This window comes from Prosopis cineraria, unplaced genomic scaffold, assembly GCF_029017545.1.
Source record: "Prosopis cineraria cultivar Desert tree isolate PC_DT_omini unplaced genomic scaffold, ASM2901754v1 PC13, whole genome shotgun sequence".
NCBI classification, from domain to species: domain Eukaryota; kingdom Viridiplantae; phylum Streptophyta; class Magnoliopsida; order Fabales; family Fabaceae; genus Prosopis; species Prosopis cineraria.
In genome coordinates, this window is record NW_026555344.1 from 12,145,458 (window position 1) to 12,217,546 (window position 72,089).

Here is a 72,089-nt window from a genome sequence, read left to right on the forward strand (position 1 = left end):
CCAGGCTTTGGCATTTATTGTTTCTTCTTGTTTCAAATTGTAAGAAAAACATTTGGAAGCCAAGATGTTGTGATATAGGATAAAAGAACAAATTGACTCATAAATTATATGTTTCTTTTCAACTTTTAAAAATGATGTAATTTGATCCATACTGTTAACTGTGACTATTAGTTGACTAAAAATAAATCTCAATAATTATAAAACATGACGAACAAAATTTTCTTGGTCATTTTTGTTATTTTTTGGGTCATTGTCTGTAATTTTTATATTTTTACCATAACTTTTTGGTTTTTTTGTAACTTGTGAGGTCCTTTTTATTTTTTAGTTAACTAATTATCACAATTAATTTTTGTTAATAATAAAATTAAATTACACTATTTTTAAAAGTTGAAGGGAAATATTAGACAAAAAAAAATAAAAACAGAAAATAGTTAAAATATTACACCTAAATGAATGAGGTCAAACGTATACAACAAAGGAAAACAATCCCTCTGTCTAACGGCAAGGGAACATTATTGGGATCCTGAATTATGTGGTTGTGTGCATGTGGCGTGCGTGTTTCGAGTTTCATCCCCAAATAATGGTCCTGGACTTGCCCTCTTTATAACGGTATGGTAACCTGCAAACATGCATAGTTGCATATAGTTGACTGTATTTTTTGGTGAGTAATAGAAATTTATTTATTCAATGAATGTTTCATATGTATGGCACAATAACAATCATTTAGTTTAATTAAACTACTGCTAAAAATTTTATTAGATAATACTTCAAAATATAAAAAGGTTATATTTTTGGTAGGAACAACATACATGTGACAAGTGTTCATCATGAACGTTGTTTTGAATTTTTGAAAGGTAATATTTTGATAATTTTAAAATATTAATAAAATCTTATGACTGTAATCAAGACACCCATTAAACAAGTAGATTTAGACTACTCATCCAATTCAAATCTATTGACTCTGTCCAAGAAACAATTAATTTGGAGCTTTTGCGTCTATTAAATGTAGTGAAACACGCCGACCTTGAATTCTCGTCAACTTCTAAACTTGGCTTGCGTGATGGGTAGCTGCAATATCAACAGTATGTGACATTAATGTATAGATTTTAACTTTTTTTTAATCAAGTCTAACTTTTAACTATTTTGATTGTTATGACTTTAATACCATGTTATAAAAATATTTTATTCTCAAAAAAGTTAATTGTTTTACGTTGCATAAAATCCTTTATTATGTACCAAGTTTTGGGTTTTTCTTATACCTTTTATGTTCGTAGGGTTTTGTTGCTTTAACATAATTCTAGATGAGCTAATTTACGGTCAACCTTTCAGACCCAAAAAAAAAAAAAAAATTACGGTCAGCCTCCAATGAAAGCAGGATCAAAACTTGGAATTGGGCCATTTGCTCACAATGAGGATAGTTGAGCTAAAAGAAGGAGCTAGTTTCCCATAATGTAATAAACCAATATTCAAATACTCATATTTAATGTCCGACCGTGTCTTGAATAGGATCATACCTGTGCTCAATAAAAAACCTTGGAACATGATTACAAGTTTAATCGAATTACCATGCACTTCATTTGGGAATGTGTTATAGAAAAAAAAACTTATATGCTTAATTAACCTTATATATTTAATGTGTTTGTTTTCAATTAAATTAAGATATATGATTATAGATTATTTATTCTATAACAAATTTTGTTACTAATTTTATTAATATGTTAACATCCACTTGTCACATTTTGATTGAATATAAGTCTATTAAGTATATAAAGCTAAGTATATAAGTCTTACTATGTGTTTATATTCAATAATCTAAAGCTGAATGAGGCTTTTTTTTTTGGCCAGAGCTGAATCAAGGTTTCTACAATATTCCTTTTCCCCTTAAGAAAAGAAATTTCTTCAAGAAACTTTGTATATAGAAAAGGTGTTTGAATGATATTTTAACAGGTTCCATCTCTTTCTCTTTATATTTGTTTAAAATTAAAAAATAAGTAATTTCAGATAATATAGAGATTTTATAAAAATCAGACATTATTTTATGTTTGGTTACAATAATTAAAAAGAGTGATTATTGATAAGTGAATATTTTATAATTAAATGGGTATAGATTTTAATTTGAATTTGATTATATTTATTAAGATTTCATAACTATTTAATTGATATTATATATTTTTCCCTCATCACTTAATTATAAGAGAAAAAGGAATTTTAATACAAAATCCACTCATATCTTTTTATCTATATCTTTTTATCTCTATATTTTGCAGAGAAAAGAATAAAACAAATAGAAGGAAAGAAGGAAAGAGAAATAAATAAATAAATAAATAAATAAATAAATAAATAAATATATATATATATATCAAAGTCCACATTGACAAGGAAGAAAAAGAAGAAGCCTTCACTTTAACTATAAATACTCCCTCCATCAAGAGGAAAGACATCCAATCACTTATCTGAGTACTTCAAGAATTCTCTCTGAGATATTTGGAGCTCGTAGAAGTATTCTGAAGGCTGAAAGCGAGATCATTGAAGAGTTTCACAAATTATAATTATTTCTCTTCTACTCCTTAATTTTCTCTGTGATCATTTTTCATGATTGGAGATTTTAGAACGGTTTTATTTCATTTTATTATGTGTTTCTAAATTACCCAGTTGGGATAAGGATGTAGCCCAATTAGGGAGCTAGTTTTCTATTTCCTTTGTTTTGACTCTTTGCATTTATATTATGAATATTTTTTTTTTCCCAATTATATTTATTTCTCTTGTTCTTCATATTGATTTAATGACTGCCACCATTTAATCAAATCTATGGGTAATCTTGATAGACTGGGAGGTGAAGAGAGAACTTAGATCTAGAGAAATAAACATAAATAACTAGGCTAGGGATAGTTCTAGAAATTTATGGTGACTTAAACTATAGCTTCACGGTTTAATTAGTTGTTTGGGTATCGTGGGAACGAATTCAACACTAATTAAAAAGGGACTAATAATTCGGGAGAATATTAGGACATTTTAGGAATAGTTGCCATTATAATTGATCCGAGTCAACTCAAAGGGTAGAAACTAGCAACCTATAGAGTGAATCCTAAATCCCGACGCTTCAAGTGATTGCATTTTTATCATCATTATTTTCTTGATTTATTTTTATTCCTTATATTTTATCAAAATTATCCATTTTATCTATTTTTCTTGAACTATTAATTATTTAAATTAGTAAAAGTGTAACTTCCCTGTGGGTTCGACACCTGGAATACTCCAGGTAATTTATTACTGCGATCTCATACACTTGCGAGAGCGATCAATTATTAGACAGTTATTTTTGAATTTTATGATATTTTTTTATTTTGTTTTATAATTTATTATTTAATTAGTTTAAATTTTATGATATCTTTGCTTATCCAACCTTTTTAAACTATTCTCTCTCATCTATCATATCAAATTATTTTTAGACTCAAAGTAACCTCTTAAAATAATTAGAAATTTGCATCTTTTTTTTTCAAATTTGATTATTTTTACAAGTTTAAATAAATATCATAAAAATTTACAAAAATTTTTTAAAAAATAAGTTTTTTTATAAAATAAGCTTGAACTAACCGCCCTAAATTTCCTTCCATCAAGCATGCATGGACCAAGGCAGACGATAAGCTTAAAGACAAAATCCATAATCTGTTAAAAAGTATAAAAATGCATCAGTTTGATAGAAAATGTTGGAAGTCATATGTCAAACTGTAAACTCATGATAAGAGTGATAAGAGTATAAACTTGGATCATAAAGTTATAAAAGTTTATCTTTATTAATAAATAGCTATTGAAAATATATGATTACTTTGATAGACTATCATACTCAATATAAAAAATTTTAAAATAGAACAACTTACTTTTTTATATTTTTTTATTAATATTAGTTTTTACATTTTGAGTTTTATTTTCCTTTGAATTAGGTCCTAAAGCTTTTATGAAGCAAGTTTTACACAATATTTACCTATCTTATTTAATCAAGTTTACGTCTAGTCTGAGCATATGAGTAAGTTAACACAATTTTATAAATTAAAAACATAAAAATGATAAACTCGTGAGTTTAATTAAATTTGTATCTAATCTGAGTATGAATAAGTTGATAAAATTTTGTAAGTTAAAAACATCAAAATGATAAAAGCAGACAGTTGATTGGAGAGTTTCACAACAATGGTCATCAACCTCCCTGCAATTCTATATATTGTTGTTGGATTTGAGATCCATCCTTGATGGGTCAGAATATTCAAGGAGAACCGCTGACTGAATTAAATAATAATAAATTAATGAGTAATTAATTTAATATCCATCAAAATTAGCTTTGATTGATGAGTAAAAAAGATCAAATTTGAATTGACCTTATCCGAATCCCAAATATCCTAATTATAATTAATGGAGATATTAAAAGTTGTTGGATGATTCTCCTCCAGTCAGTTACAATCACTTTTCCACTACTATTTCGAAAGGTGGTTGCACATGGAATAATAACTTGCACCGTAAATATCTTAATCATCCCTATCATAAACAGGAATGGCCACCAATCCATAAGTCAGAACACATAGAGTGAAACACATTCTTCTCTCTCCTGTCTGATCATTTGAGGTGCATCTGTTGTACAAAAATTATAATAGGATCCAGTAGTCAATTCATAGCATGAATGCATTCGGCAAATTGCTGTCAACTCCTATTGATTATCACTGTTAAAAAAAATAAAATAATACTCCTTATGTCTTAGATTATAAGATATTTTTAGATAAAATCTCATATATCAATAAACCTTATTAAATATACTTAACAACCTTATCTTTTCAAAATAAAAATAACTTTTAAAAATATCTATAATTTAATATATTAATAAGAGAAGAGATGAAAATTAATTATAAGAGAAAGAGTAATATTGAAATTGATATATTTAATGAAACATTAATATACCCAAAATGTTTTATATTTTAAAATGAAAAAACTCTTTTAAAAGTGTCTTATAATTTAAAATGAATAAAGTATTAATTATTTTTGTCTATATATAACAATTTTTAACTGGTTTATATTCTAGCATAATATATTTTCCAAGTAAATATATAATAGTTTTAAATCATTATATATTGGAGGTCAATCACTGGACAGATATTTATCCAAACACACGTTATCGATTTGTGGAGATTATCTATACTCCCACAACAGACACCATACATGTTTGCCTTGTCAAGTCTGGCAAAGGAATACGTTTCCTTTCTACATTAGAACTACGACCTCTCAGTACTTCTATTTATCTGACTCCTCTCCCTTCTTAATCACTGTTAATCCTTGAGGCAAGAATTCCACGACTTCAGATAACTTCAGCAGGTGACTCCAAATTTATTATATTTTGTTTTTTTTTTTAAATTGAAATTTATGTTCTCTAGCGTGTTGTGTTTGCATGTATTCATGTTCAACCTTATATGTATTTTATCTTAGCTATATAACTCGCATCCATGCTTGCTCACCAAATTAAAAGGTATTAGCGTGTCCACATGTTCTAGGCCTGAAACCAATAACTCAGAACCCACGATGACCAAGTCTTTGTCTCACCGTTAGCTGTATCTCTGATACGTAAATATTAGATAGGATTATCACATCATACTATAACGTAGCTGATACTGTATATCTTGGGTATTATCGTCGTATTCAAAGATTGTGTTACTCAACTAGATTGTATGTACACAGCCATCATTGAATACACCGAAACCTACTCATTAGAGGGTGTGTTTGATTAGGGTGCTTTGGAGGGGAGAATATTAGTCCCTTTCCTTCATTGGGTTGATTAAAAAAAAAATGAAGTGGAAGGGAGGGGAGCTTAAAAATTGGAAAGAAGAGAGAAAATTAAACATGACTAAATTGCTTCCATGTTATTTTGAAAATTTAAAATTATTTATAATGTTAAAAAGTTGACTTTTTTCCCTTCTCTCTTATAAGAAAATAAGTTTTATTACTAGGATAAAATTTAATAAATAATTCATTTTTGTATAAAAATAGAAAAATTAATAAATTATAATATATTAATTATAAATAAAATAGAAAATTTTTAATAATGGTGAAATTATTAACTTACTATTAGCTAGTTTATTCCTCTAGATAATTCAATTTAATATTAAATTTTTTAAAATTTGATTATCTAAATGTACTCTGAACAGTTAACATTTAATATTAATTTTTTTATAATTTTTATTTTGATAAATATAATATTAAAAATAACATGAACTTTATCAAAAATATTATAAATTACAATTTTTAAATGTAAACACTAAGAAAAAAATATGAATAATTAACTTATAAAAATTATAAAAAAATTTAACATTAAATGTGGGCCATCTCAATTAAATCTTAACTATTTAGCTTGGTGATCAAGCAGGATTTTTTTAAAAATTTTTATAATTTTTTATAATTACCTAATATAGGTTGCCTAGATCCTGTGTCCCTCGGGGAAGGGCTAGTGAAGGATTTTGACTCCCTCCCCTCCCCTCCTCTCCTTTAATAAGGGATTATTAATTGTTTCTTTATTTCAGTTTTCTATTCTCTCATTGATTATTTTCTGGATCTAAAACTAAAGAGTTGAGGTTCATTTTATCTTTGAACTTTACCCTTAGGGTCTGCAGACACTTTGAACTCAATTGACAATCATTTTTGTCACCTAAAGGTCGAAATGTTGTGCTTCATCACCTCACCATTAATGCATCATGACATCCATTTCTAATTGAGGGGATCTCACCATCCTTTATATTTTTTATAATAAAATATTGGGCAAGGGTCACTTTTGCGCCTAAGTTTACTTTTGGGGGAAAAAGTAACCTTAAGGAAAAAGTTTAGGAGCAAAAGTGACTCTCAATTCGTTATTTTATTATAAAAATATATAAAATGGTGGGACTCAGTCCAACAAAAAGAAAATGTGTTAATTAAGTACATTAACAATGAGGTGATGAGGTAGTGCATTTTGAATATTCAGGACAGAAATGACACAATATTGAGTTCATGATACCTGTGGACTCTAGAAAAAAAGTTCTTGGGCAAAAATGACTCATAACCCTAAATTTAATGTTGGCTTCAAGGGCCCATACACTTGCTTTCTTATTTGTCCTGCTATGGATTGATGGAACAAGTCATTTCCATGATAGAGTTCCTCAAACAAGCATGTAAGCAATTCTCAAATTAAATTCATTTATCTAATCATGCAAGCATCTATAGGTACATAGATGACATCTATGATCGTGTGTGGCGCTATGACCGAGTTTCTAAAGTGGCAGATTGGCACCCATTCAATAGATACGTAAATATTGATCGTGGAAGCACAAATGATTATTATAAATTACCATCACAAGTTATGATATCTGCAGCCCAATCATTGAATCGCTCATTTTCTTTAGACTTCGATACTAGTTTTGTTTGGGGTGGTGCATTTGAAAAGTCATGTCTACTTTCACTTTGCTGAAATTGGGTAGCTTCTCCAAGGGCAAAAAAGAGTAATCAATATTACAGTTAACGATGAAACCATCCTCAAAGAGCCTTTAGCTCTTGAATACTTGAAACCACAGACAGTTGCTGCTTTTACAAATCAAAGTGATTTCCGTTTCAGCATAAGTGCAACATCAGAATCTGACGTTCCTCCAATCCTCAATGCCTTCGAGATTTACAAATTCATATGACCACTAACTTCCCCAACAAACCAAATAGATGGTATGTATGCGCTACTCTTTAATTCCTTGTTCGCACAATTTCCTTTATATTCTATAATTTCTGTGTGTATGAGAATGTGTTTGACTTTGACTCCTGAGGCCCTATTTACTATTGGCAATAATAGTGGATGCCATTCTGGATATCAAGAACACGTACAAAATCTCCAAAGTAGATTGGCAAGGTGACTCATGTGTTCCCAATGAATATGCATGGGAGGGACTTAGCTGCAGATATGGCATCAATGAGTCCAACGCAAGAATCACCTCATTGTGAGATTTGGCTCCTTTAACTATAAAGTAAAGAGGTTAGATCTAATAGAGCAACTTGGTGAAAATGGTTGAAGTTATGAACGTTCCCTTGTAGTAATATAAGAACTGCGTGATTAGTTCCACTCATTCTAAATGCTTTAATGTTTAATTCTCAAATGCAAAATTGACTTGACTCAAGATCAATTTGCGGTTATGTCAAGTGGATTTAAAATTAATTAACTCAGCTTTGAGAAAACTTTATAATCACCTGTCTTATAAGCATCTGTTGATCATTATTGCAAGAAGAAACTTGAGCACGAGCAGGTTAACAGGACACACAGCTACTTCATTTTCACAATTTACCGACTTAGAGTCCCTGTAAGTATATAGTAATTAATTTAAGCACAGGAAAAAAAAAATCGTTAATTAATACAAGAATACATGCATACATATATATATATATCGTCTAAAATATTTCTTTGCTTTCTTTTAGGGATTTGTCTGGTAATGATTTATCAAGATCAATACAAGAAGTTCTAGCTGAATTGACAAAGTTGAGAGTTCTGTAAGTATTGATTAGTTAAATGGACTAGGATTCGCTGCTAGCTAGAGTATATATATCCTGCAAACAACTTCAAAGATCACCAAGTGATTATATTTCATAATTTTTTTCCACAGTATTTTAAGTGGCAACAAGCTTACCGGCTCAATTCCCAAAGCTCTTGAGGACAAACCAGATCTGCAAATGAGGTTTCTCATCTTAATCTATCCTATTTGCTTAGTTGTGTGATTGACTTTCTTTTTAGTTGTTCCTTATGGGAATTAACCTAAAATTAATTGATCAATATCAATTTAATGTGATTAAATTGGATGTGTTTCAATGGTGCTCGAGCCAATTTTATTTCTCTTGACTTAGGTTTTCAGGCAACAGCCCAAAATAAAACTCAACACAATTACTAAGTCATTTGCAATGCTAACTTAATTACTTTGAGTTATCTTTCAGTTTAGATGACAACCCCGGCCTCTGTTCGAGAAATTCATGCAAAAAGCATAAGTTCGTTATTCTAGTTATTGTAGCTGTTTTAGCTTTGACTGTCATTATCTTGGTTATTTCCCTAGGAATATGGCTCTTCAAATTTAAGAAAAAGAAAGGTACGCAACTCCTTATTTTTATTACTATTTGCTCATGTAACTTCTTCCTTAGAAAGTATTGAATGAAATGAAAAAAATAAAATAAAATAAAATAAAATAACAATTTTACTGATGAAAATTATTTTTGTCTTTGAATTAAAAATAATAAAATACAATACTTTTCAATATTATAAGCATAATGGATATATATACACAAATACACATTCCAAACGAAAGAAAGAATCTTCTCTTCCATGATAGGCCAAAACAAAGAAGCCCTCGGGCAAGCCCAAGGTTAGGTCCGAGCAAGTATTGGAAATCTTGAACAAGCCATAGCAAGTGTTTAAAACTTACAAGGCCCGGTTAGGCGTTGGTAACTTAGGGCAAATCCATAGCAAGTGTTTACAAGGTCCAATCAAGTATTGGTAGCCTCAAACAAGTGTATGGCAAGTTCATGCAACGTCTGGGTAAGTTTGGGAAGGTCCGTGGCAGGTCTAGACTAGTCCACAAGCAAGTCCTAGCATATCAAAACTTGTCATGAGAAGGTCCTTGCACATTCAAACTTACCACGGACAAGTCCTGACATGTGTAGACTAGTTTCAATATTTTTTTTCTATGTTATATCTTGATAATTTGAAAATTAATTAGGAAGTCCTTAGTTTTGCCAATTACTTATAATTCTTAGTACATCCTAGGAAGTATTTACGTCTTGCTTGTTTAAAATATTAATATATAATGTTAATGACTTAAATATCCTGATTTTCGGTTTAGAAGGTTTAATTATAAAGCATATTTTCAGAAATTAATAAAAAACTGGGGAAAAACCAACTTCCTACAACCTCCTTGATCAATAATAGTTGGGTCTAACAAAAAGAGTTAGTTCCTTGCAACTTGACAAACTAAGATTTAAATCTTCGTTAGAAGAAGTATTCACATTTGGTACCCAACCATGCTTTAAATATGTTGTCGCCAATATAAGAGGGCATACGTTAGCAATAAAAAAAATCTTTCTAACTCTTTTTTGGAAAGTTCTTATTCCCCTGCCTATATCCGTCATGCTAAGCAGCCCCTGGGATGTCATTCTTGTCATGGAAATACATTATATATTCTCGTTTGCGCTATAATAACTGTCTGTAAAGTAATTATCTCAATTTATTAGTCACAACCCTTTGACATAGTATAGAAAATATCAAAGTGCTAATGTTCACATTTTTAATGTTATTTTGTGCAATCTTCATCTTCGCAATTCATGACACACACCTGACGTGAAGTTCTAATAATCGTTATTAACATTTGCAGTGGATTCTACTGTTTCAACAAAGCAAGAAGCATCGGCATATTCAAGAAATCGTGCCTTTTCTTACTCCGAAATTCTTGAGATTACTGATAACTTTCAAAACTTGATTGGACAAGGGGAATTTGGAAAAGTTTATTTGGGAACTCTTAAGAATAATACTCAAGTTGCAGTCAAGTTACTTTCTCAATCATCAATGCAAGGTCATAGCGAATTTCAATCGGAGGTGAACTCGAAATCTAAAAGTGAAATTATTTTTGCATTCTCATGGATGCCTTGTTCTGTGAGACATTTATTTGTTCCATGTAATTAAGTCTCATATAGATGATAAAATTAAGTATAATCTTGCAGGTAGAACTTTTGATGGTTGTTCATCATAGACACTTAGTTTCTCTGATAGGGTACTGTGAAGAAAGTGGTGTTAGGGCATTAATTTATGAGTATATGGCTAATGGCGACCTCCACCAACACTTAGCAGTTATGAAAATCTTCCTTGTAAGAGGTTCTAATTATTTGCCCTTTTGGGTTGGAGCTTCTACAAGCTTGATTATATTAGACATTCTAAATCGGTAACAGCTAATAATCAATAATTAACATCAGTATATATCAAAATCTATAAAAGCTGCATTGCTTATAATACACAAATAAAAAGTTAAGTTAATGCGTTAATATTTTACGGTAGAGAAGCTTTACATGCATAAATTTCAACGCTCCAGTGTTTTGCATACGTATAAGTAGACTCATTCGCTTCAATACATATATTTTATTTAAATATGGGTACAATTGAAAGTTTTTTCTACTTTTAGACAAATTAGTAATCCATTAATTTCCTCATTGATAACCTTTTGAAGGTGTATATAAAAAATAAATCTAAATACTTTAGTTATACAGGTAACAACGCGGGTGCTTTGAAATGGAAGGACAGGCTTTAAATTGCAGTGGACGCAGCACATGGTAAACAAAACTAATTTTGGTAACCTTTTGTATTTATTAGATTGGCCAAAATGAAAGCTTTTATGAGATGTATGATGGGATTCTTTGAAGTCGTGAAGGAAAATTTACATATTTTAAATTTAAATAAATTATCACTACTACAAAATATATATTTTACATCCCTCAATCTATATCACTTTTTGTAAAAGTGACATAAAAAATAGAGGTGATGGTAATTTTGTAAATAAGTGTTAAATATGTAATGTATGATTTTCTAAGTTATATGAAAATACATAAATAACATTTTGATAAAAAATAATTTTTAAAGAACTTAAAAAATGAAACTTTAATTTCATTCTTTCTTACAAATTAATATTTATTCATAGGGTAAACTGGATTTTGGAGTCACTCTTCTATTTAGATAAGAATCGATAACAATAATAAATAATTTGTTTTGTTATACATGTGTGTATATAATAAATGGAGTTGGAGGATTGGATTATTTGCATAATGGTTGTAAGCCAGCGATCATGCATAGAGACCTAAAAGCTTCCAACATTTTGCTGGATAAAACTATGGAAGCTAAGATTGCAGACTTTGGATTGTCTAGTGCTTTTGCAAATGATATTGATAGTCATGTCTCAACTCGTCCTGTTAAAACATTTGGATACCTTGATCCTGAGTAAGTATTTTTATTTATAGCATACATACATATGTGTGCGTGTATGCATTCTCTAACATTAAGAAAGCCTAAAAAATTAATTTGAAGCTTATTAACAAGAAAATGGGATGGCCGATCTCATACTCACTTCATGCAAATATTTCCATAATAAAATTAAACCATCCAGATTGTATTATGTTCTATTTTTTGGAAAATATTTCAACATTTTTTTAATAGTGCAAAATGGAAACTAAAATTATTCTTCTAATTGCTACTTTCTAAAGAAAGAATATTTAACATGCAAAATTAATTTGGATGGTCCAAATGCCATATCCAGGATGCGATGACCACTAAATTAGGAGGCAAACTGAGATATCCAATACAAAAAGCATATGGAATGAACACAATTGAATTAATTGGAAGACATATTAAACTCATTTTGCAGTTTAGTTCATCAATTTTTTTTAATAGCATGACATTATAGGTATTATTCATCAGCCTCAAACTAAAGTTTTATTTTGCAGCAAATCTTAATTATAACTTGTTTTTTAGATAATGTTTTCTATCTGTTTAATCTATACCAAGCAATGCATGGGACAAAATTCTGGTTGAGAAGACAATTCTTCCCGAACAAAGCTTATGGAGAACCTTTTATTTTATTTTTAGGACTCACCTATAGTTTTCTTCTCTTTAATTTTTACAGATTTCAAAATTCAGGAAACCTTACGAAAAGGAGTGATATTTATAGTTTTGGAATAATTCTGTTAGAGCTAATGACTGGAAAACCAGCAGCAAATAGACAACCAGACCATACCTTTAGTCTCCTTCTTCAATGGGTCACTATTAGACTTGGAAGCAAGGATATTCAGTCTATCATTGATCCAGAGTTACAAGGACAATATAGTTCTGATTCTGCTCCGAAATTTCTAGAGATAGCCATATCATGCACTGCACCATCTGCAATTCAAAGGCCTGATATAAGTCAAGTAGTGGTTGAACTAAGGGAATGTCTGGCAATGGAAATAAGCTTGGAAAAGATCACTAGCCACAACACCAATGATTCAAGCAGTTCCATGGATATGATCACCTCGAAATTTGATTCGGGCTTTAGTACTCTGTCTGGTAGATAGATAATTTGCTTATAATTTGAATCCAATCTCTCTGAAGTGATAGATCTATCTAGTACCACTATTTCAAATTAGTTTGGATAAGCTTCTTTCTGTTGAATACAAGGCGTGTTGTATGTTGAACAATATATAGGTGGTACTTTCATGTGTATGGAGATGCAAAACATAAGACACAATTGGTTCCAAGAATCTTATGGTGCACTTGAATTAACAAGGATTTGGATTTAAATTAAATTTCTCATTTAGATGTACAAAAATTTATGAATCCATTTCTTATTATAATTTCTTTGTAATTTTAAATTCCTTATAAGTTCCAGTCATTTGAAATTTTAATTACTTTAAACATTTTGTTCTTTTTGTATTTTCACTATGAACACCTCTATGACTTTCGTATAATTTCTCATCTCTTGTTGATTAAAAAATAAAAATAAATTCGTTAATGTTCCTAGTTTTTCATTTTTTTTTTAATCTCAACATATTTCATTACCCAAAAAAGGATTTTAAATATATGGGTATTAAATATGCAATTTGAAATGAAATATTTAAAATCTAAAATCCAAATTAGGTCCATTAATCCTGACGCTACCTTCAGGAATGGAATGAAGTCCTACATGATTCCATATTATTTCAAAGCATTTGGTTGCAAGTATAGGGTCTCCATATAGGAATTTTCGTACATGAATTTGCCTATCGTCATTCCCTTCAAAAAAAAATCTAGAGAATGACTATAATCAATGTTGCTGACACAAGCACCAATCCAATAATCATATTCTCATAAATAGTTTACTGGATATGCATTTTTTGACATTTTGAAGTAGTCACGGATAGATTTTTTAATAGTAGTGATTATTAGGAAATAATGTTGGATATTTTCTTCTAAAACCATTTATGTATTATAATTGCTAGCAGACCCCACATTTAATAAAAAAAAAAGAATTCAAATATATAGCAGTTATTTAATTTGAAAACAATTGCAATGTAATTGGAACTATATAGTTGAAAATATAAAATGGTTATACGAGATAACCACTATATAGTTCTAAATTCATAGAAGTTGTTTTCAAATAATTGCCATATAGTTTGCTGAATAACATGTCAAAATGACTAAAATTGGGCCAAATTTTGTAGAAAACCATTATATAGTTGATTAAAATATCTCTATATGCAAAAATTGGAATAAATTATATAACATTTATTTTCAAATAACCGTGACATAGACCTCCGATATATAATGATTAAAAACTACTATATATTTACTTGGAAAATGTATGATGCTAGAATATAAACCAGTTAAAAATTATTATATATAGACAAAAATAACTAACATTACATTTTTTTAGTAGTGATAATAAATAGGAGTTGACAGCAATTTGCCGAATGAATTCATGCTATGAATTGCCTGCTGGGTCCTATTATAATTCCTGCACAACAGGTTCACCTCATATGATCAGAGAGGACAGGGAAGAATGTGTTTCACTCTATGGCTTCTGCCTTATGGTGGCCATTCCTATTTATGATAGGGATGATTAAGATACTTACGATGCAAGTTATTACTCCATGTGTTGTAATCACCTTTCGAAATAGTAGTGGGAAAGTTATTGTAACTGATGGTAGGAGAATCATCCAACAACTTTTAATATCTCCACTAATTATAATTAGGATCTTTGGGATTTGGATAAGGTCAATTCAAATTTGATCTTTTTTACTCATCAGTCAAAACTAATCTTGAGGAATATTAAACTAACTACTCATTAATTTACTATTATTTAATTCAGTCAGCGGTTCTCCTTGAATATTCTGACCCATCAAGTGTGGATCCCAAATCCAACAACTATATATAGGATTGTAGGGTGGTTGATGACCATTGTTGTGAAACTCTCTAATTGACTATCTGCATTTATTGTTTTGATGTTTTTAATTTACAAAATTTTGTCAACTTATTCATACTCAAACTAAATACAAACTTGGTTAAACTCATGAGTTAACTCTTCGAGTTTATCATTTTTATATTTCTAATTTACAAAATTGTGTCAACTCACTCATACACTCAGATTAGATGTAAACTTGATTAAACAAGGCAAGTATATATTGTGTAAAACTTGCTTTATAAAAGCTTTAGGACCTACTTCAAAGAAAAATAAAACTCAAAAAGCAAAAATTAATATTAATAAAAAAATATAAAAAAGTAAGTTGTCCTATTTTGAAATTTCTATGTTGAGTATGATAGTCTATTGATGTAAATCATATATTTTTAATAGCTATTTATTAATAGATGTAAATTTTTATAAGTTTATGATCCAAGTTTAGACTTTCATTATGAGTTTACTTAAACTAGTAAGTTTGACATACAACTTCCAACATTTTCTATCAAACTGATGCATTTTTATACTTTAGCAGATTAAGTGGCGAGAACGCCATTGTGGATTTTGTCTTTATGCTTATTGTTTGCCTTGGTCCGTGCGTGCTTGATGGAAGGAAATTTAGGGCGGTTTGTTCAAGCTTATTTTATAAAAAAAAACTTATTTTTTTAAAAAAATTATTATGATATTTATTTAAACTTTTAAAAATAATCAAAATTTGAACAAAAAAGGCAAATTTTTAATTATTTTAAGATGTTACTTTGAGTAACCTCTAAAAATAATTTGATGCAGTAGATGAGAGAGAATAGTTTAAAAAGGTTGGATATATCACAAAATTTTAAACTAATTAAATAATAAGTTATTTTTATAAAAAAAATCAAAGAAAATATCATAAAATTAAAAAATAACTATCTAATAATCACTCTTTTTAATTATTATAACCAAACATAAAATAATGTTTGATTTTTATAAAATCTCTATAAAATAAATCTTTTTTTATAAAATCTCTTTATTATCTAAAAATCACTTATTTTTAAATTTTAAACTAATATAAAGAGAAAGAGATGGAACCTGTTAAAATATTATTCAAACACCTTTTCTATATACAAAGTTTCTTGAAGAATTTTTTTTTTCTTAAAGGGGAAAGGAATATTGTAGAAACCTTGATTCAGCTCTGGAAAAAAAAAAAACCTCATTGACCTTTAGATTATTGAATATAACATATGGTAAGACTTATATACTTAACTTTATGTACTTAATAGACTTATATTCAATCAAAATATGACAAGTGGATCTTAACATTTTAATAAAATTAATAACAAGAATTTATTAGAGAATAAATAATCTATAATCATATATCTTGATTTAATTAAAAACAAGCACATTAAATATATAAGATTAATTAAGTATATAAGTTTTCCCCTATAACACATTCCCAAATGAAGTGCAGGGTAATTCGATTAAACTTATAATCACATTCTAAGTTTTTTTTTTTTATTGAGCATAGGCATGATCTTATTCAAGACACGGTCGGACACTAAATATGAGAATTCAAATATTTGTTTATTATATTATGAGGAACTAGCTCCTTCTATTAGCTCATCCAGCTTGATTGTGAGCAATTAGCTCCATTCCAAGTTTTGATCCTGCTTTCATTGGAGGCTGACCATAATTTTTTTTTTTTTTGGTTCTGAAAGATTGACCGTAAATTAGCTCAACAAGAGCTATGTTAAAGCAACAAGACCCTACAAATATAAAAGGTATAAGAAAAACCCAAAACTTGGTACATAATAAAGGATTTTATGCAACTAAAAAACTTAACTTTTTTGATAATAAAATATTTTTATAACATGTTATTAAAGTCATAACAATCAAAATAGTTAAAAGTTAGACTTGATTAAAAAAAAGTTAAAATCTATACATTAATGTCATATACTGTTGATATTGCAGCTACCCATCACACAAGCCAAATTTAGAAGTTGATGAGAATTCAAGGTCGGCGCGTTTCACTACATTTAATAGACGCAAAAACTCCAAATTTATTGTTTCCTGGACAGAGTCAATAAATTTGAATTCGATGAATAGTCTACATCTACTTGTTTAATGGGTGTCTTGATTACAGTCATAAGATTTTATTAATACTTAAAAATTATCAAAATGTTACCTTTAAAAAATTCAAAACAACGTCCATAATGAACACCCGTCACATGTATGTTGTTCCTTCCGAAAATTTAACCTTTTTATATTTTTTAAGTATTGTTTAATAAAAATTTTAGCAATCGTTTGATTAAACTAAATGATTGTTATTGTGCCATGCATATGAAACATTCATTGAATAAATAAATTTATACCACTAACCTAAAAATCCAGTCAACTATATGCAATTATGCATGAAAGCAGGTTACCATACCGTTATAACGAGGGCAAGTCCAGGACGATTATTTGGTGATGAAACTCGAAACACGTACGCCGCATGCATGCAACCACATAATTCAGGATCCCAATAATGTTCCCTTGCCGTTAGACATAGTGATTGTTTTTCTTTGTTGTATAAGTTTGACCTCATACATTTAGCTGTAATATTTTAACTATTTTCTGTTTTTACTTTTTGTCTAATATTCCCCTTCAACTTTTAAAAATAGTGTAATCTAATCCTATCATTAATAAAAGTTAATTGTGATAGTTAGTTAACTAAAAAATAATAGAAAAGGACTTCGCAAATTACAGAAAAACCAAAAAGTTATAGTAAAAATCTAAAAATTACAGACAATGACCAAAAAATAATAAAAATGACCAAGAAAATTTTATTGATCATTTTTTTGTAATTATTAAGATCTATTTCTAATCAACTAATAGTCAAAGTTAACACTATAGGTCAGATTACATCATTTTTAAAAGTTGAAAAGGAACATTACATAAAAAATTAGTTTAGGATTCTAGACACTCTTGAACATATAATTTATGGGTCAATTTGCTCTTTTACCCTATATCAAAACATCTTGGCTTCCAAATGTTTTTCTTATAATTTGAAACAAGGAGAAACAATAAATGCGAAAGCTTGGTTGTTGTTAAATGTATATCGCTTGTCATGCCCCAAAAATAGACATGTGCGATGCAAGATAGATACACAAATACACATCCTTTAAACGTGGATCATGGAAATCCTAATTTACATCTTAAACTATTTGAAATATGATTGGAGAATCACTATAACACTTTCATACAAACACAAAGATTCCAAAACTTTCTGTATAAATTTTGACAAAACCACCCCTAAAAACAGGATTTTCCAAAGGTTCTACAACAACATTATCACAGCAAAATAACAATAGAGAGTTCAGCATCTACCAGTAGACCAACAATATAGACAGTAAACAAGGATTCTAACTATATTTTATGTGGAGCACCTAGAATAAAATTTATAATATATCTAACTTCAAGTTTTACAATGGATAGAGATTAACCAGAATATTGCTCCAACTTCAACTTGGCATTTAACCCCCCCCCCAAGGATCATCTGAAGGTGTATGACCAGCTACACTATCTAAGACCAAAATTTTCAGTGACTAATGTCCCAATTTACAATTTATGAAAATAATAAAAAGTACATCAATTAGTCTTTTTATAAACTTAGTGAAATAATCAATTGAAAATAATATAAACACATACCTCATATATATATATCAATGGTTATGTAAATGAAAATAAAACATAGATTCTTGAACTCAACTACAATTTATTAGAAATTCAAGTTGCACTTTAAACACCAATATATGTTTAAAAACTATTGAAATTATTCAGTCCAATATAAAATCCAAATGTGGTAAAAATAATAGTTTTCTTTAAAAGATCAAATTTTAAGAAAACTTAAGCTTCAAAATTCATCTTTAGTAGGATTTGATTAGAACAATTAACAAGCATAGACACACAGACCACGAGGGTAAATAACCAACAAGTGTGGATACACAGTCCACGAGAATAAGTAACCAAGTGCAATTCAAAGCTACAAAACAAGCGTGGCAGGAGTCACGAACAAGCGCAGGCATCATGCCCATGAAAACAAGCCTGAGTACGATGCTCATGATCAACCATCCCTCCGTTCCATGTGCGTCAGCCATCACACAAGGCTAACACCTCCTAAACATCCTACTAGCTAGGTGAGCTATGGCGCACCAAGGGCTAACAGTACTGCTGTTAGCAAGTAGTATTCTGACATAATCCCACCGTTTAAATCCAGCGTATATGGGTCCATAAAATCATCTTAATATTTATCATAAAATGAATTTACTAGTGTTCTTTTGTGCATAAATCATAATGATAAATCAATTTTCAACCCTTAAATCAAACATTATTAATATGTTAAAAGAATTGAAAGTACTCAATCATAAAACATTTCTTCATTCTCCTCGAGAGACCAGCATAATAAAAAATTTAGTTTAAATAATTAATATTAAATAATCTAACAATATTTGATAAAAAGAATTTGACTCATAAATCAATTGAGACGCTATTCACTCACCTGATAAACTTCCAAATAAATAATTTACTCCTAGCTGGTCCCCTCGTAACAATGATTGCTTTTCAAATCTTAATGGCCAAGTAATACTATAGTCATTTTCTTCTATAGATTTTATATTTTATTTTATTTCTGGACATTATTAGTCCAAATAATTCACAAAAAGCAACGCATACAATTTTAACTTTAACTTTTCTCAACATTTCATAGATATTTTGAAGACTAATATTTAAATAGCAAATGGGCTATTGAATTACCAATAAAAAAAACACTCTTTCCAAACATTTCTATTTCTAATTCCAACTTTCTTATGGAGAATAATTGTTGTCCATAATAATTTTTTTATCAATAATACAATCATCACATTTATTTTCCATCATTCAACAAAAATTCTTTACTTCTAGCATTTTATCGGGTATCTATTTATATCAAAATTCAAACAAATACCAAGCCTCTTCTTCCTCAATATTCTTTCCAAAATTCCTCAATATTAATATTTAAGCTAGTCAAACTTCCATCATCAGTTAAAGAAAATTATCTTCCAATAATTATCTAGTTATCAACAATTTAATTTAATTATCACATGTATCTTGTTATCATATGTGTACTTTTTCTACTAGGCATTTTATCGAACACCTCACAGGCATACTCCTTAATTTAAAATTCCAACCTTCATTCACCAGAGAATAGCATCCAAACTATTTATATCTTCCAAGGAATTTGATGAAATTTTTAAGAAATATTCAATCAAGCAACTCCTTCTAACAAGTATTTTAACAAACACCTTATGGCACCAATCTCCAAATTTCATGCCCAAGTTCTTCTATCCCAATATGCTAACCAATTCTTTCAATATCAACCAATCAAAACAAAAATCAATTTTTTGCTCAAAAATTCTGACCCAAATATATCATTATCAAGCTTCAATACAATTTTCCAGCTTAATTTAAATTCCTTTCCCTCTAAACATGCAACACGGGCAGCCACAGAACTAGAAGAAAAAAATTTTCATCTTCACTTCTATGTTCTATCACTTTACACATGTATGTGCATAGAGTTATCAAGAAAAAGGAAAGATGACTTCAAGGCTCCTCACCTTATATAGCTACGGCACACATGCAAGAAGAAAGTAGCAGAACTACAGCAGAATAGGGGAGGGAAAATCTGATGCGACACAAGGAAAAGGAAGAGGAAGAGAGTCAACAAAACCAGACCAAGTAGCAAAATATTCATGAGTAGCATCTCAGATCAGTGATTCATCTCTCACGCCACCTACTGCATGAATACGAACACAAATAGCAAGAACATAATGAGGAATAACAAAGGTAAATAGATGCAGGGATGGCGGAGGACCTGATGTTGCAAGGTGGCGATGGATACCCATGGTCGTCGGCGATGAGACGAGCGACAGTAATGAGGGCAAAGGATGGGGATAGATGGAGCAAGGATTCAAAACTTCTGGCTCTCTATTTTTCACTGACTTTGATATATGCCTAGCTCTAGGAAAAAAATGAGAAAGGAAGAAAGAGAAAAAGGAATATATAGACTGATGGGAGGAGTAAGGGTAAAATGGTAATTTCTAACCTTTTTCTTAAAAAAGTCCCCTGTATTATAGGGAGAAGTTTCAAACCTAAGACCTAATAGGTAGGTGGCTGACACTATCTCCACTAAGCCCTCATATCTTCTTGTAAATTTTGCTCCAGATTTAATAAAAATACCCTCTATATGACTCACCATATATTTTATTTTATTTCACTATCTATTATTATTATTATTATTATTATTTTTAACCCAAATTTATAGGTTATTACATTCCTTCACCTTAAAAAAAACTTGGTCCTCCGAATTTAAAATATACTTAGCACACATATCGCTTTTGACTTCCCATATAGCTTCCTCTCGAGAATGGTTACATCATAACACTTTCGTTGAAGCAATTTCCTTCAATCATAACATCATAAATTTTCTATCCAAATAATCACAGGAAGTTCTTCATAAGATAAGTCTAGATCTATCTAAATCCCTTGTGTGTCGATCACATGAAAAGGGTCATACAAATATTTTAGCAGTATCGATACATGAAACACCATATGAATACTCAACAATTCAAGTGGTAACACCAATTGACAAACAACAGCACCAACTCTCCCAAAAATTTTAAATGAGCCAATATACTTGGGGCTTTTTTTTAGACCTTATTATTCTTTTTATAAGTGACACCTTAAGAAATACCTTATCCCTTGTGACTATAAATTCTAACTCTTGACAGCAATCATCAACAAAAGTTTTTTTTAATTTTTTTTTTAACTTTAAGTTATTAGTAGCCTTTCTTCAATTACCTTTACCCTTTATAATGGTATCTTGTACCAAATTCAGTTCCACTTTGTTCAAATTATTACAAACTCTTTTAGATAAACTGAAGTTTCATCCATACTTTCTACAATAAATTCATCAAGAACTCATCTAAACATTATACTTATCCTAAATTCATTATGACTGGCAAGTTGATTGACTTAGCACCTTTGATTTTTGAATCTTTGAAGGCTTGCATCTTTGGAGGGGAAACCATTACTCTTGTCTTCCCTCACATTATTACAGATATTTTCTTAGCTACTGGGGTACCTATTGATGAATTTGAGCCTCAAACCCTACTTAAGGCTCCTATTAAGTATGACTCCTTTTACATGAGTAGAATTGAATTATAAGGGAGCAGTTGACACAAGTGTTGGCTCAGTAAAAACAAATTCTAGATGCTCTCAAATATCTCCGTTTATATGTCTTAGCTGATCCAAGCATTTCTCCTAATTCAGACACTTAATGGCTATTGATGGCCATTATACTCAGCACCACTCTTAACTCCTTTTAGTTTATTTTATTTTTCTTGTTGTTTTTGTTTTTAGGATTTCTTTTTGTTTTGTTGACACTCTCTATGGTGCAATATTTTGATTCCTATACCTGCTTCTACATTCACTATTGGGTTTGTAAATTGGTATTGACTAATTTGTCATGCTAACTTGACATATTTTAGTTAACTTTTAAACTTATCCACTTTCTCTGTGTTATCTTGCCACAGGTGCAATGTCTTCTCCCACTCAGGCTATGTCTGTCGTCTGCTATCTCTTAGTCTATGAGTCTATCAGCTTGAGTTGTCAGGGGAGTGCTAGTGTCCCTTTCTCTCTCTATGTTTATGTGTTTTACATATTAGGGACAATGTGTGGTTTAAGTGTGGGGGAGAGAGTGATTTGTTCACTTTTGTTACATTGTTTGTCCTTGAGTTTTATTGTTTGTTTTGTTAGGAGTTATTATACATATTTGTAAATAGTCTTTACCAAAAAAAATTTAATATCTCAAAAATATTTTGCTTTGGTATTTTTGTTTGTCTTTGGTGAATTTTGTTTAGGTTGGATTGATTTAGACTTGAAAGAATTAAGTTTGATTAGAAGTCAATCTTCCCTTCTTAAAAATTGAGTAAATAGACAAAGAATTAAGCTCAAATAATTAAATATAGGTTGTCCAAAAAGCTTGTAAGAAACTTGAGCCTATATATCATTTTCCTTCAAGAGAGAGTACATTTATTGCAATTCCATCTCTAGAACTTGTCTTGAATCTTTATTGAGACTTATCATAGCCATTTGCATACATAAAAATGATTGAGGCATTCATTTTCTTACCTAGTTTGGCCAAACATCTATCCCAATTAATAAAATCATTTGTTCCACCTATTTGAGCCTTAGCCTTGTTCTAAAAAAAATTCATAAGCTCTTTTGCTAAGATTTATCCAATTTTCATTCATTTTTATTCCTGTTCACTACTTTGGTAAGTGCTAAGTATATCATACATGAAAGAAAATGAAGGAATTAAGAGTTAGTTGGGGTTTCAATAGTGGTTCAAAAGAAAAAGAAAAATAAGAGAAGATGAAGAAAGAAGAGAGAAGTTTGAAAGTTAAAAAAGAAAAAGAAAAATAAAAATGATGATGAATAATACCAAAATAGAAAAATCAAGTGAAAAAAATGTGTTTGTAATATCCTTAAATAATATATATATATATATATATATACTTATTTAATTAACTATATGAATATATTTTAGTTATATATGGGATAATTATAACAATAAGGAGTACTGGTAGAATGGAAGTACGTATGCTAAGCAACCTGAGGTTTCCAGTTCGAATCCCTGATGCAATAAAAGGGAATTTTATTTTGTTCAACTCCTCCGAAATTACGAAATTACTCTTTTCCAAATATGATAAAAGCTTCCTTCTCTTCCTTGGTCATTCCAGAAAAACAAAGAGAGAGCGAGAGTGTGAGAATATAACTGACTTAACCTTCCTATACCTTTGATCCTTTTCTTGTTTCAGAGATCGCCAACTCATCTCCCTTTTGTGTTCGTGGTGGTGGCTGGTGCGATTGAAGCTGTAATTGCTTTGGTTCATTTCCCCTACGTTCCCTATCTTTATAGTCATTCTCTATTTCATTTCTGGCTATCTTCGTTGGGTTCAGTTGCTGCTCGATTTCTGTTGTCTGTTCAGGTTGCTGCTGGCATGAGGCTAAATCATCGGAGCTAGAAGTTCTACTCATGAGCTTTTCTTTTCTCAGCTAAACTGTAAGCATTGTACTCTGATGTACTGGTCTGTGCTCCCTGTTTCTGCATTTTTGCTGTATGCTGTCCATCCGTGTTGTTCTGGGCTGAGAAGTTGCAAAGTATTGAGTGCTAGAAGGCTGTTACTGTGAGCTTGTGTTTGTGCGGCTGAATCAGTGTCATTTTTGGATATAGTGATAACATTTAGATTATAGCTTCCCTTGTTCAGCGTTCAAGAGTACATCTATTTCTTCTTCCTCTCAGTTCACATCGTTTAAGCTGGCTGAGTTGAGGTGAGGGAATTTAGACCTTCTATTTGTTAGCATGTTATACGTGTGAGAGAAAGTGTGTGCTGTTGCTGCCATATACGTGAAGTTACAACATTTTTTGCTTTGTTATGCTGCTGTCCGTACTTGTGTCAAAAAGATGAATAAAAAAATATAAATAAAAATAAAATAATGAAAATGAAATTATGCTGAAAATTTTGAGGTAGGATTAAAGAAGCCTGATAATATGTATGTGAGTGGCATAGAATTTAGATCTTGGTTGGATTGATTCATGTTAAAGAACTTAATAAGGAAAGCTTGAAAGAGGATAGTCTTGATATATTACTTGAATATTAACCTCATGGAGATGCCTACTGAAATGCTTGAAAAAAATTTTAAAGCATGAATTTTGGTGACGAATTTTAAATGATAATGGTTGATATATGCGAAGTAGAAGGAAGTCTTTGTAAATTAAAGACAATTTGTTAAATTTTGTTTAATAATATTCTTATAGGACGTGTGGAAGAAGAGGATCCTGATAGAAATTGAAGAAAGAACATTTTGAGAATTTAAAACTTTGACAAGTAAGTGAATAGCATTCCTTATAATTATTTATTGAAAATCTTTTATTGAAATATTTCATTTTTATGAATTATGTTAGTTTTAAAAATTTTGAAATAATGATAAAAGATAGTTACATTATGATTTGTGCATTTTCTCAAGAAATATATTTCTAATATTGATGAAGGTAACTTTGCTTATTGAATTTCAAAATTTCTTGGTTACATGATTAGTGCAAGTTTGTACATTTGTTATGATATATCGATTTGGCAAGTTTCATACATTTCAAACAATTCATGTGAGTTTGATCTTGAGAATGAGAATTTGAATTCAAAAATAATTATTTCTCTCGCATGTTTGAAATGGGATTTCTAAGAGAACTCTATACAAAACACTGCTGCTAACGGCAGTTCCGTTAGCCCGTAGTGCTGTGGTTAAACACTACCTAGTTTGTTTCATGAGTTTTATTCTCATGTTTGGTATTCGTGGGCCGTGTGTCTACGTTTGTTTCGTAGCTTCTGCTGCGTTTGGTTACTTACCCTCGTGGGCTGTGTGTCCATGTTTGTTTCATGGCATAAGCCGCATTCGGTTATTTACCCTCATGGACTATGTGTCCACGTTTGTAACTTGTTCTGTTGAGTTCTCAATATCTTAAATGTTGATTAATATGTATTTTCCAAATTTACATGATTTTAGCTAGTAAATTGTACCACTTGAGTTATACGTGAGCAGATTATTTTCTTTAAGTATGATAACATAAATTGTTTTCAATTTATTCTTATTTTACAAACATGGTTACGATTTACATGATTAAAAATTTTGATGGAATTACTTTTAATTAGCTGACACTATTATTAGAGATTGTTTATTTAAATTTTAAAAATTTTTAACATGGGAATGCTATTCACTGGAAAATTATTTTGGCCTCAAATTTGTTAGTTGACGCTGATCCCACCATCGACCTCAAAAGGGCAATTAGCTGCAGTGGGTGGACATTTTGATTGGTATTGTTGCTTCTAATGTAAATATATAATTTGTATGTCTTTTTGGTTTGAAAGAAAAAGTAGATGCTCCACATAGGTTGTTGATAAACCTTATTTTTGATCTGTATATTGGTTACTGGCTGGAAGGAGCTATGCTCCTGACTTATACTATTATCTGTAGAAATTTTTGTTGTAGAATTCTCGGGAGATCCTAGTTACAGGGGAGGTTCTACCGAAATTTCTATAAAAACATTGATACTTTCTTATGATAAGTGGTTTGATTAAATTTTATTTTATTCTTTTGTAAAATGGAATAAATATTCATTTGGAGACTTACGGGAATGTAAGAGTGGTTCACACTCGTGCCGGTAACCCTCTATTTTTGGGGCGTGACAGTGTTGATCTTCATTAATACCTCATGTAAATAGTTGTGGACTTGTGGCTTATCCTTCAATTCTCTTGCTCCTCATTCAAGATGCTTAGCACTGACTAGAGTATGTAATTTTATCCCATTGAATAATTTTTTTTCATTACCATGCCTTGACATTACAACTTTTGAAAAGTCCTTTTGATTTGAGTGTGCAATGGCATAATTAAGTGGAGATTAAGATGACAAACAAGCTTATGGTAGAAAGTTTGCAATAGATGGAATTGAGTGAAACACTAACTTGTAAACACCTTAAGCGTAGAGTGCAAACACTTGACTGGCGAGGGACAACTTGTTGAAGATCATTTTTGCTTGATTAATTGCCTTGTTACTCTTTATTTTTGGAAGAGGAGAAAGATTTTTAGTCAGACTAAGTTCTTGAAAGTTTAGATTGTATGTGACTTTGCAATATTCACAATTTTCTTTTGACCATTTTGTATAGTGATTTTCTTTCACTTGAGGACAAGCTATTGTTCAAGTGTGGGGGTTTGATGACTTTCAATATTTAATGAATTTAATAGTGTTTTTAATGCAATTTGAACTCATCTTGTGGAATTAATTAGTAAATATGTGATTAAGTAGATAATTATTTGTGAGATTAGAGGTGGATAAAGTTTAAGACAATTGTTGAATTTGGTGGATCAATTATGGCATTAAATCTGAGTTTTATTCATATAGGGAGGCCCAATTTATAGGCCCAAAGCTAATAATTTTGAAGCCCACAAGAAATTGAATTCTACCTAGTGATGCTGCAGCACCAATTTTTGATGTCATGACATCAAACAAGTTTTCAACGAAATGCATAGCTTCACTTAAAATCATGTTTTAAGGGTTTCTGGCTATCATTTCCATTCCAGTTCATCTTCAACCAGTAGTTGCACGTCTAGGGAGCATTCTAAGGTGGAGAAAGAGTTGAAGAAACTTGGGGAACATTTGGGTCTTGCAATTTGGGATAGAAATCATCATTCCTAACCTTTCTTCTTCCTTTTCTCTACATTTTGATGTATATTTTTGCTGAATATTATTGCTTTATGCTATTTTAATTGCTGTTAGTGGCTAAACACGTTTGACCTAGAGTAATTATGAACTTATTAGTGGATTAGAGATTGTTTTTACCCATTGGTTATGCTTAATATTAATTTTAGTTGCTCAATCTTACATTTATTTATCTATTTAATGTTTGGCCACCATTAACTATGAATTTGGGTGTTGGGGTTTTTCTTTGACAAAGGGGAATCTCATTTAGACCCTTAGATTAAGTAATATGAGATTAAATTATGATCTAATTTGTAATTAGGATAAAAATATACCTAATTTCCTCATATAATTAAATTGGAGTGAGTTGGAATTAAAGTTTCCTCTTAGATAATTTTGTTAGAAATAACATAATTAATTTGAGAGAGGGTTATTTGAGGTTCAAAAGGCCCTTATAGCCATTAATACTCTAGATTAACAAAATTAGCATTAAAATTAATTAATTGGGTAAAAGCAAGATCTATGAAGCTAGCAAGAGATTAGTGACTCTAGGTTGCATTGGACATTTGTAGTTGTTGAATTGGGAATCTCATTGCTTTTTATTCATTTCACTTTTTAATTTTGCTTAATCAATCGCTTTTAATTAGTTTTGCTTTACGTGGATAAAAATGAGAACTTTATTGCCTAATTATTATTATGCTTGATTCCTTATGGGATCGACCTTGATGCACTATTATATTGCACTTTGACCCATACACTTGCGGAGAAATATTTTGTGTGCATCATACTCCAATCCTGTAACTTTATCAGATTTGTAAGGTGTGGTAAAATGTGACTGTTAGGAAGAGAAAAAATCACTTGTTCTCTAATGTAATGACTCTAAATTTTAAATTAAATAAATTCCCTTCTAATTGATAATTAATTAATTTTAATTTTATGATAAAGAAAGAGCAATGATATATTACAATTTATGTTGGATATTTATATAGAGGTCTGGAGTTCGAATTTTATTTTAGCCAAATGTTAGTTTATTTTTATGGAAAAGTACTAAAGAGTCCTTGCCTTTTATTATAGAAATATTATAATAACAAAAATTGATAAGGTTTTCTTTTGAAATTTTCTCAATAAATTTTGGGTCTTGTTTTGTAAATTTTCCCATGAGTTTATTATTTGATTTTCTTTGGACCTTCTTAGTCGGTGCAGCAGGCTGAAGAGAGAGGGAGAGGTCACGATTTTTTTTTATATTTTTCTCCTTTTTTCGATCGTGTTCTAGGACCAGAGAAGTCTGGAAAACTCTACCATTTCTCCTGTCTTCTCCTTCTCCCCTACCATCTCCAATGGCTTGAGGCGTGTAAGTGAGAGAGAGTTTCGGCCATCGTTGCATAGGCTTCGAGTTACTGTCTCTCCTCCTTCTCCTTCTTCAATCTCGTTTTGAGTTGCAGAGAGGGCCAGAGATCGAAACTCTGGACTTTTCTGTCATGTGCTCTCTGACTCTGCCTCTCTCTCTCTACTATCCTACCCTTACCGCCGACGAAGTAGGAGCTCGTCACTCCCAAACAATGCCAGGTCCTTAGTCATACTTCCTGTCTCTATTTTCCTCGTTTGATGCTATCTTCACTGTCCTTGTTCACGTCACTGATGGCGAGAGAAATTAAGTCGCCGGAAAGGGTAGTGCTGATCGTGAGATTTTCCTGCTTGGTTTGGTACGGTTGAAGTCATTTTCATTCCTCCCCTGTGTACCATGCTAGATGACTCCCTTGCTTTAGATCACAGTTGGTTCAGCTTCGCATCTATTGCTTCAGTTGCTAGAATTTTCATCCGTTCGCACCTAGTGGGAGTTCGGTGAGGACACAAACTCTTTCTTTTCTTGAGTGGCAGCACTGTTAGACCTTCTTCATTCCCTATTCAGCTTATAAGCTTCCTCTTCTTCTCTTTTGTGATGATGGTGATTTAAGGTAAGAAGCTTCGACCATTAACTCCCTCGTTGTTGTGCGTATATGACTGGATTGGAATTGTGAATTGTTCCCCATTTTTTTGTTGAACACAGCAGATGCAGAGGTGAACAGCGAGCTACTAATTGCTCGAGTCATGTCCGGAAGGACACTGTCCTTAAGAACTATTCCGGTACACCTGGACGGCGGACCGGCAGTCCCCCAGGATTAAACGAGCACTTCCTGCGGCGGAGCAAGGGAACAAAAAAGCGAAGACTAAAAATGAGAATAGACGAACAGAAGATCAGAGGGAGGAGAGGACGAGAACATTGGCTCTCTATTCTGTCCGCACCCATGTCTATTTATAGGCCGAGGAATGAGACATAAACGTTAGGTTATAATTACCGGTTAATGCTTCGGTTATACACACATTAAACAACGAACGTTCATGGATTAATGCTTCAGTTACACGCCTTAAACAGCAGAAACGTGCACGTCCATTAATCCAAAAACGTTCAGCGTTCAATCTGGAGACGTTTGGCAGACAAAACATTAATGCACAAAATTTGGTTTCCAGAAAACTGCCAACGCCTCAAGTTCAAATTGAAAACAGCTAAATCAGAGGTTTTTCGGGTAAGTAAAAATAATTATTTAATTTAACCATTTTTGGAAAAATAACCCAGTAAAAGGAACCCAGTGCCTCTTGAACTCGCGTGCAGGGGGGCGAATCGGCTGATTTCAACTGTGATTGCCCTGAGTTAGCCTATCTCATGTGCGCGAGGCCACTTCTCTTCCAAGCCCATTTTACTAGCCCACTTCATTCCTTAGTATATATACACTAGGAGAGTCTTTTTTTTAATCAATGTGGGACTTTGACACACACACACTTTTGACACACATACAACATTTTCTACTGTGCACGAGTAATGAGATGTTGGGGATTTGGTTTCCTTTGAGTAATAAATTTGATTTTTGTTGGACAAAAAAAAATTTGGAAGGAAGGCTGAATTATTTCAAATATGAATATTATACTATTTGGGGAATGAAAATTGTAGAAAAGGAAGTGGGGTCTTGGTTGGAGAATTCATGTATGAAAGATATTTGATAAAATGCTTATTGGTAGAGTTTGTTTTAGTATCTAATAGTGATGGTTTCTTAAGGAGGATGATTTAGCTTAGATATTAGTATTTGTATATCTCAATTAGGTTTTGACAAGGGATATATTTAAGAAGCTGTCAAAATCTTATTTGAAGTTTTGAATTATTGAGAGTTAAATAGTTAATGATTTATAAGGTATATTATCATTTTAGAAGTCATACTTGGATGATTAGAAATGGTTAGGCAAGAGAATTAAAGGATGCAAGTTTTATTAAATGGTCTGGAGTATCACATATTAGGCGTTTAGTAAAAGTTTAAAAAGAAACCTTTAGGTGTGAATTTTATTCCTAAGTTTCAAAAATTATCATTTTATCAATTCTAGTTGAGTGGACTCTCTTAAAAGGAGACTTGTTAATTCAAAAGCAAAGTTCATGAAGATTTTATTATATATTATAGGATAATTGTAACCAGGGTAGCTTGATTGGAGTTGAAAGAAAAGAGTTTTGAGGTTGAAGGTACTACAAGTAAGTAGATAGCGTCCCAACTGATATTTTAATAAAAAATTTCTTCATTAAAATATTACATTTTTATGTAAATTTTTTTTACAATAACAATGTGATTATTAGATATTTTATTGATTAAATTACTTTATTTCGTGAAATTATTTTACCATAATTGATTATTTTAGTTAATTAGTTAATACAAGTTTGGATTTTGCTTATAAGATTTCATTCTGGAAATTATTGAATTGCTATGGAAAATTGATTCATGCGAGTTTGACATTGAAAATGAAAATTTTATTTTGAAAGTGATGATTTTCTCACATGTTTGAAAATGAATTTGAAGGGGACCTTATACAGAACACTGGTTGCTAATGGCAGTTCCGTTAGCCCTTGGCGCACCATGGTATACTTAGCTAGCAAGGTGTTCATAGGAGGTGCTAGCCTCGTGTGATGGCTAACACACGTGGAATGGAGGGATGGTTTTTTGTGAGCATCGTACTCACGTTTGTTTCATGGCTTCAAGCCGCATTTGGTTAGCTTTACCCCTGTGGACTGTATGTCTAAGTTTGTTTTATAGTTTCAGCTGCGTTTAGTTACTTACTCTCATGGACTGTGTGTCCATGTTTGTTTTCGTGGTATAAGCTGTGTTTGGTTATTTACTCTCGTGGACTGTGTGTCCACGTTTGTTAATTGTTCTAATAAGCCCCTATAATTATGAATCCAATTATTTGATGATTTTATATTCCATTGATGTTATTTAGTAATTTGTTTATAAATATTCATTTCATTTATGTGCTTTCTTGGAATCAAGTTCTATTAACATTTACCATGATAGTTCAATGATTTAAGACTTAATTTCAAAATTTTATAGAGTTATTCTATTTTAAAGTTTATTAAATTTTTATGAAAGCTGTTGTCTCTTTGACTCACACAATTATTTTAAATTTTTCCTTTTTATTCATGTTCTATTATTTATTGTTGGGATGTTATTCACTGAAAATTATTATTTTGGTCTCAGATACGTTAACTAAGGTTATGCCTTCCGCTAATCCTTGAGGGGCTGTAGTACTCAATTGAGATGAAAAGCTGTATTCAAGCTTCTTTAATATAAATTTAAGTCCATGTATTTTGATTTGTAAATTTCTTATGTCATGTGCTCCACATAAGCTATAGTTAGGGTCCTCATCCTTATTATTTATATTTTGTTATTTGTTGATTGGAAGAGAGTTCCTTGCTGCTACTATTGTTTTGTAAAATATTTGTAAATTTGTTTTTGGGAGATTTTATTTTAAGGGGAGATCCTATTGAAATTTTTACAAAAATATTAAATCTTTTGTTCATATGGGTTATATTAGAGATGATTTAACTTATTATAAAATGTCTTCATGGTCTATAAATTAGAGTTTTCTTGAGTAAAGACTTATGGGATATGGGTATTATCCCTATATTCTGTGCCGAACATGTCCTATTTTTGGGGTGTGACATCTAATCTCTTGCTGCATCTATAGCAACTTGAAGTCTCTCGTTCCATTTTAAAACTTTTGAGTTTTTCTCTGCAGACATGAATGTTTGATTAACACAGTGCCTAAAGAACCAAAACATGCATATGATGAGGTGCGTAACAATTCAATAAAGTATGAAATATGAAAATGTTAAGAGAATTTGAACAACAAATGTAAGTGTAAAATTTGGATCATTAATGCTAAGAATATTTTAGAAGAACGAGAAGGAAAAGTGGGTAAAAAATTAGAGCGTGGTAAAAAGTTTTGGGATTTTTTTTTCCGGGGGGGGGGGTAGCCCTTAAAAAAGTCGATATATTTTTCTCTCTTTCCTTTTTGATTGTTATCTTTTTTTACTATTATGACCGAAGAGGGTAATCAAGTCTCCCCACTTCAACTGATATACTCTTGGCATGGCAAAAGAAGCCAAATCACTTCAATCTGTGAGGTATTTATAATTCATTTTTGTTAAGTATCTAGTTTTTGATACTGGATACTTGGACAGTTAATCATTTTCATTGGAGTTAAAAGTAATTGGGCATCCAAATTCAACTATAGGAAACTAAATGATCAATTTTTTGGAAGTAATATCTGCAAGTGAATTGACGGGACAATACAAGAGATAGTGAAATCAGTTGAAGAGTCAGGAGTGTGAGTGGAGAAAGTTTAAGCTTCTTGATTGTAAATGTTAAATATCTTGTGTACAAGTTTTTAGTCCATGAAATAGTTCTTTCAATTCAAAGTCTTCATTATTCCTCAATTCTAGTGGAAGGCATTACAAGCTTGCCCATACCATTATCTGATGTTTTTATAAATTGTATAATTATATGAATATATTTAAGGCAAGAAAATCATAGTAAAATTATAACAACCGTTACGCAAAAATAGAGAAGCTTTGACCTGATTATTAAAACGAACCTGACAATAGTCCTCTGAGGTCTCCAAGATCCATATATTCATAAATCAATGCTTTAACGTCGTTTTCATCACAAAACCCAACAAGTGAAACCAAGTTTCTATGATGAATGACTGTTAAGAGTTGAGCCTACAAGTTAAACTTGGTTAGCTCTACCTCAGAACATCATTATTCATAAGAATGAAGAACATCATTCTACCACATAATAACTTGAATATATTCAATATTGAGTGATTAAAAAATTCTGAAAACTATTACTTGACTTGTTTTCTAACCTCTGGTTGAAATTCTCTATAGCCTTGCCTTGAAGTTGGAGAAAGTAATTTAACAGCAACCTGTGTATCATCTTCTAAAGTTCCAAGGTAAACTTTCCCGAACCCTCCTTCTCCAATAGCAGTTTTGAAATTGTTTGTAATACCGAGAACCTCCGAGTACGAAAATGTTGGATTCTAATGTTTGACAACTTCTATTTTTTGAGATTCGGTTAGCATGACTACAACATTAAATAAAATTTTGTGAGACTTTCATAATCTTATAAACTTGTAGAAGCAACTAGTTGACCTTAAAGCATTATATTGTCCATCCAAAGAGATTAGACTGTTTAGAGAAAGGGACCTAAAGCTGCAAATATTCAAAAAAATTTGGGATACGTTTCCATTAATGAATTGGCAGTAACATGCGTAAGAATAAATACCTCTCTTACGTCTAAATCTCCAGATCACCAAAGAAACGACAACAATTAGGATGACCGAAGCTGCTACTGATGCAATATGTTGAATTTCAAATTTGTGTTTTTGGCAGGAATCATATTGGCAAAGACCTGGATTGTTTCCTACCCTGGTAAAATCGAGCAGGGTTAGAGTTAATAATATGAGGATAATACAAATAATTTCATACTAAATTCGATTTATTATAATAAAGTATAGTTCTTCAATGCTTGCAATTTGGGGTTTGTTTTGTCCCTTAATATTTCAGGACAATGGTTAAGGAAATGTCCAAGCCCAGCACAGATAGGTACAATGAGAAGCCTATTCATCACAAGCCCAGTAGATAGCACATCGTATTTACCTCTGTATCTTTGTATATTATCTGATTACTTGTATACGTGGCTGTATCATATTGTCTTGGGTCCTGTACAAATACTCTATTTAAGGAATGAACGCATGGGTTTTTGTGCCCGGCATTGACCTTTCTTTCCTATTCTAATGTTTTCTTATCTATGATGGCGATGATTTCGTAGTTACAGAAGAATGGGGTTTCAATTATATTTAGTGTTTCATTATGATAGTTGCCATTACTGGGCTTGGAAATTTCTCTAAGTTTTGGTTTGTTTTGGTTGCACACTTATATTGGTTGTTTGTGTTATAAATGAAATAGTGTCGCTAGTGATCAATGAGGAAAAATTTAGAAGAGCCTATCCCAAAAACCGGAAACGCATTTGGAGTACTGCATGCTCATCACCCTTAGGGGTGATTTGGACCTTCATTTCTCTTCAAATAATCTCTACCGTTAATTTAAAACTATTTTTAAATATTTTTATATCATATTTATTAAAATAAAATATATAAAAATTATAATATTAAATATGGAATGTTTTTTTTATGTTTATTAGAGGATAAACATCATTGTAGTCATCACTCTTGAGATCCGGATAGTCCAAATTTAAGCATTTTTATTTTATATTTATTAAAATAAAAATATGTAACAAAATATAGAAATCTTTAATAAATCTATTTATTACCAATTTGAATTTGATTTGGATGACCTAATTTAATATTATTTTTTTAATATTTTTTAAAAATTGATTATCTAAATGTACTCTAAATAATACAGATATGATCTAGAAGATCCAATTTAATATTAAAAATTTTATGATTTTACCTAATTCACCATCTAAATATACCTTAGATAGTCATATTTAATATTATAATTTTTGTTGAGATAGAGATCATTAGAGAAAAAAAAATAAAGGCTCCAAATCACCCCTATGGGGTGATGATGTGCACAGTACCGAATGCAATTCCCCAAAAAACCTTTCACATTAGATAGAAGAGTCATTCACACTTATAATGTGAAACTCATAATATGATGAAAACTAGGAAAGAAGAATGATAAGAGTGGGAATACAGTAAAAAATTTCTTGTCAAAGGGAAAAGGGTCGTTTTGACTTTTTTTAAATTAAAAAATGAATGTCTTCTACCATTTTCTGTATCATGGTAATCAATGTTCTGTTGCCTTTGGTTCCATCATCATCCTTTTCGAAAATTAAACAGGCCCCGAGGTTCATTATGGTTTGCTAACATATAAAAGGTTATTATAATTTTATTAAACCCACCTTGAGGAATTAATTAAAATAGAATTTGACGTTGAAGACAAGTAAACCTGAGCTGCAACTTTGTATTTTCCTTCAAAGCCTTAGGAATTGAACCAGTGAGCTTGTTTCCTGCCAAATTACTGAAAATGGAATTCAAAGATACACGACTTCAATCACAATCTAAGCATGAAAAGCTCAAATATGAAATTTTAAGGTCTTACAGGAATTTCAAATTCGGAAGAGTTGAAAGAAACTCTGGTAGCTGTCCAATCAAATCATTGTTTGACAAATCCCTGTGGAGATAAGTGTTATTCATAAAATTTAACAACATGCTTAATAATATATAGTATTTAAAATTTAGATCCAATCTTATCTTATGTAACAAATTACAAGGGCTCCAATTTTAACAATCGGGCAAAGGATTCAGTTATTTGTCTTTTGAGGTTGCTTGAGCTCAAGTTCCTACAAATTACATATCCACCATTATAAGCAACTAAGAGAGAGAAACGAAAGGGAATCTGGAGGAAGGCTATAGGTTTAAATATATGATTGAGATATATCATCAAATTAAGGCAAGCTGAATATTTCACGAATGCAAAATCACCACTGTATTAGTCATACCTGATAATATTAGGGCATTCTATTATCCTCATCAACTATTGTGTGCAAGATATTGTCCTTAAATGAATCATATATAACTTCATAAATAAGAGTGGCAATGCAGGGCTGCTTACAATGAAAAGATCCTTATATTATTGCCGGAGCTGCAAATCAGGCCATCCCATGCTAATTTTGATGGAGCACATGGGTCCCCTTGCCAACTGATTCTAGAGATCCCATAAGTATGCTTGATTTCCATTATGGCATTAACTGCAAAACCAGCTGGATGATGCCTAAAACAAACGAATGAAAACAAATAAAAAAAGGGGTTAAAGTGCATTTTCCCCTTCAACAGTCAAAAATAGTGTACTAGATACCTTTATGTTAAAAAAGTTAACTTTGATTGTTAGTTGATCAAAAACTTACATAAAAGACCTAAAAAAAATAGAAAAAGACTCATAAAATTTGAAATAATTACCCTATAAGAAAATTAGTATCAATTGAGTTTCTAAAATAATGGTTTTACGTGGCTAGGTAAAAAATAACATATGTACCCTGTTATTTATATCTAATTTGTGAGACTTAAATTAATATTATTTTTCTCATAGTATATTTATGTGTAAATTTATGAGTTCTTTTCTATAATTTTTGAGGCCATTTTCTATAATTTTTAAGTCAACTAAAGGTCTTAACTTTTTTTAATGGCAAGATGCTCAAGGCATTATTTTCAAATGTTAAAAGGAAAGTTGCACTATGTAAAAGTTTAGAATATCAAATTCTCTTGAGTGAATAGCTGAGAGGTAATAATACCCTTTAACCCATTAAAAAAATAATACCATCTTGTGTTGCTGTGGGGGCATTGGGTTGTGGGCCAACTTCATAAATTTCATAGGCATTCAGGATAGGAGGAGCATCTGAATTAGCTACAGTTGTGACATTGAAGCCAACATGATCTTTGGTCATCTTGTTGGAAATTAAAGTGACAAGCTTCAAGTATTCAAGTGTAAGTTCACGAGAGAGTGCATGTTCATCATCAAAAGTGACATTGATAATCCTCTTGTGGCCAAAAGGAAGCTTTTGAATTTCGGTGAAGTGAAGAAACATATAATAATGTTTAGATATATCGGAAAAACTCCAACTCGCATTTATGACTTTGGAATCATTTAGGGGCTGCGATGCAGCCCATAATACTTCTGATGGCAGCTCATAAGGGGTGATTATTTCTACCTTTCCTTCTACACTTGCTTTCAACACATCCCAATTGTTACCATCATTTGTCTTCCACAATCGGTCAAACACATCGTCCTTGTACCTGCAGGACAATGCAGGAATACATTCGTTTCAGCCAAAAAAAAAAGAAGAAAAAAATAAACTTTGAATATAAGAACTATTCTTTTTGGGACTAGAAGCCTCTAATGTGTCTCTTTGATGATTTTTGTAATGATCCAACTTTCCAATTTCCTTTTTCATCGGATTATTGATTTCTACATAAAATAAAAGATATTTTGATATCTTTTGATGTCTCAAAACAGTGGAGTTTTATAATGTTTTTACAATTTTTCAAAAACAAAAAGGTGTAAATAGAATAGGCAATTAGGGCCAAGACCGTCGGTTAGCCATTTTAAACTCAAAAATAACAAGGGCCAAGCCACTACTCTAGGATAAAAAAATGGTAATCTGAGCCTAAAAGGGTTGCCCTAATGAGCTTAAAAATAAAAGGGCAGGCCATTTAAAAAATTAAAATTAAATGACTAAATAAAACCCTAGACTCATTAGTCATCCTCATCCATCGACTTCGATAGCTAGAGCTCCCACTACACTTGCCTTACCTTGTTACCCTTATACCCACTACCACTTCACACACAATTTAGTGCCGTGGCTAGCCGACAATCCCTTGCCTCCCCTCAACAAGCGTCGATGTTTAAGTTTTATATATTGTGATATGAATTTAATTAAATTTATTTTCTTACACTTAATTTTATGTGTAATAAAATTTTTTGGATTATAAATATGTGTCTTTTAGGTTTTAAAATTGAAAAAGGAAAAAAATAGGCCTTTTCTTTAAAAAATCATAAAAAATTTCAAAACTTCACTGTTTTAGAATTTCAAAATACCTCTCTCTTATTTTATATAAAAGTCAATTATCCCAAAAAAAAATGAACTTGGGAAGTTGGGCAATTTGAGAAAGACATGTTATAGGGCCCCTAGCCTTTCTTTTCGTGGATTTTTTTTTTAAAAAAACAACTTTTGAACTAATAAAAACAATAGACAAAAATGAAAGTACCTACCTAACAAAAAGGCTCGAAAGCTTGGAACCACAGTTGACTCTGGACCATAGAGATAAGGGAAGTGAAATGGTCGAATAGAGAGAGTTACTTAGTAGCCTTAATTCCAAAGTGTTGATAAAAGGAGTGCCTTGTCCAGTGTTCACCAGGCACACCTGAACCGTCTGGTCAGAGGGAACCTGCTGGATTGTTTCAAAGAAACTGAAAAAAGTTGAATTAGGAAGATGAATTGTTGTCCAATAATTGACCCCAATGTAGAGATCAAAAACTGGAACCATGTTTTTGAAGTCATAATTCCCATATGCAAATATTGCTCTAATCAGATACTTTTGATTCTTCTCCCATATTAGTTTTGGTTTCAGAGTGTAACAGTTTCTTTTCCCCTCTGGAAAGCTTCTTAGAGTCAGTAGCTGTCGGTTTACGTGTGGAAAATTGTTGAAATTAAGGTCGGGGGATACTCCATAATTTTCTCCACTGCCAATGAAGTCTTCATCAGTTTGGTACCAGATTCCAGTTTCTTCATCCACGTAATTTCTGCTTGCTCCACAATCTATGCTCATGAAACCTGCATCATGTGTATGTTATCCTTGTATTGAGTAAAATTTCCTCAATTCAATTTGTACATTTTAGAAAAGGGAATATTGGAAAAGCAGGTCAAGTGCTCAATCACCTGAATCATGGGCTGAGTGGCTAACAATGATGAACGAAACAAACTCATACAAAAGTAGAATCCACAGAGGTGTGCTCTTCATGTGTTCAAGTTTATGTGAAAGAGGAAGAGGGAAATGAAGTGCTTTCAGAAGCAGAAAAGGAGTGTTCTAAATATAAATAAGAGGAAATTAATTTTTTTTCCAACAGAAACAAATTAATCATTTGATTCTTACAATTTATCCTTGGGAAAATTATGTATAGATCCTATGGAGTAGACTTATTTATAAGTAAGTCTTGCAAAATTTAAAATCTATAGCCAAATTACTTAGAATCTGAATATAATTTGAAATTAGAGTAGAGTGCCCCAATTAAAAATGATGCCCTTAGAGACAATAATGCCCCTATTGAAAATACATTACATCAATCAAATAATTTACAACTAGTTCATCAATAATTTACAACTATCACTTCAACTTTTTACAAAAAAGTTGAAGTTAAAGTTGTAAATTACTGATGAAGTAGTTGTAAATAATTAGTATTAAACTTCGTTAGTAATGCAAAATCAATTTAACTATTAGACATGCGAAATTATAATTATAAAAAGTTAAAGTGATAGTTATAGTAATTATAAGTAATTAGTGTTAAACTTTTTAATAATGTATAATTGGTTTAACTATTAGATATGTGAAATTATTATTGTAAAAAGTTGAAGTAATAGCTGTAATTACTTATTGATGTAATATATTTTTAATAGGGCATTATTGTCTTTTGACCCCAATTTTAAATTGCACTCAGGTCTTAAAAAATCTTGCTGTAATTTATAAATTTGCAAGAATTATGTGTAAATAAGTATGCTTTATGGGACCTATGCATAACTTCCCCTTTATTTTAATCTTTAATCTATCTGGCTTTTGTTTCTTCTTTTTAATTGCCCCCTAATTTCGGAAAAAGTTATTCTAAACAATAATTTAAGAGTCAACATTTACTTTGCCAAATACAATATATCTTATCTTTTTTTATCAACAATATACTTTATATTATCATGACTCACCTTCTGCATATGAAACCTTGCTGATAAGTTTTTCTCAGTAAATTGACAAATAAATAAAACCCCTCATTTAAATATATAAGAGTCTATAAATTTGGGTTTGATCAAAATTTAAATTCACGTTTTATTTTTTTTTTTCAATTTCAAATTTTCTCTAGACTCTAGTTATTTGAAATGTTAGCTGTTATAATCCTCTCATTTTCTACACATTTTCACTATTATAGATGTCCTTGTTACTCTAGCTATCCTATCATCTCTCATGATTGAATAGAGATAAGCTCGTCATTCCCAATTTTTTTTTTGCTTCAAATTTTAGCTCATTTAATCTTCTACCTTTAAAAATTTTAAATGCATAGATTTTAAATATAAGATTTAATCTAAAATTCAAATTCAAATATATCAATCTAATCATTACCTCAAGATTATCAAAAATGAAATATAAAAGATATATAAAAACATATGATCCCTGAATGTGGAAAATCTATTCCTTAATGATCATTAACCACCCAATAAAAAGTAATTCAAGCGTGGTTTAATATTGTTGTCAAACTTTCAAGTTGACTCTTTAAGTTTATAGTTTTTACATTTTTAGTTTATAAAATTGTATCAACTCGTTCATAAATTGGGACTAAATACAAACTTAGTTAAACTTGTAAGTTGACTCTTTGATATTATTATTTTTATATTTTTAACTTACAAAATCATATCAATTCATTTATAAACTCAGACTATAGATGCAAACTCGATTAAATTTGCTAAGCACTTGTTGATTTTTGTCAAGTTGAGTGGCATAGATAACTCACTTCATTGAAGTGCTAGACCCGATTTAAAGAAAAAATAAAATTCAAAAAGAAAAACTCATTAATAAAAAAGAAAACAAGAAACTCCAAAAATATGTTTCCCTATTTTGAAATTTTAACATTTAGAATGATAATCTATCAGTGTAGATAAATTTAAATCAAATTATTATATTTTATATTTTAATATTTAATTATATACTTTTAATTGCTATTTATTAATAAAGGTAAACTCTTATGGGTTTAAAATCTGAGCTTACGATTCAAATTCACATCCCCATTACAAGTTTAATTACTTAAACTCATGAGTTTGATAATCTTAGGTTTAAGGTTTTGACAAGTGGTGACAACTTTGTATAACTAGATTGGACTTATGTGAATTAAAAAAAAAACAACAACAACAAATTTAAACAAACAATAAATGTGGTATAGTAATTTCTCTCGCAGCATATTGAATATATGTTCTTAAAATAAAAGTTAGGGCTAGACTTAATTATATAGGTTTTTTTAAAAGGGTAGAATACTTTAAACCTAATCTGAATAAGCTTGGCCAAAATTACTCAAATAAGCTCACCTGCTAGAATTATTGGCTCTATATGTATATAAAGTCAGTAATTCTGACCAAGCCTGATGAGCACTCGAACCTGGCCAAAAAAAGTTGAAGTCAGAGCTTAATAATATGGACTTTTCTTAAAAGATAGGATACGTTAAACCCAATCTAAATAAGTCTGGCTCAAATTGAGCTTGGCCTACCTGAATTACTAGCTCTAAGTAATTCATTCTTATTCTTCTTCTTTTTCAAATTTGAATAGACTAATATGGTGGGAGGGCAATTTTTGAAATGAAGAGCCTATTTGATTTCTGCTTTCATTTTTTATTTTTAAAAATTATTTTACAATATAGTTTTTAGAATTATTTTTTAAAACAAAACAAAATGAATATATGTTTAGTTGTGTTAATTTAAAAATAGTTTTAGAATTAAAAAATAAATCAATAGTGATGGTTACAAGCAATTAATGACAATGACTTATAATAATTATTGGTTAAGGTAAATGTAGTTTTCTATAATCCAATATAATGTATTTTAAAAATAAGAAAAATGAAATGAAAACATTTTTAAGATGTTTCTATTTTTTGTTTTTAAAAAACAAAAAATGAAAATAGTTTTAAAAATAATTAACTTGAAAATTCTCAACCAAGCAAGTTTTAAATTTTTGTTTTTCTAAAAAAACTATTTTTAAAAACAAAAACTAAACATGCCCAAAGTTTCCTTCTCATTCTCTCCTCATCTGGAGAGAAAATTTGAAAAGAAAATGTGGTGGTCTTACACTGACGTTTCCCCTCTATTTTTCCTTTTCCTAGTTTTTAATAATATTCTTATAAAATATTAATTACCTTGAAAATTTGTTTTCCTCATTATTTGTTTCTTAGTTTTCTTTCCTCCCATATTTTTTCTCCATCCAAATAAAAAGCATTACCTTGAAAGCATAATATTTTCCACTGAACTTTGGGCGACCTTCCCAACTCAATTTGGTTTATCTCCAATCCCGGTAGGAAGCATTTCGAACAAATTTTGGCAGTCCAAATTTCTTTTTCATTTATATATTTTAATAATATTCTTATAAATATTAATTATGAAACGTCTAAATTTGATAACAGTCCTAATTATATTACTTACTCCATGAAACTGAATTGAAATCCTATATTATATCTAGTTAGTACGTCATGATCAACAAAATTAACTAAGTCAAACAAGTTGAATGAATGACACTTGTAGGTCATTCGGAGGAATTGTTGAAGTTTGAATTTGATGTCGTGATTGATTTTTTTTTTTAAGTTTTGGTAGAAGATGCCCATGTTGATCTTAAATGCTGATCATGAATCTAAAAGAAAGGAAAAGTCCATTTCCAATTGTTAATTTTGAACAATAAGTTTTGGATTACCAAAATACGAGTTCTATGAATCAATTATTGTCGAATCCATTTCGTAAATACATACACTTAGTGTACATTTGGTTTCATTTTATATCTGACAAAAGTATATTTGGAAGATACAATTATTTGTTAAATTTGGTAAAATCACATCCTAGATGTGATTTGGATGTACTTTTAAGAGTTCTCTAAACAAGCCTTTAGTACTATTAAATAAAAGAATAAATATGCATTTTTGCTCCTAAAATATGTTTTGAGGATTACCCTGCATACTAAACTATTGATTTGAGTAATTTTGCCCTTCAAATAATTAAAATGAGATATTTTTTCCCATGTCATCAAATTTCTAACATTGGCTGTTAGAAAATGCTAACTAGGACTACAACATTATTAAATTTTCGGGAATTTAATAGTAAGGGCAAATATGCTCTATTTTAATTACTTTAAAGACAAAATTGCTTTGACTAATAATTTAGGGTGCTATATACCCTTGAAAAATACTTCAATGACAAAAATGCATCTTTATCCCATAAAAAATATCATGAATTCATCATGCCAATGAGGTTGGGGACAACACAAAATTTTGTAAATTTTGAAGTTAATAATAATTTCAAATTACATGAACAAGCGTTAACGTTAGTCATTGTGGAAGAGACAATGATCGCTTAAGTACAAGATATCAAGTTTGAGTCAAGTCCATGTGAATGCCCAAAACATCATAGGGAGAGCTACTTGGACGTGATTATAAAAATTGACATTGAGAGAGTTACCCTCAATTGAGCCAAACAATATTCAAATTAGACTTAGTCAAGTGGTTATAACAAAGGAAAATAATTTTAAATTATTTCAATTAATTAATTAATATGAACGTATCATTTTAATTATATGCTTGTTCAAAGTTGCAGATGTATTGTCTAAGACTTCATAATCAAATTGTTTAACAAATTATACAAATGATTAGACTATCAAAAACATATATATATATATATATTATATTGCGAATGGAAACAGCTGACAAATTTTTAGCATGAAAAAATATATCTAGGATTGGTTATTATTTTCTTCTGGCAAATTTAATAATTCACAATAAAATATAAGAATTATAATATGCCGCCCTAATCCTATTCATTATTTATATAGATCCTCAGCCACAAATCAATCAATCCTCTCTTCGGCAACAATATTGTTCACCATCTTACTCTCTTTGTCTATTTTATACATATTTAACTGAACATCTCCCAGCCCTTATATTAATTAGAGGGCCACCATTTATGCTAATTAAGCTTTTTTAATGATTTGAATTGTACAATTTTGCTCTCCTAATTTAAACCATTCGATTATGGCCTGCACTGTTAGAGAAAGAAATCTCATGTCTAGTAATTAGAAAGTATATAAAAAATATATTAAGTTTATAATCTGTCTAACCAAGTTGTTTAAGCTAAATTTAGTGAAACAAACAATCCTCAAGCTTGCTTAATATAAAAACTTTACATGATATAAAAAACAATTCGATCTGGATCAAAACAAAAAAGAAAAAAGAAATTGAGAAAAAATGGCAGTAGAAAAAGAGAAAAAGAATGAAAGATGGTGAAGAAAAAACATGAGATTAAAAACTCTCATTCCAATCGCATTGAGCATAACTTGATAAAAATATCACTCTCGTGTAGAAGCCACGCATATAATGATTTGGTCTCTCAGCTCTTCAACAAGCAGAAGAGTTCATGAACTCTTTCGGCTAGAAGAGGTCATAACCAGAAGAGTTCATAAACTCTCAATTTGCCCCTCATGTCTACATTTTATAATTGCTAAAAGGGGTTTGTTAAAAAAAAATTAACAATAAGCAGAAATTTGCGGTCAACCAAAACAGAATTGTATTTGATTGAGAATCATATGCATAACGCAGACCAGAAGTTATAAAGGAACTTTGATAGTGAATAATGCAGTTTTAAAAGCACCCAATGTCAACTTGTTATAAATCCTTCCTTCAGTTATAAGATAACCTTAAAATAAATTGATTAACCAAAAAAAAATTAATTATCAACTGTCACCAGTTCCTTTACTCATTGTCCTAAAAATTTTCTTATTTCTACTATATTCTGTTTTCTGTCGCGAAACTTACTTGTTAATAACTGTAGTGAAAATTGTTTTTTACATTAGTAATGCTTTAAAATTAAATTTATTACATATATTATTTTATTTAACATAATATTGATAATTTCTCAATATTCAAGCAACAAATTAGTCTTTGAAAATTGAACATTTGTTTCTTGAATATTGATAAGTCATATTCGAATGTTAATAAGTAGTTGTTCGGATATCAACAACTCATCTAGAATTAATAACGACTCATGGAAATGCTTAGAAGCTAAATTTATAACATACATACACATATATATATATATATATATATATATTATTTTATTTAGTATTATATTGATTACTTGTCAATATTCAAGAAATAAATTAATCTTTGAAAATTTCTTGAGAATGAAACTTATAATATATTTTGTTTTGCACTATATATTATTTTAGTTGGTTTTGTGGCCTTTTAAACAAGGGATCATGGATTCAAGCTCTCCATAGACCTTTTACCTCATTGAGCATACACTACTAAAAAAATGGAATTTAGCAAGGGACACATCCTTCGCTAAATGCCATTTTTCGTAGCTAAATTACATTTTAGCGAGGGATTTTGTCCCTCACTAAATTCGTAGTTAAAAAAAGGACTCGCTAAATTTAGCGAGGAATTGCATTTCCCTCGCTAATTAGCGAGGGATTCAGTCCCTCACTAAAATTAGCTAGGGACTGAATCCCTTGCTAATCCCTCTCTAATACTATTCAAAATTTGATAACTTTAGCGAGGAATTAGTCCCTCGCTAAATATGCCTATATTTAAAAATAATTATGTCACATCACCCGTCGTATGTGATATCAACTTGTGACATGTCACCAACAACCTCATGCCTTGTCAACCATCATGTCACCTACCATCTCGCACCCCATCACCGGCCACATGTGCGACAACTCATGACACGTCATTGTCCATCTTGTGCTATGTCATTTGCTCCTTACCATATCATATATTCATCATATTTATGCCAAAGCCAAGACTTGAACCCTTGACCTCATATCTTCTAAGCCTTATACTCTCCTTCTTTGCTAGTTGAAGTGAAAAACACTTGCAGTTATTATATGAGAAATTAAATATATATATATATATATTATTTAACTACATAAATATATCAAATAATATATTATAAAAAGACACACATATACATATTAAATTTTATTTTCAATTATTAATATGTTAAAAATATTTATATTTTATTTAAATTATTCTTTTTATTATATTTTTAATAAAATATTATTTTATTAATGAAAATCAACTTAAAATAAAGAAAATATTAAATAATTTTATTATGAATATTTTAGTTAATTTTTAAATTTAATTATTTTTTTAAATGAAAATAATTAAATATATAATTAAAAGTCATTATTAAAAGTTATTTTTTTTTTTGCAGTAATTAGCTAGGGATAGAATCCCTCGCTAATTATCTTATTTTAGAGAAGGATTGGTAATCCTTTACTATTTTCCTCGCTAATTCTCTTATTTTAGAGAGGGATTGATAGTTTCTCACTATTTTCCTCACTAATTCTCTTATTTTATAGAGGGATTAATAGTCCCTCACTAATTTCCTTGCTAATTTTAAGTCAAGCTACGAAATCAACATCCCTTGCTAATTTCCTCATTAATTTGGTATTTTAGAGAGGAATAGATGATCCCTCGTTAAATTCCTTCACTAATTTGTATTTTTCTAATAGTGATATTGATAGTGCATGCCAGAGCTTCAACAATGATAGAGCTCTGGCAGTGGCTAGGATACATTTTATTAGTAATTGATTTCTGAAACTTAATTCCAATTAAGGACTTTAGACCTTCATGAAGTTTCAGAATGTTTTGAGCCTTTCATATTATAATGTCTCTCTTGTGGGGCAATTGAGTGATTTTCTCTCGAGGAGATTTTCTTTTTAAAAAAAATAAAACATTTTGGTATAATTCACATGCTCTACTGGATGGTATTTGACTAATTCAAGCCACCGAACTGAAATTAATAATTTGTGAGGTCTATAATCTCATTCTCCCTTGATAATTTATATGCTTTTTAATTTGTAACTTTAGTTACTAAGATACATACAAGGCAAACATATACATTAATTTTTTTATTGAACACAGAAGGCAATTTTGTTATGAGGCACAATTGGCACTAAATGTAGATCCATTCAGATCTTGGTTTTTCAAGGATAGTCCCTCCTATATGACCCAACTCTCATGGTTGTATTACAATCAAATTTAATAAAACATAAATTTATCTGAATCCATTATTACAATTCAGAACTAAAAAAAATCAAAACCAAAAAGTCACAACACAATATAGAAGTTTGACTTCAATCAAAGGAACTATGTTGTTTGCGTAGTCTCTTGTAATGTCCATCCAACATTATCAAATCATCGCTCTTAATTCCCTCAAACACAATTATTTCAAATAAAGGAAATAAATACTTATAAATAATAGGGATACCAAAACCTTTTCAAAATCATTAAAAATACTTTAAAAGTATATATATTTGCTTAGCAAAAGCTTATAAGCTACATAAGCACCTTACCATGTGAAAACAGAAGCAAAACAACATTTTTCAATAAAGGGGCCATATGCCTCGGCATGTGGCACATGTGTCATAGAGCCAAAAGTGCTCGCTCTGTGACATGCACCACAACACACATATCAACTTTTGCTATCAATAATAGCTCACTGATATGAACTTTCGACGTGCACCGTTTCCTCATATGACGTCCAATTGGAGTGATTTAAGCGCCCACATGAAACTCATTTGACAAGCTAATTAATGACACAAGTTTTGTTTCAATATGATGTCTCATTTGAAAATCAGACGTTCAGATATAAAATGACCACTTTTTGTCATTTTCACCTAACCCGAGTATTCCAAATCTAACGGGTGCATCATTAGCCACTTTTAAGGGCTTGATCACATCCAATGAGACATATTTCACCTAAATAAGCAATAGTATCGATAAAGTCACACATTCATATTGGCCATCAAACTGCCATGTTCACACAATTGGCTTGTTTTCACAATTTTCCATATATTCATCACTTTCACACACAATTACACATTCACATGACTATCTTAGCCCAATAGGTCACATTTCACCACATGTTGTACATTATCACACATCCAGGCTAAGATCTACAAAATCATACACATGCATCAATCACTATATGCTAATGCATTCCTATGGCAAAAATCATTTATACTTATAACATGGCAAATTCATTACATAAACTCGTGTAGCATGGCGGTAGCACAACTACACCTCTCCTAAGTCTTTCCCCTTTCCCTGTTCATTATTAGAACCTATAAAAATGTAACCACGAGATGAAATAAACATTTCAATAATAAAATAATTCACATCTATCAATTACTTAGTATAATTGTGAACAAGTAAAACTCATAAAATATATAAAAGATATATATATATATATATATCCATTTTTTGTCAAATCATTGTTAAAACACTAGTATGATCAATCTACTATCCAAACCTCCATATTATCCCAACTAAAATCATAAGCTCCACTGGACCAATCGCACATACTAATCTGAGCGCACCTTCAATAGTAGAATGACCCAGCTAAAGGTATTCTATTCTACTTTTAGACTATGGTTTTCCCTACCAATGCATGATTGGAATGTCATTATTCCAATACCACATCACACAGATGGTCAAGAGTGTAAATCTCCAATACCATACCCATTTGATTACTCAGGAGAGAATCTCCAATGCCATACTTAAATATAGGCAATCAGGAGAAGAATTGTCTAATACCATACCCTGTCGAGCACTCAATAAAATAAATGCCATATGATCTTTCACTACTTCTCTTTATGGATAAACTCCCACCCTTAACATGATGATGCTTACAGTTCTAAAATACAACCCACATGTTTGTAGTTTAAGCCACATATATACATATATACATAAACCTTTGTAATTCCAATTCTTTAAAATCATTTTTGTAGCGATACGTATTATTCAATAAATTCTAGTGCATTTTATGCCAATTTCACAATCATGCAACAACTCAAAAACACCTATATTGTATTATATAATTACTCTTAAACAAGTAAACAAGTTAATTAAACAGAGTGAATTATTCGATTACTTTAATCTTTTTGTCACTATAAAGGTTACTTGTGATATTCTTTTAGCACTCAACGTCACAACTCATTTCCACTACCTCAAGTTGCACACACAATACGTTAATCTATACAAATTAGCACTATTAGTTAATTTACAAATTGATTACAAGTACTAATTATTACTATCATCCTTAATTAACCGTTCATTTCTTTTCAAATGACCATTCTAGGTCTCACTCTTTAACCTTTTTATCACTTCTATAAGTTCCAACACACCTCATACCAATTTCCTACCCCTTCAAACTATTGAATTAAAGTTAAAACTTAGCCTACAGCCTCAACTTAATCATCAATTTCCAAACTAGTGGCAAAGACTTAATTTGATTCCCAAAAATATTTTTTTTAAGGGGTAAGTAATTAACCCCTTAAATTAAAACTCCTTGATTCAATTTTTTTATAACTCAAACTAAGAGAAATTATGATAGAATCAGATCTTAAAGCAGTACGAAACTTACCTGGTAAGCAACTGGTGGAAAATATCACCCAAGGCCCTAAAACTTCTTGCCCTAGTAGAGTGCTTCCTTCTCTTACTCTCCTTTGCATTTCTCCTCCCTCTTCCTTCTAAAATCCACTAGTTGGCCATGTATGATTGAGCAAATTTTTGTGCCATGCACCGCAATATGTGGCACATTGAAGAAAATGTCACCATGCTCACACATTTCACTCTAAAACACCATTTTTTCACTCAATCCTATTCATTCAACATCCCAATATACCAAAACATCAGTTTACCATCCAAAAATCTCAATTCTCCAATTAATTCACTAATTTACTAATTTATCCCTAATTAGCTTGGATTAGGAATTCAGGATATTACATCTCTCTTGTTCCTCAGGACTAAAGTCATTCTCTATATTGAAAATTCTTGGTATCTCTTTGGGAGCTTTTCCCTTCATCAAATTCCCCACAGCATGGCAAGCTAAATCAAACAAGCTTACGATTTCTAAGTAGTTTGCTGCTACTAAAATATGAAATAGCATATCCTCTGAATCTACCTTTATAAACTCATCGTCCCATCTTTTCAGATCTTCAACGTCTCCGGAATCGGAGGCTCCACCGTCAGCATGCTTTTGACAATACTCCATCACTTTCACCAATGTTGCAGTGTTCACAGGAGACATTGGGACTTTGTTAAAGACGCAATCATCGTCCTTCAGCATTCGATTCAATAGCTCCGATTGCATGGCGGTTCCGACGGTTATCTTGAACTCATCACCGTCGCTGCTCACCACAGTTATATTCTCCACAGATGATGCCATTGTTGTGGAAGTTCGTCGTCGTAAGAGAAGTCACGAAAGTCAACCACCGATAATAGAAAAAATTGATCGTCCGCAATATTACAGTTATGCATAGGTTTATAACTCCAATACAATAAAAAAAATATATTTAATTGTGCAATAATTAAGGATACTGGAAGATTTTGTGGGATAATGGAAATATTGGAAGATTTGTGGGGGATAATAAATATCCATGCTGATTTATATTAATTACAATAACATAATTTTCTTAAGATACGTCAAATTGTTTGAATTTTATTTTGATTACAACACAATTTTTATTTATTAAATATTTTTTAAAAATAATATTCATAGAAAAACATTGAATGTGTGCCTATGTTCTGATCCATAATACCCTCGAGTATATAAAAAGTTTTAAAAATAAAATATATGATGTCTATAATTCCAGATGCAATCATGTTATCCATACAATGTGATGATTTTTTAAAACTTTAATGCAAAGTAATTTAAATTAATCTTTTAAACTTAAATTTCAAAAAAAAATAATGGAATTTAAATTAAAATTATTTGATATATAAACTAAAGTAGTTTAATGATTAACTTCCCCGAGCTAACATAAACTTCGCTTGTCACTAAGGGTCTTTAAATCTTGCCTTTACTTTTAAAATATATACTTTAATTACTTCAATTTTTAACATCTTTAACAATATTTTATCAAAGATTCTAACATCACAACTTTGTCAATTTAAATTATTTTCAAAAATTTAAATTTTTATTTTCACTCTCATAATCTAATTATCTATTCTCACCTTCCTTCGCTCTCATTTAAACAATTTTAAATAATCAGGTATGATAATATTTAAATTAATTTTTTTAAATATTGTATAAAATTTAATAATAAATAAAGAAAATAAACATATAATTTACTGACTAGTATATCCCTTATTGTATTAATAAATTTGTAATCCATTAATATTTCTGAATAAATTGGCCCACTTGTCAAAAAAAAAATCTTGTGCTCAAAAAATATGAACCAAATTTTGAAAATTTGAAAGTATGACGAGTTCACATTAATATAAAAGGAGTTTATCATTTAAAATTTGAAAATTTACGAGTTTATAATTGATATACAATGATATATCATTGACAAGTACAATAAACTGGCCATAATGCAAAATGTAATTAATGTTGGGTTGTTTATTTTATTTGATTCTATAACATGGGGTATATCTATAAAAGTCCTTAATTTTTTTACAACGTGTTTTAAATATTATTCTAACAAATTTTTATATTTAAAATTTTAAAAAATTATTAAATAAAAAGTTTACATAACTAAAGAGTTTAAAATATGATAAAAGAAATTAAAAATATATGGATTAAATAATTTTTTTTGGTAATCTTAATGTTTTTTAATTAAATTTATGTTTTTTTTGTCCAAAACATATTACGTGATGGTCAATCAACAGTTTGATAAATGAAAATTTAAAAAGTTTAGATGACTTGAGTCTAACGGCTCACCAACATTATTGTATAAAAGACTTTTTACATTGATTATTTTGGACATTTTACGTTAGTTATTAGGGAGAATAAAAAAAAAAGGCAATGTGAAAAGTCATATTTCTACTTCTATTATTCTAAATAAATGATGTGGAAAGCTTATATAGAAAAATTAATTTTAAAAGGTTTTTAACATCAGCTTTCTTAATAATCAAATACCTCATGTAAACTTTTAGCACTTCCGACTTAAATTATATCATACATGGAATGGATAATATAGTATCCATATTATATTTTCCCTAGCTGCCTATGGCACTAAAATAAATAGAAAGTTGAAATTAAACTAACACATGTGAAGGATAATTAAATATGAAAGCTAAGGAGCCATATTCATATTTAGGTTAATCCAATCCATCATTGATTTTGGCTTGCATATCCTAGCCATTATATAATATGACACAAGTGCACTATTATCAATTGTAAATGAAAAAACATTAAAAAAGTATAAATAACTATAGAAGTAAAGTTTTATATAGATAAACTTACTGAAAATCCATTTTAACTTATCACTTAGTTTTTTGCCCAAAGAACAAAATTAGTATTCTACACCTTGATTTGGGAAAAGAACACAAAGTAACCAATGATACTTGCAACATATAAAATTTTTAATGGGTATTAAATAATACGAATAAACTTTATAAATTTATACACACATGCGGGTGCATAAACATGAATAAAAAATATGTGCCTCTCAATGATCAACGCTAAATAGCAAGGCAATCTTGTATTTGACATATGATTCATCATGTATGTTATCCTCTTATGTACTAAACTTCGAGCCTTCTGCATAATTACTAGGCACAAAAATCCAAATGTGTTTTGCTTTTCTATTGCTCGGCAAATATTGTAGAAGTAACTATCATTAAAATTAGATCCAAATGTTAGTGCTATGAAAATAAACTAGAAAAAATGGAGAAAAGTAAACAAAAACGTTATAAGATTTTTAATTTGGCCCATGATATGTCCAGCTTCTTTAACGTTAGGAACTCCTTAAAGTCTCTCATGTCGATTCCAAAAATATATTCCTTTTCAACAACTATGATCCCTAGTGGCATTTTAATGGTAATGCCTTTCATATTCTTGAAAGTTTCATGCAGTTGTGCCATACAAGAAACTTTCATAACATTTTTAGGTTCATATTAAAATATAAAATGAAAGATATATAAGTAATTAATTAACACAAAGAAAATAACATAATATTAAGGTGTTCTTTTACCTCTGTTGATGTTACTTTGGTATCTGACACAAGACTTTTAGGCTGTAGAATGAACAATCCTTTTACTTGGCCTACTGTTGCAATCTCAGAGGTAGGAAATGACACTTATGCATTATTCTCACCTATTTGAACATGTGTAATTGTCACCCTAACTTAGTTTTCTTTAATTACTTCTCCTAGCTTTCTAATTGCAGTTGCTAAAATGTCCATCCTACCACTTAAAGTGAAGAACCTTGGTAAGCTTGCTTTTTAAGTGAATCCTACAACATACGAGCTAAGTAATTAATTTATTTTCAAAGATAATTAATCATAAATTTAAATTTATTTAACTACTTATGATCTTTTCAACAACTGCAACTGCCTCTGAAATAATATACTCCACTTTCTTGATTCTTCCAACCTTCCATTTTCCATGGTGAGTTGGGTGTAGTGGGAAATGAACAACAATGGTGGGGTCTTATTTTGCTGCTTTCTCCATTTTCTTTTGATCTTCCTCAATTAGCTTCCACTCAAATTTCCTATATCCCCGATGAGACATGTTATAAGGATATAGATTATGTGATTGTATCAGTTTATTTATGGCACTTAATTTCTATGTAAATGAAAAAAAAGTAGGGTTAAAGTGCATTTTTGCCTAAAGAAAATTAGTAGGGGAATGAAGTTATAATTGGTTGTTTCATTCTAGTCATTGTTAGAAGAAAGGTTGTCATTATTAAACTAAAGTAGTCACTAATATTTATTTTTTATTTTAAACTAGGGTATTTTAGAAACTTCACAAAAAATCATTAATGTCAGAAGGTACCTAGGGACTTGAGAAGAATCATAAGATTTGTGAGATCTCATTGTATTTTGCATCTTTTAGGGAGTTAAAGTACATTGTCCCCCTGTTAGTACATTAACAGAGGGGGATTTTTGCTCATCTATAAAATGATTGAGGGGGAAAAATGACCCTCCTATTAATATAGATTACCCAGCACTCCTTAAAGAAAAGTATAGAGGCAAAAATACACAATAACCTAAAAATTTAAATTAGTAAAGTTATATTGAACAACATTAGATAGAAAGTGACAACTTATTACCTAAAATATAGGGTCATTTTGAGATGCCACTAACTATCTCCAAGTGTCTTAGTCAATAAAGTTGTAATCTTAACACAAATCTCGACCCATCTTCTTCTTATTTGCACAGATGTAGTCTCTAGTCAAAGTTGACTTGAAATCCTTCCGCCACTCATGACTAACATTCTTTAACCAATGCTTCTTCATCTCAAGGGTAGCAAGAATATCATAGGTTAGCTACAAATTAATTAAGTTTAAATTAAGTTAATAGTTAAAAAAATTATTATAAAAATAACAATTACAAAGTGTGTGGTACTTATCAGATTTTTTTCCCAAACTTGATCCTTTATAGCTTATGGTACTTGCCTCTAATCCTTATATGGAATACTAATTTTATCATGAGCTTGAAAACTAATGAAGTTGATAAATCAATCTCCCTCAAAGCCAAGTGAAACCAAATCCGAACCAAGTTTAACATGCAACCTCTCTGCAATCTCATAACATATGGCCAACTCTCTCAATTTTTTGGGGCCCTTACCCCTCTGCTTACTAGATGAAATAGTGGTATTATCATTACCTCCTCCAGAACCCTCCATATGCCTATCGAAAACAAGGTGAGATAGATCATAAATATAAAAATATAATTGAAAAAAGAGCAAATATATAAAAAATCTAATAAACTAAAATAATAAACAAAATAAAAACTATTACTTTATTTATTCTCTCAAATTCCTTTGCAATTATAATCTCTAACAGCATATTCATTATCTATCTCATCCACTTTACTTGATTGAAGTGGATTTATTATGAAAGGTGGGATCTTATTAAGATCAAAACTAGAGTTATCATCACCATATGCTTTAATAGTCTATCTTTTGCCTTGAAGAACAATAGTCAAGGTATGCTTCGAGGCTTAAAGAGAATTTACAAATGTACTTATAGATTGTCTACCAACAAGATCTTCACATCAATAACGGAATTTAATTCCATGACTTTGTGGATTATGGATCAAATCCTTATCAATTGGACTAACCTTTATCGATAGAAAACATATATTTTAAAAGGAAAAAAATTAATCTTGTGATCCTTCAATTATTGACTCACTTAAAACTAAATTCCTTAACTATGAATAGGTATATAACTCAATCCCCTCAACTATTAACTTACTCAAAGCCTAGTCAGGTAGTTGCTAATCTTTCTAGTTTGTATAAGATGACCCATTTCCTTCACAACTCATTGCTGAGTCATCCTATATGTCAATTAACATTACTAACACCATTACATGAACATGTTCTGGCCTCCATGAAGGAGAAGAGAAGAAGATGATGACAACAACTAGACATGTATTGGGTTGGCAAAGGTAAGTGATAAAAACCATAACATTAGTTAGCTGTATTTTTTTTTTGTAATTTTGAATTCTAAATTTTACTTTTAATAAAATTGAGTCATTTTCTAGTTCCACTTAGTGTATTAAAATAGAATTTACACTACTAGAAATTATGCTTTTGACGTCGCCTTTTAACGTCAATTTTCTAAATAATCGTTCTTGTAAAAAAGGTGGTGGCTAAATTGTAAATATTTAAAATTTTTAGCTAGAAGATTAGTCATATTTGACATCAGTTACTTAATAACTGATGTCAAATAATGTTTCCACATCAATTATTTAGATAACCAACGTGGAAATTGTGATTTTCAACATTGGTTCTTTGAGAACTGATGTTGAAAATAATTTATAAAAAATTAAAATTGCATGTCTTCAATGTCGGTTCTTAAAGAACTAACGTCAAAAACTATATATGATGTCGTTCTCAAAAGAACTGATGTCATTTCTTGAATTTTCAAAATAAATCGAACATGAACAGACCCATGGTTTTCTTTTCTATCAGTTCTAAAATACAGAGTAGATGCCGAATAGACCCTTCTCCATGGCCGAATTGACTATTGCTAATGTTGAAGTCATTGTGCACCCACCATTGCTGCCGTAAAAGTAGCTAACCATCTCCATCGATTCTGTAACTAATGTTGTGAAGCCATTTTCCTTTTTTGAAGCTATTTCAGTAGCCATTTCTTTGATTTTAGGGTTTTGAGGTACATTTTCCTCATTTCTCTTTGTGGATCAAAGCTTATGCTTTGATTTAGGTCTCCATTTGCTTTAGTCTTTCTTCCATTTTCTCCCATCGTAAGTTAATCTTTCATTTAAGTGGGTGCTTGCCTTTTCCTCTTCCTCCATTGTTGGGTGTTGCTTCAAGTTAGTTTTTTGGGTTGCATTTTTGAGTCCATTGATTCCAAATAAGAATCATCATTTTTTTCTATTTTTTTATTATTTATAAAAATTTTCTTGTCTGGTTATATATATATATATATAATTTTTTTTGTTTTTATTTTTTATAATTAATGTAATTCTTTTCTTTCTGTAAAATATTTTTGAATAAAGGAATTAAATTTATTGTGATGAATATTGTTGGATGAAGGAATGAAATTTGTACTTGTTTAGATGAATTAATTTTGTTATGATGAATTTTTGAGGTGAATGTTACTAGATAGTATAATGGAATCTATACTTGTTTAAAGAAATTGTTATATGTTTAAATTTCTTTGATTTACTTAAATTTTTAAGTTGCTTGAGATTTAAGTTAAACATAATTATTGTTAAAATTTTAGGAAGGTCTTATTTTAAAGGAAAACTCTGCCAAAATTTTTTCTAATCTTTGTAAAGTTTATATATATATATATATATATTAATTATAGTAATGGCTTGGGAATTTAATTTGAATTTCATTGTTGTTGAAATTTGAGTTGAATTTAACTTTTGTTGAAACTTTGGAAGGTACTATTTTAAGGGAAAATTCTGCCAAAATATTTTAAATTAAGTTAGGAAAATTTTAAATATAATATTGTTTATGTTGATTAATTAAGTAATTAAACAATGGACCGTAGTTGGATGAATGTTAGGAGAACAAGTGAAGAATATGAGAACAGGGTGGAATATTTTTTTGAATTTGCTAAAAGAAATAGTCCTAGTAAAAATGGATGGGCAAATATTTTTTTTATTCATGAATGTGGATGCATATATATATATATATTTCTAATACTCATTTAAATTTTTATATGTTAGTTTTGCCTAAATTATATCAGATCTGGTGGTCTTGGGTTCCAAGCTTCTTAAAAATAGATTTAACAGTGTCATCTCGTAACTTGTAAAGTATAGGAGGTTTTATAGTATTGACATCTTTTTGAACAACTTGGAACTGCTTTTCATAATTGTTAATCCATTCTAAAGGCATCACATTAGCTAACTATTCAATACGTAGCTGTCACAGGATCTGTAGAATCGATGGATTCTCTAAATTGTTTACAACCATAAACAAAGCACCACCAGATGATCTTTAGACTTTAAGATCATTCATTTAATCTTAATTTTTCTAATACAACTGGTGATGTGTTGTTTGTAGTTGCAAACAATTCAAAGAATCCATCAATTCTACAAATCCCAAGACAATACCTACTGAATAGTTAGTTGACATGATGCCTTTGGAATGAATTAACAATTACAAAAAGTAGTTGCATGGTGTTCAAGAAATATGTCCATACTATAGAACCTCTTATACTTTATAAGTTATAGGATGGTACTGTTAAATATGTTTTTAAGAAGCCTAGAACCCAAGATCATGAGATCTCTGGTAGGATTATGTCCATCTCCCCAGCTTTCTCTACAGACAAGGAACACCCTCTGATTGAGTGGTTTGATGTAGCTGCTCAACCTATCTATGTCTCACATATCAATAGTCACTTTATTTGGGATTGTGCTCTAAAAATGTGTAATCCCAGTTGTAACTACTACCTTTGGAATGATTCTGATGATGATTACAATTCCAAAAGAAGGAGAAAAATTAGGAAGCCTAAGCATCCTAGATCTCTATATGGGCATAAGCGACTTTCAAAAGATAATGATGATGACTATGGCCCTAAACAACTTGTCAAGAGAAAATGGGTAGGGTTGCCAAATCCTCGCACAAAAAGGAGTACTCTTTTTGAGCTCTTAAAATAACTTGGCCATGAAGATCTCCTCCCTCTGGAAAAGTTAGATCCAAAGATACCAGCCCTTCCACAAATACTAGACCAAATAATTCCAGTAATCCCACCTACACCACTATAAGCCTTACCCTGTATTGCAATAATAAGACCTTATGAAGAAGAATTTCCTCCTCTTGAAAGAAGAACAGATAATAAGACAAAGGTAACTAGTTTACCTTTTGTCCCGTAAATAGAAATTACTCCTCAAGGTACTCTTAAGCTAGTTACACCAGTTAAAGAAGTTCTCAACTAGCAATCTCAAAATGCGATTAGCCAAAATAGAGTCCTTCAAAGGATAGATTCTAAACTTGATCATTTGACAATCACAACAAAAAACCTATATTCATAGGTCAACCAAATTGATGACCAAATAAAGAATTTGTATTAAAGACTCTACAGATAAGAACAGAAGCTGGATGCATAACTCCATAAGTTTATCGACCAAGGATATGATGGACTAGAGTACTTCAAAAAACAAAAATAAATTTCCAAGGTAAAAAAGAAATTATAGCAAATAGAAGCAGACCTAACTCAAGACCAATCCAGGATAATTTATGAGTCTTATCTAACCTTTCCCACTATGGCCAGACCATTTTCAACCTATACCTCCATACATCCAACTTACCCAACTAAGACTGATTATAATAAGGTATTTAAGATATCTTACCCTATTCTAAAAAAAGCACAGAAACAACCACCTCAAAAACCAAAAACACCTGTGTCCTATTATAACATCACGAAAATTTTAAGACCCAAATTTAATTTAAAATAAAATATCTATAATTAAATTAAAAATTAAGAATAATTTGATAGAGGTCTAGAGTTGAAATTTTACTAAGCAAAAGTTTGGTTTTATTTTATTTTTACTTATGAAAAAAATTACCAAAGTTGCCCGGGGCTTTTGTGTCTTGTAATTATTCCTAATGTGTTTAGATTAGTTTTTTAAAGGGAAAAGCACGCAAAGACAAAAAACAAAAAGCAAAGAAGCAACGAACAAGAGCACGAGAGAGAGAGAGAGAGAGGGAGAAGAGAGGAGGAAGAAAGGGAGTTAGGTTTGGATCTAGGAGGCTTTGCAGTTGTTATGAGCTTGGCTACATGATAAGTAAACTCCCTACTTTAATCTTCTTCCTTCCCTCTTAGTTTTCTTGAGCTTTTGGAAGAGGTAAATTTTGGATTTTAATCTCAAAGGCTTTGTTCTTATAAGCTTTAGTTTCTTTGGGTCCTAGGGAGATTGTTTTAAGTTTCTATATGGTGCTCTAATATTTTAAGTGGGCAATTGGATGAGATTAATAAAATAATCAATTCTGGTAAAATAATTTCACAAATTAAAGTAATTTGATCAACAAAATATCTAATAATCACATTGTTGATGTAAAAAGAATTTGCATAAAAATGTAATATTTGAATAAGGGAGATTTTAATGAAATATCAGTTGGGACACTATCCACTTACCTGCAGTATTCCCAAGCACAAAAATTCACACTTTAATGCTTCAAACAAACCTTCCTTAGTACTTCAATCAAGATTTCTTTTCTTCAAATTCCCTTAACAATGGCAACAGCAAATAAAAGGAGATTCTAAGCATGTGAATAGGGAGGTAGAACGCAGATACCCTTCCCAATCATACACAAGCAAAAGGCAAAAATAGGTGAAAAAGGTTCAGTGCTGACGTGACGTAAGGAGGAGGAGGAACAAGATGTCTCCAGCTCTCACATGGTCGCCGGCATGAATAGAAAAGAAGTGAAGATGAAGGAAGAAAAAAAATGAAGCCCGGAGATCGCAGAGCAGAGGATTTGGAATTCTCTCATCTCCAAAGAGTTACTGTGCTCGTCCAACATAAATCAGGGAGAGATTTCTAGCACCAAGAAATAGAACCAAGGGAGGACTGACTCACAAACCAGAACAGAAGAGAAGAAATGACTGAAACCTTGATTGAACCCCCTATAGTAGCGAATGAACCGTCACTTGACCACACACTGGTAACGGCCGAGGATGAAGAAGGGTGATTAAAGAATAGAGGTTTGATAGGAGCTCTCTCTCTCTCTCTCTATGTTCTGGAAAAATTAAAAATGAAGATGGAGAAGAGGATGAAATTCGTGTGCACATTTTTAAATCCCTGATTGTTCCCTATTTTTTTATAAGGGTATTTTAGAAATTTTACAATGCCAAAACAAAATAAAATATCTCCTATGGCACTTTCCAGGTTCAAACTCTGAAGCAATAGGTAGAAATTCAGAAAAATTTCCACTAAGCTACACGTTCACTTTGTTACAACTACTCCAAAATTTATAAAATACAATCAAAATATGTTATTATAAATTTTAATATTATTTATTTATTTTAGGGTTATTACAATAAAAGTTGGCACTTATGGAAGTATAACTGGGTTAGGTACCTTAGATAGGCTAAGGAACAGCTTAAGGAAGGGTTGTCATGACAACAACTAATTACCCCTATTTTCCTAATATACTTCTATGCGCTATATAGTAATCCTTCAAGCCTTTCTGAGAGGTTTTAAATGTTTGTTTTGCTATTGTATATATTGTTTGGGAATTTAAATAGTTTGTTTCCTAAGTTAGTTTTAAGATCAACTCTTTAACCACACTTAGATTATTTAGTTGTGGTGTGTTTTTGTGAACGCTCAGGGCAAGTGTTACATCTATAATCCACCCTCTCATCAAAAGCCTTAAGACCATCAAGCCTCACCATCATTTAGTAACATTCTAGAAAAACCCTTGATCATAAAAACACCACCTACTTCTCCACCTAAAACCAAACCACTAACCACATCTAAAATACTCAAAAGGATTGAAGATCCCTCAAATGATCTCTAGAACAATTGCTTCTATGAAAAATGCTATTTTTGACTAGGTCTTCTTTGAACAAGAAGATACAAACTTTATTGCTTCAACTGAAGTCTCTACAGAATGTACAGACTTTGAAATAGATCAGCCCCTGGTTGATTTATCAAAAATTGCTATGGTCTAACCTCAAAATCAACAGGAGCCTCAAAATGAAACCAGGATAGAAAAGTATTGTAGAAGACCCTCCTGATGTAGAATCTGGAACTATAGGAGTTCAGTATGAACCCATTTATTCTTCTTATAATTCTAGACACACTTCAAGACCCTAGTTTACATTTGATGATTTTCCTCCATATAGATGGAGAGAAGGATTACAGGAATTTGGTGCTTGGATTGACTTGTAAATGACTAGACCTAATGTCACCATAAGAGAAGTACTTTCAGAATTTCTCTCAAGAATGACTAGAATCCTGAGAGAATGATTCCAAAGTCTTAATGAATATGACAAGATCAGGGCTACTCAACTTAATGCTTCTCAATTCCTTAGAGCAATTTATAAAGAATTTCTTAGAGATTTCGACATCATTGATAAAAGAAGCAGACGAGATTCCTTTAAAATGAAATATTGTTCACTAGACTGACAAGATCTCCAGAAGCATTTCCAATAAATGTTTAAGAAATATTATATGTCAAATGGTGCTAATGATGTCAATCTCATACATATATTTATTGCTTCTCTATTAGAAGAAATTCAACCAGATCTGTATAGAGCAATTAATATACTAAGAAGAGATATGTCACAGATCTCTCTTGAAGAAATCTATCAGCTAGCCTGTCCACTTTGGATAAACTCTATGAGCAATAATAATTTTTGAAGTCTATATTGAAAGGAAAGCCATGACTCCAGTCAACCTGTAAAAAGCCTTATTTAAAGATTAAATGCAAAGAAACTAATCTTTGCTCCTGTAAAAAAAAGACTCATTTTCACAAATACAGGCTCAAGTCATTTAGACCAAAAAGGTGACATTCCTTTAGATTTTTGAAATAAAGAACTTCAAAGACTAAGAGATTAGATCAATGTTTCATCTATGGACAAAAAGGACATTTTGCAAAAAGAGTCCTAACAAATCCAAGAAAGATATGAAGTTATTATAGTTCCTTGAGACTGTCATTCATCTTAATGATGATCAAGATGTTAAATCTGTTCTTGCAGAACAATCTGAAAAGGATGAAGATACTCATTATGTTTTACTAGTTTCTGATGATAGCTTGGATGATGAATAGTATTCCCATCAATATCCACCCCTTTATGTTAATAAGCCTAGTCCAATATAAAGCCTTAACCTATCTTCTTTAAACCCAACTCCTGCAGGTTTTATAAATCTCAACCAACCACCTTATCCACCTCAATTACCACTGTCTAATGTTAAAATCCAAATATTACCTTCCAAGTATGATGTCCCTATCTCTATCATCGCCTTCACAGATACTAGCTCTTGTAGAACTATCATGAAACCCTATATTCTTCCTCAAGAAGAATAGGTCCCTCATAATGAGTATTTTGTTACAGTTGATGATAAAATCTTTAAGATAGATCTTATTACTAAAAGAAAGATTGATATAATATTTTTCCCTAAATGCACAAATTAGACAAAGGTTGTTAGAAGCCATCTTCCTGCCAAATACATACTTGTTGGCTTTAATGTGTATTGAGAAACTAAAGATCTACATATACTCCACAGGGTTATTCGTTTCAACTAGTTTTTTAAAGAATACACTAATATCCCAAGTATTATGGAGATTTAACAGGCTCCTTTAGGATACGAACATATCAGGGATTAATTGCTTGAATTTTGCTATGAAGGTCATGATCAATTTCAACATCCATTTCCTTTATGGAAAAACAAGGAGTTTTTCATAAAACTCCCTTTCAAGAAAAATGATGTTAACCCAACAAAAAGCATCCCATCTTGGGATGAATCCAAAAGATCTTGCCTTAGCTAGAGAAGAGTGTGTAGTTTTTCTCAAACAAGGTCTTATTGGACCCACAAAGTCAAATTAGGCTTGCCAAGCCTTTTATGTTGAAAAAAGATGTGAAAATTAGAGAGGAAAAAAAGGTTGGTAATTGATTATAAACCTCTTAATGCCTTCCTTTAAGATGATAAGTTTCCTTTGCTTAAAATTTACACACATTTAGTACATTTGAAGCGGGCTAAGATATTTCAAAGTTTGATCTCAAAGCAGGATTTTGGCGACTGGGAATAAATATTATAAAAAGACACAAAATGGCCGCCTGCATTCCAAATGCCCAATATCAATGGACAATCATGCCCTTTGGTATCAAGACTCTCCTATCATTATTCCAAAAAGTCATTATCATAATTTTTTAGCCCATTATCCACAATGCTCTTATTTATATCGATGATATCTTGTTATTCTCAAAATTTGAACAAGAGCATAAGGACCTTTTAGCTCAATTTTACAAGATCATATAATAGTACAGAATCATGCTCTCAACCCAAAAAGGATATATTGGTACAACGCAAATAGAATTTTTAGGTATGTTAATCCAAGATGGACAATACCAGCCCAGTTCACACATTACTATGGAAGTACTGAATTTTCCTGATAAAAACTTATCAAAAACTCAAGTACAATAATTTCTAAGTATAGTCAATTATATCAGGGATTTTATTCCTCAAGTATCTCATCACACTAACTAGTTTTCTAGACTTTTAAGGAAAAGTTCACCTCCTTGGGGTCCCGACTAGACAAAAGCTATCTAGCACCTAAAGTAAATTTGTCAACATCCTCCTCTACTCAGAATCCCTGACAAAGGACAGTGCATCTTACAAACTAATGCTAGTGATGACTTTTAGAAAGCTTTACTTCTTAAAGAAGCAGACAGAAAAAACATTATTATGGTCATGCCAGCAGAGAATTCAAACCCTCTAAAAAGCATTACCATATAGCCTATAAAGAAGTCCTAGCTGTGAAATGTGGCTTTAAAAAATTCATTTTTCATCTCAACCCTTATCACTTTGTGGTAGAAATGGACAACACGTCATTCTCAAATATCCTAGATCAAAATAGGAAAATCCTCTCTGAAGCTCAACTCCTTTAATGGAAAGACTAGTTTGCTCACTATAAATTTAGAGTCTGACATATTAAAGGAAACTACAATACCATTGCAGACTATCTCACCAGACCCTACAAAAAAATAAACCTCATCACCTTTCTAAAAAGGCCACCCCCTCTTCATCCTAAACATTATGCCCAGTAACTTAGTTTTTCCACTGGGTCATAACCTAACTATTATCTAAAAGTTAGCCAGAAGAAGTTATTGTACTAGCTCTACATCCTCTTTTAGAAATCCTAAATCCAACCCCAACTTGAATATTTTGATACTCAAGCTCCTTACCTTGCTGTTCCATATTCGTGATGAACTCATGTGGCACTTTTGGTCTTTATCCTCTATCTATATCTGTATTATAGCTATTTCTCCCTTAGAGATGTATTATTTCCTATATGACTCAGCTCATGAAGGTTTAAATCTATGGAAAGACCTTGAATGGTTTGCACCCATATCTAGATGGCACAAGGAACTCTCTCAAATAGTTCAAAAGGAGTTACTATAGAACTTTTCTTTACAGGAACAAAAAGCTTATAGAACTTTTCTTTACAGGAACAAAAAGCTTACTCCTTCTTCATAGTTTATCATCCTTACTACCGATATAGTAAAGGAAAGCTATATGTGGCCAACCAAGCATCCCTATAGAAGATCTTTACCAACTATGTAACACAAAAAAATTCCACTTTAATTGAATTGAAAGAATTTTTATGTGAAATGAATAATTATCTAGTTCTAAATCCTAATCTTAAGTGCACATCTCTCAGTCTAACACCTCATCAGCCTATTCTGCCAAGTGACCTATCTTCATCTGTCTAATATAAATTTCCTGAATGGCTCACAAGTCTTGCTATATAAACAAGAGACTCTACATGGACGGAATCATACAATGGAGCATCATCATCTACACCTCCATCATTTCCACCAGAGAGCTAGGACCTATACTAATTAAAGACCTAGACTTATTAGTTATTCCTAAAGTTAAAGGACACAACAATCCCAAGACCCACTCAAGATACGAATCAAGATGACTTTAAAGAAGCATAGCTGGAACAACTCAGACGTGACAACCCTACAGCTAAAAGGCACTGAAAGGAAGAAAAAAGTTAGCTCAACCTGTCATACGGTCAAGAATGCATTCACAAAGGCTTGCGTTAATCAAGAAAGGAATATACTTTTAGTCATAAATTCTTTTAAATGTTTGTCTTGTAGTTATTTTGTCAAAAGTCACTTTTGAGTTTTAGACAAAGCAGTTTGCTTTTAGTCATGTCATCTTGCTTTTACTTTATTTTGTCTAAAGTAACCTATAGTTATGTGAGAAAATTTTGTCTACTTGTAATCATTCACCATCTTTCCTGATCCTCCACCATGTCTATATACGAGGTTTAAGTCTGTTGGTAAGGCAGAACTCGTTTTGGAATAAAACCAGTATGTTTCTCAATTATGTCTCTTTAAACTCTTTTTCTCTCTTGAAAGCTTGAATTTTTAATATCCTATATTTGTCATACATAAGATTCAAGTATGCTTTTGCTTCTCCAAGGAACCTATGCATCATAAAGAATTTGATCGATGATTCATGTGTGTGAGCCCATGTCACTACGCTTAGAGATTTGTGGGTTGAGGTGCTTAGAGGTTGAGGATCCTAAAGTGGCCTGAGTTTGCCCAGAAGAGGCATTAAGGGGCCTTACCTGGATCGATATATCCTATAGTACTAAGACACAAGGATCTCTAGGATTATGCAATAAGTCCCGCCCCCTTAGTATCAGAGCCATTGGTCACTTTGTATTTTTTGCCCGAATCAAAGTGTAGTATACTAGTTTTGTTCTTTAGGCGGAACACCAAGTGAGGAGTTAACATGGATTTTCAATAAGTTTTTATCTATATAAAATTTTACTTCTAAATATATTTATACTTTTATAATGTTTTTTTCATTTACAAATGATAATAGTACACTTGAGACATATTATATGTTTACGTTTGGGGAACACAAGCCAAAATCATCGATGGAATAGATTTACCCAAATATAAGTATGAACCTTTAACTTTCATATTTAATTATCTCTCACATGTTTTGGTTTAATTTTAAATTTTCATTTATTTTAATGACGTAGGCAACCAAGAAGCACAAAATGCAGACATTATATTATCCATTACATGTATGAGATAATTTAAGTTGGAAGTATTGAATCAATATTATAAGAGATATTTGATTTTGTTATTTTAGTTTAAATTCTTGCATTTAATTCCTTAAAGTATTATTCTAATTAATTTTATTATTTAGATTTTTTATAATATGGAGCCTTATAATGAAGAAGAGATTAATAGCATCCAAGATATTTTGGCTCAACAATTTCTAGAAGGATACTTTTCAAAGTGAAGAGATTGAACAAAATTCTATAGCTTTTTAGTAGTTGAACAAATATATAGTATAGTTGCAACTTATTGTATAGTCATTGTCATTTTGTTGGCTAGCTATTTATATTTTTTATGTAATACAATTTACCAGTTTTAATTTTTGGATGTATATAAATATAAAGAATTTTTTTAAAAAATAAATTTTTAACAACGAGTATTAGAAATCCATTGTTAAAAAGCTTTTGACAACGGTTATCTATAATAACCATTGTGGAGAGTGACTTTTAACAAAGGTTATTAACAATTGTTAAAAGTCTTTTTAATAATGGTTATTGGAAAATCGTTGTTAAAAGTCTTTTTAGCAACACTTTCTAATAACATTAAAAGTTTATTTTCATAAAAAATTTTAATTGTTTTTTTCTTGGACTTTCAACGTCGGTTATTTAATAACTAACGTTGAAAGTAACTTTTCGTGTAAAGTATACTTTTCACTTTACTTTTTTAAATTTTCTCTTAATAACAGACATTAAAAGTTTAAAATAATTGTTGTTAAAAGTCCTCCCTACAGCAATGTTGTGTGACCATAGGAAAAGTGACTGTGGGCACTAAATTGGAGACCCTGTACTTAAAAGTTTCATTTCTAAAATATTGAACGCAATCCATCATATCCTTAAAAAGATTGTAATGTTTCTCTCTACGCCTATCCTTAGATAACGGGATGTCTATCCTCCATTCCTCCGTCCACTCGTTCAGTCCACGTCTCAAGTATCTTTGTGTGTCTTTGTTTACAAAAAAAAAACATTATTTCTCAAATTCATTCTCTTAAAAAGATGATGATGTTCTGGATTTTTTTCTTAATTATTCTCATTTGATGTCTGGATATTTGAAATGTTGGACTTATCTTTTTTAATGTTAATTTGGATACGTAAAATATGGGATTGAACTTTGTTAATGGGTATGTGAAATATTGCATGGAACAATTTGTTGAAAATGGCCATGTGAAAACTTGCATTGAACTCTATTGAAAATGGGCATGTAAAAAATTGGATTAGAACTTTTTTGGATTTGGGTATGTGAAATACTGAATTTGAACTTTGTTGATTTTTTTCCCCCTTCTAAGGCCTTGACTGCTTTTTCTGGAGCTAATGGGCTTCCGCCACAAATTGAAAAGGGAGAATGACAAAATAGTTTCAAAAAAACTAATTAATTTAAGTTAAGTCTCAAGTAATAATCTCTAGAAATTTGCAACACAATCTCTCAATTTTGCAATTGTATTGTGATAAATTTGCAACTTATTTTTCTAAATTTTAACATGGTTGACGAATAAAAAATTACTTCTCTTGTTAGAATTTGGAATATAAGTTGCAAATTAATCACAATGGAGTTGCAAAATTAAAAAATTGAGGTGCAAATTTATGAAATTTAGCACTTGAGATCTGGCTTAAATTAATTGATCCTTTGGGACTTCATTGTCATTCTCCCAATTGAAAAACTTGATCATGCAAATTACTTTTTTTTTAATGTAACACTTTCCCTGAGTGTTATCCAAAAATCACCTAAATCAAATAAACTAAGCGTGGTTAAAAAGTTGATCCTAAAAATAGCTTAGGAGACAACCATTTAAATTACCAAACAGCCTACACAATAGCAAAACACACATCTAAAACCTCTTAAAAAAGTCTAAAGGATTATTATATAGTGTATGGAAGCAAATTGAGCAAATAAGGACAATTAAAGGGCTGTCATGATGGGATGATCCTGCAAATTACTACTACATGTTGATGAGAATAATGGTATGCATCGTTTCATAATTATAAATTATGGTTTGATTGATATTTTAAATTTGTTTATCTGAATATGTTATTTTGGATCGTTATAGAGTTTTTGCGAATTTTATATATAACTTCTCTTTGAATATTGGCGCTAATGGTGGATTTACTATATTTTAATTGAACTTTGACCTCTAATATGACAGATTTTGAATATTGACTTCTTCCTTTATTATTTTGATGGGGACCTTAACGAATAGATACTTGAGAATGTGAATACTATACAATTAAATTTACGAAAGATGTCATCATATGTGCATGGAGAAATAATTATTCCAAAAAATAAATGTAGGTATTTTAAAATTAGTTCCATTAATTAATTAACTAGATTAATTAATTATGTGTTTTTTGTAGTACTTTACGGGTGCAAGATGTGTGTTTTAATACAGGAGTGGTCAGCATATATAATAATGTGTATAAGGTAATTAGATGTGCGTTGAATCTTTAATATTGGTATAAAAGTAGATATGTTAAGAAAATGATATATAGTAGCTCGAAGTGGTTATTATAAGAGCTTTGGTATGTACAAGAACATTGGTTCAAAGTTTAAATTGTAAAATTAGTATTGATCAATCACAAGTTTTTTTTTAAAAAAAAAAAATCAATGAAAGTGATAATGCTTTCTAATTATACTTTGCTTATTGATCAATGATGTGTTTTGTGTTTAGATTCGACTAGTAAGGGTTCTTATGGTGGTTTAATGTTGCCGGATTGTTTATCATTTATGAAGTATGCACGCATTCTGCAAGAAATTAAAAATGACTAGATTTTTTCAAAAAATAAATGAAGCTTCAAGACCGATTATTAGTGGAAGCGCTCCTGTAGACTGACCTACAGGAGCATTCCTTGCAAAAGCATTTTTATAGGTTAGATGATTACTGGAGTGCTTCCACCAAGAAAAGCTCCCATAACGCATACCCATGAAAATACCTGCATATCGAGCACTTGTAAAACATTCTTGTTACAGCAAAAAAGAAGTGTTCTTGTAGATTTTTTCGTAGGAGTGAATGTAAAAGCCTTGTGAGACTTGTTGGACTTGCAAGACACATACTATATAAATTATGGGGTCATGAAAGGTGTTTGCTTATAGGAGCATTGTAAGAGGAAGTATGGAGCTCTTGGGACTTTTATGAATGTGTGCTACCAATCAAAGAAGGGAAGAAAAGCTGAAAAGGAATTAAGTTCATGAAGGCAAGCAAGTGTGCACCTTGGCAAGGGTAGAGACAGAGGGACTAGCATAGGCCATATCCCCCTTTAATTTTTTATTTCTTTTTCTTAGTAATATATTTTCGACCACTTGAGTTTGTACATTATAGAAACCTTGAAAAATTAGATGAAATTCATATTTCAAATTTATATGTAATTTTTTATGCATGTATAGTCCAACTATTTCAATAGTTTGAAGATATAGTTGTTATAAGATTTTCTTATTTTCAACAAAATAATACTAAACTCTGTCCAGCATTGTAACAAAAATTACTTATTCAAAAGTTAAGAGGTTATGGTTTAGATATGTTCTTCTTAAAAAAAATTATTTTTTTCTAATAACCAAACTATTGAAATTTATTATATGAATAGTTTTTACTATGATATATTTAGATTACATTGACATAAAGAATTTGTGATAATTGAAAGAATTAAATAGTAAATTCAATAAGCAAGTAATAGAGTTTTTTATATTGAATAAAACTTTAGATCCCAAGGATACATTTAAATTACTCAATGCTTATAGAAAAGATGAAATCTTCACCAATTTAATAATTAGTTTATACTGAAAAGGAAATTGCTGAAAATTTTACTGTAGACATGAAATTAATTACTATTATGCCATGAAAAATTGATAAACAAAACTTAAAAAAATAAAGGTGTATACTTATTTTTGGTACATATTTATAAATTGAATGTAAATATATAAATTAAAATATTTATGTTATGCTAGTAATATATATCTATATATATATATATAATTTTCTTTCAATTATCATATATGCTTTGTTATTTTGGTTCTCCCAATATAATTTTCTGGCTTTGTCCTTGCACCTTGGAACTACTTCTATGGAGTTAACTTTGATCAACAAGAACAATGATTTCAAAGAGTTTTCAGAACGTCTAACGGTTTCGTTGGTAATTAGATATATAGTTTGAGGTTTAGTTGTTAATGGTGTGATTCGAAGCCAAGTTGATAAAGATGAGTACAATATTAATTAAGGAGAAAGAATCGTCTTTTGTTATTGTTGGCGACAGTATTGTAAAATTTGTTCGAGTTGTATCCAAAGATACTATCCTTAGGAGCAATTTTGGCATAGTTGTCGGAGCTCCCTAAATTAAGTAGAATCCTCCTACAAAAATGAATAGGATAATATAACAGTAGAAATAATTCAGAGAAAAAATTAAACTCAAGACACAAGAGAGGAAGAGAATTGTCCAAGAATTCAAAATGCTTCACATCAGTCTCAGGCACACACTTTGCTATGTATAGCCATGCATTGAACAAAATGATTTGAAGCACCATTACTAAGAAAATAAATCACCATCACTCCACAATTAAATATCTTTCCAACGGCACCATTATTAAGTAAATAAATTATCATCACTCTATTGTTTTATTCCACCATTTTAACAACAAAATATCATTGAAGAATAACGTTTTTGGACGTTGGAGGAGAAGACTTCATTTTCCCATTAAAATATTAAAAAGAGATAAAGCCACCTTTTGAAAATTCAATGAAAGCAAATCCGTTTCAATCATTAAGAAATATAAGGTACAATTAATGCCAAATAAAGCCACGGTTTGTAATTCAAATTCGAAAATTGCAAAAGAAAAATAAGGATTTCCGGTAAAACTTCTCTATAATAAATGTTTTTAATTTTTGTCAAAACTAATTTCACAAAAAAAAATGCTAAGACATATCCTCTCATGTGGGCAATGGAGAACTTATCTTTTGACACACTTACACAATAATTACAACAGTTATTTGATTCAATTCACTTCCCCTTCATATGTTTACGTTATTTTTTTAGCAAGTTTAACACTATTGAGTTAAGCGGTGTCAACTTGAGAAGGTGTTACAAGATTAAATTAGATAAAGGTGATAATTGCTAGTTAGTTAATTGTTAATCATCTAGTTAGTTGATGATCCGACCTCCTAACATCTAAATTGGGTCTTAGGAATGTGATTAGTGTAAAGGGAGGTTATGGTTAAATGTTCATTACATTGTCACCTTAAGGAGTTATTGATTTAGTCATCACCCTTCAAGAGAGTTTATTGTGAGTTGTTGCATAATCTTATTGCTCCTGATTAGTGCGTATAGTTTTCTCACTTTATTTACTTCTCTACATTTAATCTAGTTGACAATATATAAGCAATATATACATTTGATTTACTCTGCTTGAATCAAGACAACAAAAAATGCAATATATATGAAGTGTTATATAAAGTCCATATAAACTACTATACAGATAAAATTATTCAAGCATCATAAATGGATATTGCTTGCAAAAGAAAATATATATATATATATATATATCAAAGGGAAAGACTCTTGCTTAACTTGATGGTTGTTCTTGCTAAACCTTTCTATCAATTTGTGTTTAAATAGCCTATCTGATGGTCATATTAATGTGTTGACTTTGATCAAATTTATTGACTACTTTTTCCACAACTTGATTAGTTTTTTAACTTCATTTGCAA

The 72,089-nt window shown here is 30.6% G+C and overlaps 3 protein-coding genes across 3 annotated transcripts; 2 read left to right on the plus strand and 1 right to left on the minus strand.

Moving 5' to 3' along the window:
• Window positions 1–453: 453 nt before the first annotated feature.
• On the plus strand, window positions 454–10,965 carry LOC129289901 (probable leucine-rich repeat receptor-like protein kinase At2g28990). The gene is made up of 5 exons (XM_054926655.1): window positions 454–609; window positions 7,485–7,643; window positions 8,960–9,119; window positions 10,398–10,618; window positions 10,717–10,965. The coding sequence occupies exons 1-5, from the start codon at window positions 454–456 to the stop codon at window positions 10,963–10,965; spliced, it is 945 nt and encodes a 314-aa protein (XP_054782630.1).
• Window positions 10,966–11,855: 890 nt separating this feature from the next.
• LOC129289902 (probable LRR receptor-like serine/threonine-protein kinase At1g07560) lies at window positions 11,856–13,116 on the plus strand. The gene is made up of 2 exons (XM_054926656.1): window positions 11,856–12,007; window positions 12,690–13,116. The coding sequence occupies exons 1-2, from the start codon at window positions 11,856–11,858 to the stop codon at window positions 13,114–13,116; spliced, it is 579 nt and encodes a 192-aa protein (XP_054782631.1).
• Window positions 13,117–32,298: 19,182 nt separating this feature from the next.
• LOC129289903 (putative leucine-rich repeat receptor-like serine/threonine-protein kinase At2g19230) lies at window positions 32,299–50,395 on the minus strand. The gene is made up of 10 exons (XM_054926657.1): window positions 49,954–50,395; window positions 38,431–38,992; window positions 36,979–37,454; window positions 36,277–36,424; window positions 35,764–35,835; window positions 35,611–35,682; window positions 33,923–34,065; window positions 33,504–33,610; window positions 33,231–33,357; window positions 32,299–32,366 (listed from the first exon to the last, which is right to left on the minus strand). The coding sequence occupies exons 1-10, from the start codon at window positions 50,393–50,395 to the stop codon at window positions 32,299–32,301; spliced, it is 2,217 nt and encodes a 738-aa protein (XP_054782632.1).
• Between the last annotated feature and the right edge of the window lie 21,694 nt (window positions 50,396–72,089).

Bases quoted from the DNA above. Each gene is read 5' to 3' on its own strand.
- LOC129289903 (XM_054926657.1), bottom strand. From the start codon at position 50,395: ATGGCATCATCTGTGGAGAATATAACTGTGGTGAGCAGCGACGGTGAT. The intron at 35,836-36,276 runs GTAAGCAGCCCT...TTATCTCCACAG, and splicing joins AATATAAGGATCTTTTCATT to GGATTTGTCAAACAATGATT. The intron at 34,066-35,610 runs GTTTACTTGTCT...CGATTTTACCAG, and splicing joins AATACAAAGTTGCAGCTCAG to GGTAGGAAACAATCCAGGTC.
- LOC129289901 (XM_054926655.1), top strand. From the start codon at position 454: ATGAGGTCAAACGTATACAACAAAGGAAAACAATCCCTCTGTCTAACG. The intron at 7,644-8,959 runs GTTCCTCCAATC...AATTACTTTGAG, and splicing joins GTGCAACATCAGAATCTGAC to TTATCTTTCAGTTTAGATGA. The intron at 10,619-10,716 runs GTGAACTCGAAA...AGTCTCATATAG, and splicing joins ATAGCGAATTTCAATCGGAG to ATGATAAAATTAAGTATAAT.
- LOC129289902 (XM_054926656.1), top strand. From the start codon at position 11,856: ATGCATAGAGACCTAAAAGCTTCCAACATTTTGCTGGATAAAACTATG. The intron at 12,008-12,689 runs GTAAGTATTTTT...TAATTTTTACAG, and splicing joins TTTGGATACCTTGATCCTGA to ATTTCAAAATTCAGGAAACC.